Genomic DNA, 72,089 nt, shown 5'->3' with positions numbered 1-72,089 from the left:
TGATCTCATGTCTGATGACAGGCTGGTGACACCAGAAACTATCCTGCAGGAGCATGTAGACGTGTTGTACCGACTTCTCACATGTGATCTCATGTCTGATGATAGGCTGGTGACACCAGAAACTATCATGCAGGAGCATGTAGACTTGTTGTACCGACTTATCACATGTGATCTCATGTCTGATTATAGGCTGGTGACACCAAAAACTGTCCAGCAGGAGCATGTAGACGTGTTGTACCGACTTCTCACATGTGATCTCATGTCTGATTACAGGCTGGTGACACCATACACTATCCTGCAGGAGCATGTAGACGTGTTGTACCGTCTTCTCAAATGTGATCTCATGTCTGATGATAGTCTGGTGACACCAAAAACTATCCTGCAGGAGCATGTTGACGTGTTGTACCGACTTCTCACATGTGATCTCATGTCTAATTACAGGCTGGTGACACCAGAAACTATCCTGCAGGAGCATGTTGACGTGTTGTACCGACTTCTCACATGTGATCTCATGTCTGATTACAGGCTGGTGACACCATAAACTATCCTGCAGGAGCATGTAGACGTGTTGTACCGACTTCTCACATGTGATCTCATGTCTGATTATAGGCTGGTAACACCAAAAACTATCCTGCAGGAGCATGCAGACGTGTTGTACCGTCTTTTCATATGTGATCTCATGTCTGACGACAGGCTGGTGACACCAGAAACTATCCTGCAGGAGCATGTAGACGTGTTGTACCGACTTCTCACATGTGATCTCATGTCTTATTACAGGCTGGTGACACCAGAAACTATCCTGCAGGATCATGTAGACGTGTTGTACCGACTTCTCACATGTGATCTCATGTATAATGATAGGATGGTGACACCATAAACTATCCTGCAGGAGCATATAGACGTGTTGTACGGACTTATCACATGTGATCTCATGTCTGATTACAGGCTGGTGACACCAAAAACTATCCTGCAGGAGCATGTAGACGTGTTGTACCGACTTCTCACATGTGATCTCAAGTCTGATTACAGGCTAGTGACACCAGAAACTATCCTGCAGGAGCATGTAGACGTGTTGTACCGTCTTCTCACATGTGATCTCATGTCTAATTACAGGCTGGTGACGACAGAAACTATCCTGCAGGAGCATGTAGACGTGTTGAACCGTCTTCTCATATGTGATCTCATATCTAATTACAGGCTGGTGACACCATAAACTATCCTGCAGGAGCATGTAGACGTGTTGTACCGACTTCTCACATCTGATATCATGTCTGATTACAGGCTGGTGACCCAGAACCTATCCTGCAGGAGCATGTAGACGTGTTGTACCGAATTCTAACATGTAATCTCATGTATAATGATAGGCTGGTGACACCATAAACTATCCTGCAGGAACATATAGACGTGTTGTACCGACTTATCACATGTGATCTCATGTCTGATTATAGGCTGGTGACACCATAAACTATCCTGCAGGAGCATGTAAACGTGTTGTACCGTCTTCTCATATGTGATCTCATGTCTGATTACAGGCTGGTGACACCAGAAACTATCCTGCAGGAGCATGTAGACGTGTTGTACCGTCTTCTCATATGTGATCTCATGTCTAATTACAGGCTGGTGACACCAGAAACTATCCTGCAGGAGCATGTAGACGTGTTGTACCGCCTTCTCACATGTGATCTCATGTCTGATGATAGGCTGGTGACACCAGAAACTATCCTGCAGGAGCATGTAGACGTGTTGAACCGTCTTCTCATATGTGATCTCATATCTAATTACAGGCTGGTGACACCAGAAACTATCCTGCAGGAGCATGTAGACGTGTTGTACCGACTTCTCACATGTGATCACATGTCTAATGATAGGCTGGTGACACCAGAAACTATCCTGCAAGAGCATGTAGACGTGTTGTACCGACTTCTCGCATGTGATCTCATGTCTGATTACAGGCTGGTGACACCAGAAACTATCCTGCAGGAGCATGTAGACGTGTTGTACCGACTTCTCACATGTGATCTCATGCCTGATTACAGGCTGGTGACACCAGAAACTATCCTGCAGGAGCATGTAGACGTGTTGTACCGACTTCACACATGTGATCTCATGTCTGATTACAGGCTGGTGACACCAGAAACTATCCTGCAGGAGCATGTAGACGTGTTGTACCGTCTTCTCACATGTGATCTCATGTCTAATTACAGGCTGGTGACACCAGAAACTATCCTGCAGGAGCATGTAGACGTGTTGTACCGACTTCTCACATGTGATCTCATGTCTGATTACAGGCTGGTGACACCATAAACTATCCTGCAGGTGCATGTAGACGTGTTGTACCGACTTCTCACATGTGATCTCATGTCTGATTACAGGCTGGTGACACCAAAAACTATCCTGCAGGAGCATGTAGACGTGTTGTACCGTCTTTTCATAAGTGATCTCATGTCTGACGACAGGCTGGTGACACCAGAAACTATCCTGCAGGAGCATGTAGACGTGTTGTACCGACTTCTCACATGTGATCTCATGTCTGATAATAGGTTTGTGACACCATAAACTATCCTGCTGGAGCATGTAGACGTGTTGTACCGACTTCTCACATGTGATCTCATCTCTGATGACAGACTGGTGACACCAGAAACAATCCTGCAGGAGCATGTAGACGTGTTGTACCGACTTCTCACATGTGATCTCATGTTTGATTACATGCTGGTGACACCAGAAACCATCCTGCAGGAGCATGTAGACGTTTTGTACAGTCTTCTCATATGTGATCTAATACTAATTACAGGCTGGTGACACCAGAAACTATCCTGCAGGAGCATGTAGACGTGTTGTACCGACTTCTCACATGTGATCTCATGTCTAATTACAGGATGGTGACACCAGAAACTATCACAGGCTGAGAAGTCGGTACAACACGTCTACATGCTCCAGTAGGATAGTTTCTGGTGTCACCAGCCTATCATTAGACATGAGATCACATGTGAGAAGTCGGTACAACACATCTACATGCTCCTGCAGGATAGTTTTTGGTGTCACCAGCCTGTAATAAGACATGAGATCACATGTGAGAAGACGGTACAACACGTCTTCATGCTCCTGCAGGATAGTTTCTGGTGTCACCAGCCTGTAATTAGACATGAGACCACATGTGATAAGTCGGTACAACACGTTTACATGATCCTGCATGATAGTTTCTGGTGTCACCAGCCTGTAATCAGACATGAGATCACATGTGAGAAGTCGGTACAACACGTCTACACGCTCCTGCAGGATAGTTTCTGGTGTCACCAGCCCGTAATTAGATATGAGATCATATATGAGAAGACGGTACACACGTCTACATGCTCCTGCAGGATAGTTTATGGTGTCACCGGGCTGTAATTAGACATGAGATCACATGTGAGAAGTCGGTAAAACACGTCTACATGCTCTTGCAGGATAGTTTCTGGTGTCACCAGCCTGTAATCAGACATGAGATCACATATGAGAAGACGGTACAGCACGTCTACATGCTCCTGCAGGATAGTTTCTAGTGTCACCAGCCTATCATCAGACATGAGATCACATTTGAGAAAACGGTTCAACACGTCTACATGCTCCTGCAGGATAGTTTCTGGTGTCACCAGCCTTTAATTAGACATGAGATCACATGTGAGAAGTCGGTACAACACGTCTACATGCTCCTGTAGGATAGTTTTTGGTGTCACCAGCCTGTAATCAGACATGAGATCACATGTGAGAAGTCGGTACAACACGTCTACATGCTCTTGCAGGATAGTTTTTGGTGTCATCAGCCTGTAATTAGACATGAGATCACATGTGAGAAGTAGGTACAACACGTCTACATGCTCCTGCAGGATAGTTTCTGGTGTCACCAGCCTGTAATTAGATATGAGATCACATATGAGAAGACGGTACAACACGTCTACATGCTCCTGCAGGATAGTTTTTGGTGTCATCATCCTGTAATTAGACATGAGATCACATGTGAGAAGTCGGTACAACACGTCTACATGCTCCTGCAGGACAGTTTCTGGTGTCACCAGCCCGTAATTAGATATGAGATCACATATGAGAAGACGGTACAACACGTCTACATGCTCCTGCAGGATAGTTTTTGGTGTCATCAGCCTGTAATTAGACATGAGATCACATGTGAGAAGTCGGTACAACACGTCTACATGCTCCTGCAGGATAGTTTCTGGTGTCACCAGCCCGTAATTAGATATGAGATCACATATGAGAAGACGGTACAACACGTCTACATGCTCCTGCAGGATAGTTTCAGGTGTCACCTTCCTGTAATCAGACATGAGATCACATGTGAGAAGACGGTACAACACGTCTACATGCTCCTGCAGGATAGTTTCTGGTGTCACCAGCCTGTAATCAGACATGAGATCACATGTGAGAAGTAGGTAAAACACGTCTACATGCTCCTGCAGGATAGTTTTTGGTGTCACCAGCCTATCATCAGACATGAGGTCACATTTGATAAGACGGTACAACACGTCTACATGCTCCTGCAGGATAGTTTCTTGTGTCACCAGCCTGTAATCAGACATGAGATTACATATGAGAAGTCGGTACAACACGTCAACATGCTCCTGCAGGATAGTTTCTGGTGTCACCAGCCCATCATCAGACATGAGATCACAAGTGAGAAGTCGGTACAACACGTCTACATGCTCCTGCAGGATAGTTTCTGGTGTCACCAGCCTGTAATCAGACATGAGATCACATATGAGAAGACGGTACAACACGTCTACATGCTCCTGCAGGATAATTTTTGGTGTCACCAGCCTGTTATCAGACATGAGATCACATGTGAAATGTCGGTACAACACGTCTACATGCTCCTGCAGGATAGTTTCTGGTGTCACCAGCCTGTAATCAGACATGAGATCACATGTGAGAAGTCGGTACAACACGTCTACATGCTCCTGCAGGATAGTTTCTGGTGTCACCAGCCTGTAATCAGACATGAGATCACATGTGAGAAAACGGTACAACACGTCTACATGCTCCTGCAGGATGGTTTCTGGTGTCACCAGCCTATCATCAGACATGGGATCACATGTGAGAAGTCGGTACAACACGTCTACATGCTCCAGCAGGATTTTTTTCTGGTGTCACCAGCCTGTAATCAGACATGAGATCACATATGAGAAGACGGTACAACACGTCTACATGCTCCTGCAGGATAATTTTTGGTGTCACCAGCCTGTAATTAGACATGAGATCACATGTGAGAAGTCGGTACAACACGTCTACATGCTCCTGCAGGATAGTTTCTGGTGTCACCAGCCTCTAATCAGACATGAGATCACATGTGAGAAGACGGTACAACACGTCTACATGCTCCTGCAGGATAGTTTCTGGTGTCACCAGCCTATCATCAGACATGGGATCACATGTGAGAAGTCGGTACAACACGTCTACATGCTCCTGCAGGATAGTTTCTGGTGTCACCAGCCTGTAATCAGACATGAGATCACATATGAGAAGACGGTACAACACGTCTACATGCTCCTGCATGATAGTTTCTGGTGTCACCAGCCTATCATCAGACATGAGATCACATGTGAAAAGTCGGTACAACACGTCTACATACTCCTGCAGGATAGTTTATGGTGTCACCAGCCTGTAATCAGACATGAGATCACATGTGAGAAGTCAGAACAACACGTCTACATGCTCCTGCAGGATAGTTTCTGGTGTCACCAGCCTGTAATCAGACATGAGATCACATGTGAGAAGTCGGTACAACACGTCTACATGCTCCTGCAGGATAGTTTCTGGTGTCACCAGCCTATCATTAGACATGAGATCACATATGAGAAGACTGTACAACACGTCTACATGCTCCTGCAGGATAGTTTCTGGTGTCAACAGCCTATCATTAGACATGAGATCACATGTGAGAAGTCGGTACAACACATCTACATGCTCCTGCAGGATAGTTTCTTGTGTCACCAGCCTGTAATCAGACATGAGATCACATGTGAGAAGACGGTACAACACGTCTACATGCTCCTGCAGGATAGTTTCTGGTGTCACCAGCCTGTAATTAGACATGAGATCACATGTGATAAGTCGGTACAACAAGTCTACATGCTCCTGCATGATAGTTTCTGGTGTCACCAGCCTATCATCAGACATGAGATCACAAGTGAGAAGTCGGTACAACACGTCTACATGCTCCTGCAGGATAGTTTCTGGTGTCATAAGCCTGTAATTAGACATGAGATCACATGTGAGAAGTCGGTACAACACGTCTACATGCTCCTGCAGGATAGTTTCTGGTGTCACCAGCCCGTAATTAGATATGAGATCACATATGAGAAGACGGTACAACACGTCTACATGCTCCTGCAGGATAGTTTCTGGTGTCACCAGCCTGTAATCAGACATGAGATCACATGTGAGAAGTCGGTACAACACGTCTACATGCTCCTGTAGGATAGTTTCTAGTGTCACCAGCCTATCATCAGACATGAGATTACATTTGAGAAGACGGTACAACACGTCTACATGCTCCTGCAGGATAGTTTCTGGTGTCACCAGCCTGTAATCAGACATGAGATCACATGTGAGAAGTCGGTAGAACACGTCTACATGCTCCTGCAGGATAGTTTATGGTGTCACCAGCCTGTAATCAGACATGAGATCACATATGAAAAGTCGGTACAACACGTCTACATGCTCCTGCAGGATAGTTTCAGGTGTCACCTTCCTGTAATCAGACATGAGATCACATGTGAGAAGACGGTACAACACGTCTACATGCTCCTGCAGGATAGTTTCAGGTGTCACCTTCCTGTAATCAGACATGAGATCACATGTGAGAAGACGGTACAACACGTCTACATGCTCCTGTAGGATAGTTTCTGGTGTCACCAGCCTGTAATCAGACATGAGATCATATGTGAAAAGTAGGTACAACACGTCTACATGCTCCTGCAGGATAGTTTCTGGTGTCACCAGCCTATCATCAGACATGAGATCACATTTGATAAGACGGTACAACACGTCTACATGCTCCTGCAGGATAGTTTCTGGTGTCACCAGCCTTTAATCAGACATGAGATTACATATGAGAAGTCGGTACAACACCTCTACATGCTCCTGCATGATAGTTTCTGGTGTCACCAGCCTATCATCAGACATGAGATCACATGTGATAAGTCGGTACAACACGTCTACATGCTCCTGTAGGATAGTTTCTGGTGTCACCTTCCTGTAATTAGACATGAGATCACATGTGAGAAGACGGTACAACACGTCTACATGCTCCTGTAGGATAGTTTCTGGTGTCACCAGCCTGTAATCATCCATGAGATCACATGTGAGAAGTCGGTACAACACGTCTAAATGCTCCTGCAGGATAGTTTCAGGTGTCACCTTCCTGTAATCAGACATGAGATCACATGTGAGAAGACGGTACAACACGTCTACATGCTCCTGCAGGATAGTTTCTGGTGTCACCAGCCTGTAATCAGACATGAGATCACATGTGAGAAGTAGGTAAAACACGTCTACATGCTCCTGCAGGATAGTTTTTGGTGTCACCAGCCTATCATCAGACATGAGGTCACATTTGATAAGACGGTACAACACGTCTACATGCTCCTGCAGGATAGTTTCTTGTGTCACCAGCCTGTAATCAGACATGAGATTACATATGAGAAGTCGGTACAACACGTCTACATGCTCCTGCAGGATAGTTTCTGGTGTCACCAGCCCATCATCAGACATGAGATCACAAGTGAGAAGTCGGTACAACACGTCTACATGCTCCTGCAGGATAGTTTCTGGTGTCACCAGCCTGTAATCAGACATGAGATCACATATGAGAAGACGGTACAACACGTCTACATGCTCCTGCAGGATAATTTTTGGTGTCAGCAGCCTGTTATCAGACATGAGATCACATGTGAAATGTCGGTACAACACGTCTACATGCTCCTGCAGGATAGTTTCTGGTGTCACCAGCCTGTAATCAGACATGAGATCACATGTGAGAAGACGGTACAACACGTCTACATGCTCCTGCAGGATAGTTTCTGGTGTCACCAGCCTGTAATCAGACATGAGATCACATGTGAGAAAACGGTACAACACGTCTACATGCTCCTGCAGGATGGTTTCTGGTGTCACCAGCCTATCATCAGACATGGGATCACATGTGAGAAGTCGGTACAACACGTCTACATGCTCCAGCAGGATTTTTTTCTGGTGTCACCAGCCTGTAATCAGACATGAGATCACATATGAGAAGACGGTACAACACGTCTACATGCTCCTGCAGGATAATTTCTGGTGTCACCAGCCTGTAATTAGACATGAGATCACATGTGAGAAGTCGGTACAACACGTCTACATGCTCCTGCAGGATAGTTTCTGGTGTCACCAGCCTCTAATCAGACATGAGATCACATGTGAGAAGACGGTACAACACGTCTACATGCTCCTGCAGGATAGTTTCTGGTGTCACCAGCATATCATTAGACATGAGATCACATATGAGAAGACGGTACAACACGTCTACATGCTCCTGCAGGATAGTTTATGGTGTCACCAGCATGTAATCAGACATAAGATCACATGTGAGAAGTCGGTACAACACGTCTACATGCTCTTGCAGGACAGTTTCTGCTGTCACCAGCCTGTAATCAGACATGAGATCACATGTGAGAAGTCGGTACAACACGTCTATATGCTCCTGCAGGATAGTTTCTGGTGTCACCAGCCTGTAATCAGACATGAGATCACATGTGAGAAGTCGGTACAACACGTCTACATGCTCTTGCAGGATAGTTTCTGGTGTCACCAGCCTGTAATCAGACATGAGGTCACATATGAGAAGACGGTACAACACGTCTACATGCTCCTGCAGGATAGTTTCTGGTGTCACCAGCCTGTAATCAGACATGAGATCACATATGAGAAGACGGTACAACACGTCTACATGCTCCTGTAGGATAGTTTCTGGTGTCACCAGCCTGTAATCAGACATGAGATTACAAATGAGAAGACGGAACAACACGTCTACATGCTCCTTTCGGATAGTAACTGGTGTCACCAGCCTGTAATCAGACATGAGATCACATGTGAGAAGACGGTACAACACATCTACATGCTCCTGCAGGATAGTTTATGGTGTCACCAGCCTGTAATCAGACATGAGATCACATATGAGAAGACGGTACAACACGTCTACATGCTCCTGCAGGATAGTGTATGGTGTCACCAGCCTGTAATTAGACATGAGATCACATGTGAGAAGTCGGTACAACACGCCTACATGCTCCTGCAGGATAGTTTCTGGTGTCTCCAGCCAGTAATTAGACATGAGATCACATGTGAGAAGTCGGTACAACACGTCTACATGCTCCTGCAGGATAGTTTCTGGTGTCACCAGCCTGTAGTTAGACATGATATCATATGTGAGAAGTCGGTACAACACGTCTACATGCTCTTGCAGGATAGTTTCTGGTGTCACCATCATATCATTAGACATGAGATCACATATGAAAAGACGGTACAACACGTCTACATGCTCCTGCAGGATAATTTATGGTGTCACCAGCCTGTAATCAGACATGAGATCACATGTGAGAAGTCGGTACAACACGTCTACATGCTCTTGCAGGATAGTTTATGGTGTCACCAGCCTGTAATCAGACATGAGATCACATGTGAGAAGTCGGTACAACACGTCTACATGCTCCTGCAGGATAGTTTCTGGTGTCACCAGCCTGTAATCAGACACGCGATCACATGTGAAAAGTCGGTACAACACGTCTACATGCTCCTGCAGGATAGTTTCTGGTGTCAGCAACCTGTAATCAGACATGAGATCACATGTGAGAAGTCGGTACAACACGTCTACATGCTCCTGCAAGATAGTTTCTGGTGTCACCAGCCTATCATTAGACATGAGATCACATGTGAGAAGTCGGTACAACACGTCTACATGCTCCTGTAGGATAGTTTCTGGTGTCACCAGCCTGTAATCAGACATGAGATCACATGTGAGAAGACGGTACAACACGTCTACATGCTCCTGCAGGATAGTTTCTGGTGTCATCAGCCTGTAATCAGACATGAGATCACATGTGAAATGTCGGTACAACACGTCTACATGCTCCTGCAGGATAGTTTCTGGTGTCACCAGCCTATCATCAGACATGAGATCACATGTGAGAAGTCGGTACAACACGTCTACATGCTCCTGTAGGATAGTTTCTGGTGTCACCAGCCTATCATCAGACATGAGATCACATATGAGAAGACGGTACAACACGTCTACATGCTCCTGCAGGATAGTTTCTGGTGTCATCAGCCTGTAATCAGACATGAGATCACATGTGAAATGTCGGTACAACACGTCTACATGCTCCTGCAGGATAGTTTCTGGTGTCACCAGCCTATCATCAGACATGAGATCACATGTGAGAAGTCGGTACAACACGTCTACATGCTCCTGCAGGATAGTTTCTGGTGTCACCAGCCTGTAATCAGACATGAGATCACATATGAGAAGACGTTACAACACGTCTACATGCTCCTGTAGGATAGTTTCTGGTGTCACCAGCCTGTAATCAGACATTAGGTCACATATGAGAAGACGGTACAACACGTCTACATGCTCCTGCAGGATAGTTTTCTGGTGTCATCAGCCTGTAATCAGAATTGAGATCACATATGAGAATACGGTACAACACGTCTACATGCTCCTGTAGGATAGTTTCTGGTGTCACCAGCCTGTAATCAGACATGAGATCACATATGAGAAGACGGTACAACACGTTTACATGCTCCAGTAGGATAATTTTTGGTGTCACCAGCCTGTAATCAGACATGAGATCACATGTGAGAAGACGGTACAACACGTCTACATGCTCCTGCAGGATAGTTTCTGGTGTCACCAGCCTGTAATCAGACATGAGATCACATATGAGAAGACGGTACAACACGTCTACATGCTCCTGCAGGATAGTTTATGGTGTCACCAGCCTATAATTAGACATGAGATCACATGTGAGAAGTCGGTACAACACGTCTACGTGCTCCTGCAGGATAGTTTCTGGTGTCACCAGCCTGTAATCAGACATGAGATCATATGTGAGAAATCGGTACAACACGTCTACATGCTCTTGCAGGATAGTTTCTGGTGTCACAAGCATATCATTAGACATGAGATCACATATGAGAAGACGGTACAACACGTCTACATGCTCCTGCAGGATAGTTTATGGTGTCACCAGCCTGTAATCAGACATGAGATCACATGTGAGAAGTCGGTACAACACGTCTACATGCTCTTGCAGGATAGTTTCTGGTGTCACCAGCCTGTAATCAGACATGAGATCACATGTGAGAAGTCGGTACAACACGTCTACATGCTCCTGCAGGATAGTTTCTTGTGTCACCAGCCTGTAATCAGACATGAGATCACATGTGAGAAGTCGGTACAACACGTCTACATGCTCCTGTAGGATAGTTTCTGGTGTCACCAGCCTGTAATCAGACATGAGATCACATATGAGAAGACGGTACAACACGTTTACATGCTCCAGTAGGATAATTTCTGGTGTCACCAGCCTGTAATCAGACATGAGATCACATGTGAGAAGACGGTACAACACGTCTACATGCTCCTGCAGGATAGTTTCTGGTGTCACCAGCCTGTAATTAGACATGAGATCACATGTGAGAAGTCGGTACAACACGTCTACATGCTCCTGCAGGATAGTTTCTGGTGTCACCAGCCTGTAATCAGACATGAGATCATATGTGAGAAATCGGTACAACACGTCTACATGCTCTTGCAGGATAGTTTCTGGTGTCACAAGCATATCATTAGACATGAGATCACATATGAGAAGACGGTACAACACGTCTACATGCTCCTGCATGATAGTTTATGGTGTCACCAGCCTGTAATCAGACATGAGATCACATGTGAGAAGTCGGTACAACACGTCTACATGCTCTTGCAGGATAGTTTCTGGTGTCACCAGCCTGTAATCAGACATGAGATCACATGTGAGAAGTCGGTACAACACGTCTACATGCTCCTGCAGGATAGTTTCCTGTGTCACCAGCCTGTAATCAGACATGAGATCACATGTGAGAAGTCGGTACAAACACGTCTACATGCTCCTGCAGGATAGTTTCTGGTGTCACCAGCCTGTAATTAGACATGAGATCACATGTGAGAAGTCGGTACAACACGTCTACATGCTCCTGCAGGATAGTTTCTGGTGTCACCAGCCTATCATCAGACATGAGATCACATGTGAGAAGTCGGTACAACACGTCTACATGCTCCTGCAGGATAGTTTCTGGTGTCACCAGCCTGTAATCAGACATGAGATCACATGTGAGAAGTCGGTACAACACGTCTACATGCTCCTGCAGGATAGTTTCTGGTGTCACTAGCCTATCATCAGACATGAGATCACATTTGATAAGACGGTACAACACGTTTACATGCTCCTGCAGATTAGTTTATGGTGTCACCAGCCTTTAATCAGACATGAGATTACATATGAGAAGTCGGTACAACACGTCTACATGCTCCTGCAGGATAGTTTCTGGTGTCACCAGCCCATCATCAGACATGAGATCACATATGAGAAGTCGGTACAACACGTCTACATGCTCTTGCAGGACAGTTTCTGGTGTCACCAGCCTGTAATCAGACATGAGATCACATATGAGAAGACGGTACAACACGTCTACATGCTCCTGCAGGATAATTTTTGGTGTCACCAGCCTGTTATCAGACATGAGATCACATGTGAAAAGTCGGTACAACACGTCTACATGCTCCTGCAGGATAGTTTATGGTGTCACCAGCCTGTAATCAGACATGAGATCACATGTGAGAAGTCGGTACAACACGTCTACATGCTCCTGCAGGATAGTTTCTGGTGTCACCAGCCTGTAATCAGGCATGAGATCACATGTGAGAAGACGGTACAACACGTCTACATGCTCCTGCAGGATAGTTTCTGGTGTCACCAGCCTATCAACAGACATGAGATCACATGTGAGAAGTCGGTACAACACGTCTACATGCTCCTGCAGGATAGTTTCTGGTGTCACCAGCCTGTAATCAGACATGAGATCACATATAAGAAGACGGTACAACACGTCTACATGCTCCTGCAGGATAATTTTTGGTGTCACCAGCCTCTTATCAGACATGAGATCACATGTGAAAAGTCGGTACAAGACGTCTACATACTCCTGTAGGATAGTTTATGGTGTCACCAGCCTGTAATCAGACATGAGATCACATGTGAGAAGTCAGAACAACACGTCTACATGCTCCTGCAGGATAGTTTATGGTGTCACCAGCCTGTAATCAGACATGAGATCACATGTGAGAAGACGGTACAACACGTCTACATGCTCCTGCAGGATAGTTTCTGGTGTCACCAGCCTGTAATCAGACATGAGATCACATGTGAGAAGTCGGTACAACACGTCTACATGCTCATGCAGGATAGTTTCTGGTGTCACCAGCCTATCATTAGACATGAGATCACATGTGAGAAGTCGGTACAACACGTCTACATGCTCCTGTAGGATAGTTTCTGGTGTCACCAGCCTGTAATCAGACATGAGATCACATATGAGAAGACGGTACAACACGTCTACATGCTCCTGCAGGATAGTTTCTGGTGTCACCAGCCTGTAATCAGACATGAGGTCACATATGAGAAGACGGTACAACACGTCTACATGCTCCTGCAGGATAGTTTCTTGTGTCACCAGCCTGTAATTAGACATGAGATCACATATGAGAAGACGGTACAACACGTCTACATGCTCCTGTAGGATAGTTTCTGGTGTCACCAGCCTGTAATCAGACATGAGATCACATATGAGAAGACGGTACAACACGTTTACATGCTCCTGTAGGATAATTTCTGGTGTCACCAGCCTGTAATCAGACATGAGATCACATGTGAGAAGACGGTACAACACGTCTACGTGCTCCTGCAGGATAGTTTCTGGTGTCACCAGCCTGTAATCAGACATGAGATCACATATGAGAAGACGGTACAACACGTCTACATGCTCCTGCAGGATAGTTTATGGTGTCACCAGCCTGTAATTAGACATGAGATCACATGTGAGAAGTCGGTACAACACGTCTACATGCTCCTGCAGGATAGTTTCTGGTGTCACCAGCCTGTAATCAGACATGAGATCATATGTGAGAAGTCGGTACAACACGTCTACATGCTCTTGCAGGATAGTTTCTGGTGTCACCAGCATATCATTAGACATGAGATCACATATGAGAAGACGGTACAACACGTCTACATGCTCCTGCAGGATAGTTTATGGTGTCACCAGCCTGTAATCAGACATGAGATCACATGTGAGAAGTCGGTACAACACGTCTACATGCTCTTGCAGGATAGTTTCTGGTGTCACCAGCCTGTAATCAGACATGAGATCACATGTGAGAAGTCGGTACAACACGTCTACATGCTCCTGCAGGATAGTTTCTTGTGTCACCAGCCTGTAATCAGACATGAGATCACATGTGAGAAGTCGGTACAACACGTCTACATGCTCCTGCAGGATAGTTTCTGGTGTCACCAGCCTGTAATTAGACATGAGATCACATGTGAGAAGTCGGTACAACACGTCTACATGCTCCTGCAGGATAGTTTTTGGTGTCACCAGCCTGTAATTAGACATGAGATCACATGTGAGAAGTCGGTACAACACGTCTACATGCTCCTGCAGGATAGTTTCTGGTGTCACCAGCCTGTAATCAGACATGAGATCACATGTGAGAAGTAGGTACAACACGTCTACATGCTCCTGCAGGATAGTTTCTGGTGTCACTAGCCTATCATCAGACATGAGATCACATTTGATAAGACGGTACAACACGTTTACATGCTCCTGCAGATTAGTTTATGGTGTCACCAGCCTTTAATCAGACATGAGATTACATATGAGAAGTCGGTACAACACGTCTACATGCTCCTGCAGGATAGTTTCTGGTGTCACCAGCCCATCATCAGACATGAGATCACATATGAGAAGTCGGTACAACACGTCTACATGCTCCTGCAGGACAGTTTCTGGTGTCACCAGCCTGTAATCAGACATGAGATCACATATGAGAAGTCGGTACAACACGTCTACATGCTCCTGCAGGATAATTTTTGGTGTCACCAGCCTGTTATCAGACATGAGATCACATGTGAAAAGTCGGTACAACACGTCTACATGCTCCTGCAGGATAGTTTATGGTGTCACCAGCCTGTAATCAGACATGAGATCACATGTGAGAAGTCGGTACAACACGTCTACATGCTCCTGCAGGATAGTTTCTTGTGTCACCAGCCTGTAATCAGACATGAGATCACATGTGAGAAGACGGTACAACACGTCTACATGCTCCTGCAGGATAGTTTCTGGTGTCACCAGCCTATCATCAGACATGAGATCACATGTGAGAAGTCGGTACAACACGTCTACATGCTCCTGCAGGATAGTTTCTGGTGTCACCAGCCTGTAATCAGACATGAGATCACATATAAGAAGACGGTACAACACGTCTACATGCTCCTGCAGGATAATTTTTGGTGTCACCAGCCTCTTATCAGACATGAGATCACATGTGAAAAGTCGGTACAAGACGTCTACATACTCCTGTAGGATAGTTTATGGTGTCACCAGCCTGTAATCAGACATGAGATCACATGTGAGAAGTCAGAACAACACGTCTACATGCTCCTGCAGGATAGTTTATGGTGTCACCAGCCTGTAATCAGACATGAGATCACATGTGAGAAGACGGTACAACACGTCTACATGCTCCTGCAGGATAGTTTCTGGTGTCACCAGCCTGTAATCAGACATGAGATCACATGTGAGAAGTCGGTACAACACGTCTACATGCTCATGCAGGATAGTTTCTGGTGTCACCAGCCTATCATTAGACATGAGATCACATGTGAGAAGTCGGTACAACACGTCTACATGCTCCTGTAGGATAGTTTCTGGTGTCACCAGCCTGTAATCAGACATGAGATCACATATGAGAAGACGGTACAACACGTCTACATGCTCCTGCAGGATAGTTTCTGGTGTCACCAGCCTGTAATCAGACATGAGGTCACATATGAGAAGACGGTACAACACGTCTACATGCTCCTGCAGGATAGTTTCTTGTGTCACCAGCCTGTAATTAGACATGAGATCACATATGAGAAGACGGTACAACACGTCTACATGCTCCTGTAGGATAGTTTCTGGTGTCACCAGCCTGTAATCAGACATGAGATCACATATGAGAAGACGGTACAACACGTTTACATGCTCCTGTAGGATAATTTCTGGTGTCACCAGCCTGTAATCAGACATGAGATCACATGTGAGAAGACGGTACAACACGTCTACGTGCTCCTGCAGGATAGTTTCTGGTGTCACCAGCCTGTAATCAGACATGAGATCACATGTGAGAAGACGGTACAACACGTCTACATGCTCCTGCAGGATAGTTTATGGTGTCACCAGCCTGTAATTAGACATGAGATCACATGTGAGAAGTCGGTACAACACGTCTACATGCTCCTGCAGGATAGTTTCTGGTGTCACCAGCCTGTAATCAGACATGAGATCATATGTGAGAAGTCGGTACAACACGTCTACATGCTCTTGCAGGATAGTTTCTGGTGTCACCAGCATATCATTAGACATGAGATCACATATGAGAAGACGGTACAACACGTCTACATGCTCCTGCAGGATAGTTTATGGTGTCACCAGCCTGTAATCAGACATGAGATCACATGTGAGAAGTCGGTACAACACGTCTACATGCTCCTGCAGGATAGTTTCTGGTGTCACCAGCCTGTAATCAGACATGAGATCACATGTGAGAAGTCGGTACAACACGTCTACATGCTCCTGCAGGATAGTTTCTGGTGTCACCAGCCTGTAATCAGACATGAGATCACATGTGAGAAGTCGGTACAACACGTCTACATGCTCCTGCAGGATAGTTTCTGGTGTCACCAGCCTGTAATTAGACATGAGATCACATGTGAGAAGTCGGTACAACACGTCTACATGCTCCTGCAGGATAGTTTTTGGTGTCACCAGCCTGTAATTAGACATGAGATCACATGTGAGAAGTCGGTACAACACGTCTACATGCTCCTGCAGGATAGTTTCTGGTGTCACCAGCCTGTAATTAGACATGAGATCACATGTGAGAAGTCGGTACAACACGTCAACACGTCTACATGCTCCTGCAGGATAGTTTTTGCTGTCACCAGCCTGTAATTAGACATGAGATCACATGTGAGAAGTCGGTACAACACGTCTACATGCTCCTGCAGGATAGTTTCTGGTGTCACCAGCCTGTAATTAGACATGAGATCACATGTGAGAAGACGGTACAACACGTCTACATGCTCCTGCAGGATAGTTTTTGGTGTCACCAGCCTATCATCAGACATGAGATCACATGTGAGAAGTCGGTACAACACGTCTACATGCTCCTGCAGGATAGTTTTTGGTGTCACCAGCCTGTAATTAGACGTGCTTATTCAGATAAGAAGTCGTTACAATACTAGGGTGAAGAATTACGTGACTTTAAGGGGTTCTCACATAGGCCACCAAGGATCCCACCCGATATTGCAAACAAGTAAGTGGTAAACCTCCAAATAACTCTTTTGTAAGAAGATATGATCACTTTTTAACCTATAAAAGACTATGATATTTTCGGCTTTTCCAAGTGTGAAATATGTTAGATTTGCTTGTATTTCATGATGCAATCCTTTGCCAAAATCTCATCGTTCTACAAAATTGCATTGAAATATGCAAGAAGTCAAACATGAGATTACAGGTGAAAAGTTGATAGAGCACGTCCACCTTCTTCCACAGAATAAATTTTAGTATTCTCAGCTTATTTCAGTGTCCGTGTATAAGTAGGCCTGGCACGACACGCTCTTCAATTTGGTGCTCTTTGTGGTGAAATTGGTCCACTACTTTTAGAAACAACACACTAACCATGGAAACAGATTCGAATTGGATTTATATCAGGTAGTATCTGTATTAAAGATATATTTAAAATGTATTTCATAATTAATGAATGCCTGTTAATAAAACACAATATTCGTTCATTGTTTCCGCCCCGCACCCCATGTCATTCACAGAAACACGTTCTTGAAAAAAGGCCGCAAAAATAATTCTTTGTTAAGCCACATATTCGAAAAATATCAAACAAACATAGGGCCATAGAAAACAGTTTTCACCTACGAAAATCATTCAGAAAGCATCCCGAACATTGGCAGGTACTTGAACCTAGAGAACTGAACTTTTCCCTATAGGTTTTATACTAATGTACAATTAAAGTTAAAAAGAACTAATTATCGGTAAAAAATGAAAGTAATTGCAACCAAACCTAACTAAATTGTCAGTTGTGCTATTTTTTGCGGTCATTTTGTGCGCCTCGATGGCTGAAATATGATAAGTAATTCACTAAAATCACATTGAAATGCATTGGTTTATATTGAGAGTGACAAAAGTATAGTTTTACACACGAATCAAAGCATTAACACGCAATTTAAATTGAATTGACGATCTGGTAAAATTCTTCAAAAAGAGAATCTTCAATGGTGGCACGAGGCCAACAATCGGATTCTTGTATTAACGTCCTAGCCTTCCACAATTTCTATACACCCCCCATGCAATGTTTGGTTAAATACTATATTTGATACGATTGTAGTTTCAAATGTTTACTTTTTATTATTGAACTCTATAAAATGATATTTGCTTATTACGATAAAACAAATATTTCAAAAATAAATATTTCTAAAAGCCAATAGGTTCCTACCCACCCAATGACGCTAAACACATATTCATGGCCTAATATATTTTAAGGGGCACACTATGGATAGATGCAAACCTTTTTATTTATTTTTTAAATTTGAATGCGTTATTTTATATAACACATTTGAATTCAATAATCAAAACAAAAACATATATACAGATAAAACATATTAGCTTTTATAAATGTTTTTATTCTCAAATCCCCCAGTTGAATAGCGCCAAAATAACGCTAATATTTTTATCTGTTTAATGGCTTAATTTTTTTGGCGTAAACTTATAGTTTGCCCCTTCAAGGAAATACCGCACACGGTCGTAGAAAACTTCTTGCTGTGGTGCTTTTGTGACCGGTTCACCTTTTCTGTATTGTATCATTTATCTTACAATGTTTGTGTTTGAAAATCTATTTAACAGGCGAAGTTCATTTACTCCCGCGACGTACTTGAAAAGAGCATCAGGGTATCTCCAGGTCTCGGTCCTGCCATGCGACATGATGCTATGGAGTGGTTCGTACACATAGAACGCTCCCGGACTGAGCTGTAATATATCTCCCTTGAGACTCGAGCCCGACCGCATGTAGGTCAGGACAAGCACCTTTTATATTCCGTGCTGTTCGGGCGTGTACTTGGTTTGCACTGGAATGATTTGAGGATATACCGTGAGAAATTAATTGCGTAAAATTTAAGGATAATGTTTGTACATTCATGTCAGGACAAAGGCTTTTTATGCTCCTCGGTGTTTGGGCGTGGTTTTGGGTTTCACTGGAAGGATCGTGGAATATACTGTGAGAAATTTTCTGCGTGAGATATAAAATTAATGGCTTGACATGCATGTCAGAAAAAGCATCTTTGAAACTCCACCATGTTTGGACGTGGTGTTGGGTTTGGATTGTTGGTGTGAATATATTGTGAAAATGGATTGCATGATATTTAAAGCCAATAAAGGTTATGTTTGGACATGCAAGTCAAGATATGCACCTTTGATAAGCCACACTGTCTGAGTATCCCCATAGGTTCCATGAGGATGGTGGTGGGAAAATACTGTGACATATTGATCGGATGAGCTTTTAGGGTAATGGCTAGATATGTAGGTCAGGCAAAGTGAAACTCGGACGCTATTTTCCTTACGTTCAGGCAACGCAGGCGTTCGGAAAGGCAGGTCGACGAACACATCTATATACTTGCAGGTTTATAAATATGTAAAGCAAACTTTTTTATGGTTTGGAGTTCAATACATCTGAGATTGTTTCATGGTTGTAAAATTTCGAGTTTTGAAAGGCTACCGACGACGCTGCTTTCTTCATATAGATATGGAATGGTTTATTTAATGACAAACATATTTTCAAAAGTGTACTTTACAAAAACAAAATCTGCAATGATATGCTTTTTAACTTTAATATCCTTAACTGTAATTTCCAATCACGGTAATGTCGGGGGTGGCCGAGCGGGGGATCCGGGGGCCGTGCCTCTGTGCTTGGAGGTATGACTACATGTTGACGAAAGAAAAACACGAACAAGTGGAAATACGAACGCTGATTTGTATTTTATCCCTCCGCTTGTTACATGCATTTTCTATCTTTAAATTGTCTCCCCCCCCCCCGAGCTACCCGACAGATCGATGGTACAGTGTCATTTGGATAGGCCAATACTCTTACTCTGCTTAATATTTTGGCACGGACTCTATACTTGCTAAACGCCCCCTTCACCCCATTTTTACCTGGTTATCTAGTTTTGAACCGACATGACCGAATTTTGATATTTATAAAGAAACAATCCTTAGCAAATTTCACGAAGAACGAACAAAATATAACAAATGTTGCGGTTACAATTTATTTCCATGAATTGGCATTGTTACATAGTTTTTGACGAAGCAATCTTGACCTTTATTTTAGGAAGACCATCATTCTGAGCAAGTTCATAATGCATACCTTCTATCGTGTCACAAGATTTGCTATGATTCGACCAAGTGACCTAATTATTGATCCGACATGAGACATATTTGAACTATTAACCTAGACAACCATTTCTGCAAATTTTGTTTTGTTAGATGAAAGTTAAACATTCTATTGTGTACACAATATTGTTCTAGTATCTGACCTAATGACCTCGGTTTTGTTCCGACTTAACCCATACTTAAACTTGGCCTAAATAGTATAAAGACAATAATTTTTGGCAAGTTTAACTAGATATCAGATGGGAATTACACCTATTGTAGTCTAAAGATTTCTTTTTGACTTGAGCTAGTTTTTGACACAGCATTACCCTTATTTGAACTTGACCTTGATTTTATGAAGACAGTTATTCTAAGTAAGTTTCATGTTCAAGATGAAAAATATTCAAATAATTGTTCGAACAAGACGTTTCTATATTTTGAACCTATATGACCAATACTTGATATTGCTCTAGTTTTCATCAAGAAAATTAACTGAGCAAGATGCGTGATGAAAAAACAACAACTAAATCTTCAATTGTGTTCGAAGGAGTTTTCGTATTTTTTTTGTCGTAACAACCGTGTTTTCCCTAGATTCAAAGAGGTAAATCATTCTGAGCAAGTTTCATGTTGGTAAGATGAAATCATTTTAGACCAATATATTGTATGATTAGACCTAGTGACCCACATTGACATTATAAGACAATCTATTTCATCAAGTTTCGTGATGATTCGATGAAAATTACAATTTATATGGTGTTCAAAAGATTCTATAATTTGAACTAGTCAGCTATTTGTTGACAGGCATATTTCATATTTGAATTTGACCTTGGTTTCACGAAGACAAACAATCTGATCAGGTATTGTGTTGGTCCAATGGAAGTTATACGTTCTATGGTAGATCTATTCATAATATGTTTTATGCTCTAAAATTTGACACAATGGACCAAGTGTTTACCCGACATAACACATATTCAATACTGACCTAGGTTTTATAAGACCATCATTCTGACCAATATTAATGAAGATCGGATGAAAATTGAACCTCCTAGAGTGACACAAACAAGCGTGATTTACATGGTATTTAGGGATAAAGCAAGGGGCATAACTCTTGACCAAGTAGTTCAAATTGGACCATAATCAGTATTTTCTAAGATTATAAGTCATATACCTATTTTAATAAACCATTTATAAAATCATCTGGATGTAATGCAAATAAAACTTTTAATAATGATTTTATAAATGGTTTATTAAAATAAGTATATGGCATATGATCTTAGAAAATACTGATTATGGTCCAATTTGAACTACTGAAACAGGTATTTACATTGAAGCTCTATAGTAGAATTAATATAAAAATGTTATTAAATAAGTAATAATTACGTTATGAAAAAAAAAACTGTATTAAAATAGTTCAATAATGTATCAATGTGTGAATAGAATGCTTTAATCTGCTGTTATGTTCACCATCTAACTGCGACAGACAAACAGCGCCAACGGACATAACCCATTCCCAGAAGCTCACTATCACGTGGTTTGTGACGTCTCAATTGTTTTGTAAAAACTGATATGAAAATAACGAACTTACAGCGATAATCCTACCTGAATCGAGATGTATTTTGCCTCCTTTAATAACCAAATGTAAAGCCACAAAGGATGTGTTATGTCCACACTGTACACTGTATAATCAGGTACTCAAAAAGTAGAACAAACTGGATATCACGAACAATACTTACTTCAAGTTACAATAATAGCTCCAGTAATAATGATAATTCCAAAACATCTCAGCGTTCCAAATGTCTTACAATAACCATTTTGTAAGAACATTTGTAATCTGTTTTCTAATAAGATGTTTACAGTCGATGACCTTAAACATACATGTATATTTGTACAATTATTTGAATGCGGTAAATTTCCATCGCATTTCTCATCAAAGACATTGATTTGGCGGGGGGTAGCTAAACTTTGAATGTAAATGTTTGAACGATCAATATGACGAAACCCTTATGATTCTGGCGACAAAAATGATGTTAGAAATATAAAAAAGTTCTCTTTCTTAATAAGATAATCCTATCGAAACAGACCGCTATTTTTGTGAACAACTGTGTTGGACTTCTATGCAGCCCTGCAGACCATTTAAATCTATGTGAACACGTAATCGGAACATGTTCGGCTATTATCTAACCATCTAGAGATTACCGAAGTTGACCGAAGGGTTCCGATCAGATCAATCTCATTAAAATCATATCGTGACGTTCACTTCATTTCATTACGTTATGTACGATCTGAGAACATGACGTTAGAGGTCACCTCAAGTTAACCTTTATAACTTGCATATTCATAAGCAGGTGCACTAAATCATGTCAAATGATAACGTTCGTAACGTAGCAGGTTTGGTTGAAACTTTAAATGGCGTCGTTGGTGACGATGCTGCCCCGGGATCTCCCTGCCCGCTTTAACAATTTCTTTCCGAAAATCAGTGACTGTTAGCCTTTGATAAATTAAATAAATAGGTCAATAGTTCGTAATATTATGATCATATTGGAATTGTTTTACTAACAAACAAGTTCAATTTTCTAAGACGCCATTTTGTTTTTTGGTAGTGTTAATTACGGGAATACTTCAGTAATCAATGACACGTAAAAAAACAGTTAAAAGAAAATACAGGATGGAAAGGAATACTTATTATAAACTTAATCCAGTAGCAATCGGTTTACATCTACAAGTGACGGATGCCGGTGTTTACCTCGTAAATAAACGGCTATTGCAGCATCTTAAAATAGTGTCCTTTTAATGGCATTTGGTATACAGAGAAAAAAGTAGTTTCGGAAGAAACCCTGAAAGTGTCATCAAAACGACACCATTCTGAGCATACGAATTTGCTGTATTTTGTAAAATTGCCATATACTCACAGCTTAATTCGGCCATATCGTTTGGAGAAAACGTCAGCTTCGTGTCTGCCTTCGACGTAACGAGCAATTTCATTGGCTAGTGGAGAGGTCAATCTGAGGTGACCCCTTACGCGAAGTCCTCAGATCCACATAGCGTAACGTCGTGAAGCGTGTTTTGGGGATCTGATTTTAATGAGATTGCGATCAGATAAACGTTCATTTGTCAGATTGAGTGGACGTATTTACTTAAATGACTTTGTAAATCAGTGTTCTCGTTATTTTTCTTTCTTTCTTTTTTTTTTTTTTTTTTTTTTTTTGGGGGGGGGGTACGTTTTTGTTTTGTTTTTCGGGGATTCGGATGAAGCTCAGACCAGTGTGGTGATTTATAGTAAATGTGTAGTCATAAATCAAGAAGATCAAAACGTAGCTTTAGATTTCAATAACATTTGTAAGATGGCGGCGTCGCTCCAGATGGCGGGGACGACCTTTACCACCCAGGGCACACACGACGGACCGTACCGTACATCAATACCGAACAAATAGGATTTTTTTATACGATTCATTTATTTCCTATTCGTTGAAATACATTTTTATGGACATTTAAGATACCTTGAAATAAACGACCTTAAACTGCAGTAGATCTCTAAATGTACACAACCTAGATATGATTGTTTACTGCGCATAAGCTGCCAAGAACATCTTATAGTTTGGGTAAAATGTTCAAATTCAGTCACAGCTCATAGTGATTAAGGCGAAGATATTTTAATATTTTAATTAGTTTTTCAAGATATGTGAAAATGACGTTCATTTCCAAATAATCCCTTTTAACATAATTGAATGATTGTTCGCCAAATGATTTCTTGAAATTATGCCGGGTAAAAATAAAAATGAAAATTCAATTTGTTAAATAAAAAAAAGAAATGCGGCAAAGCGTTTGTTTCATTTTGGTATACCCTGTTTAAAATTCTCAAAGGACACTTACTTTACCCATGTCACAAAATGCATTTTGGTTTTATTTTGCATTGGCAATTGTACAAAATAATAATGCATTGTGAGCTTTGAAATGTATTTGGCGCGCTAAATGTAAACTAAAAAATTGTACAAGTTTTATGTCAATCTCGGGGGAAAGAAATACGCTCATAATACAGCATTTCGGACTTCAAATTGTTAAAATGCTATTGATGGAGTAACCCCAAATTCCCATGAAAACAGTTTATGCCATATACTTTCTGTTCTGGGGAGGGGCGGATGTTAAAATGTTGCGCCCCTAAGTTACGCCCCCTCTAACACCAATTCCTGGACCGTCCCTGTTCTGTTTTGCTTCAACAAATCACAAACGCCTAGTGGATTAATATACTTATTAATAAACATGTTTCTCATTCTTTATTTGCATTTCAGATGCATAAAGGTCATGGGTTTATGAGCCAACATTATTCGAGTGCAAAACGCAATGACAACCGAGAGATTATAAATCAAATCACTGATAGTGCTGAACGGCTTGCACGATGATTCCTTCATTTTGATACTCAAAAAAGATCATATGAATGATAGCATGACACTCGCTTGCTCGCTCTCACGCCTGCCCGTCCATACACCTAACCTCGGTGTATTCCATAGTAGCCGAATAAAACAGGCATCGTAGCAAAAAGTGGTATTCAGATTCAAATAAACTTTTATACTAGTGTGTTATTCTACAATGCCTATCAACTTCAATTTACAGAATATGTGAGCACAATGAAGTGTATACAATACTCTTTCAATTCAGATCATAGCTTAAACAAAGGCAGCTCATGTATAACAAATCATTTACAGATGTACATATTTAAACCAATTAGTACTATATGGAAATCTGAATTATAACGTTCATAAGCATATGACTAACATACCCAGGGATGGATATTTTTCATACTTGCACACAAATACATTGCAATACATAGGAAAATGACCCAGCTTACCAACAAGTTGGAGTATGAACGCCAATTAACGTTTGCAAAATATGTGATTAATATTAATGGATAATGATGATGATAAAAGTTCTTCCATCTTACAAACAATGCTTCTGGGTATATTTCGTTCATTTAGCAATTTCACTGCTAGAGCAGTGAATGTATAATGGAGATAACCGTAATAAATAAATAAGGTACTGAACACCTGAATTTCCTCCCCTTAAGTATCATATTTGCACAATTATTATGCTACATAGTCCCAATGAGGTCAAAACTGGAACTTCAATGTGTTGACCTAGTTAATAGGAGTTCTCCGTTTTATATTCGTACTTTATACGTGTGTTTAACTGTTAATATACGCAAAATATTACAAACTCTTACATGGACGTATTTTGTTAGTCAATTATTATTCCAGGTATGTTTCAGGAACTAATTTTCATTGATATATGGTACTTTTAAATGACATGTTCAACTCCACATGATCTCAATTGTTTTTTTTTGTTGTGGTCCATTACAAAAATGTCTTGAGCTAAAGCCTAAAAACGAAAACGCGATACAATTGTGTTTCTAGATTGTTATCATAAAAAATCTATTTTTAATTTGCAAATGTTTTTGGTAGCCTCTTCTGTAGCTTCTACTGTAATTTCACTCCCGCCGAATATCATGCTCACGGTTATCTCCCTTTGTCTACCGGAACCAGTAAGCGGTAACGTCAGTTTACCGACTTTCTTACAATCCTTGTCAGTCACAAACACCGGATTCTTCTCCGAGCTGCAGTACACCGTGATATCCATGTGAGAACTGTTCGACTCGTAGACGTTATACGTCTCCATGCTCTGCACGTCGTTCACACGTAACGTCTGTCCGAGTATGACGTATTTATCGAAAACGTCTTTACAACGTATTTCACCGTCTTCCCGTACCACGCGTTTAGACGCCGGATGACGTTTGTTATCAAAAGCGCTATGAACTGATATCCCATACGTTAGTTTACTTATTCGCTCCGCAATCCAGCCGTCATTATGACCAAACATAACTGCTCCGATGAGTACAGCCAGGTCGGGCTTATCAGGGATAATGATACGGTAGTCCGGAAATGTTGCGCTTATTGTTTCCTGTAGTAGCGCCGAGTTGGCGAATCCGCCCACGAGGACGATGGATTTCGCATGGCACACTTCCGGTCGCTGCGTGAGGTTGGAAAGATGTTTCACTATCTGGGTGATAGAAGGTTGGTAAAGGTGTTCCACTACGTCATGCGAGAGTCGTAGCCGGTCTTCTACCAGCTGTATCTATAGAAAGGAAAGAATATGGTTACGTTATTTGCATACAGGGGCTTAGTTTGGCTAATGATGGTGTGTAGGCCGATTTCTTTGTGGGTTAGGGGCCAGCTAGATAGTTGGAGGTACATTTTGGCGTAGTTTTGTTACTGGAAAATATATTGTCAATTGCACCGATTTTCTTTTTACTTAAGAACTTATATTTTTATGTCTGGCATTTGTTTTTCTTTTTCAAAAGAGGTGAAGGCCGCGGTCAACATGACTTACAGGAAGCTACGCCCTTGGTTTGTAAGACGGCAGCATCTATAGGGATACATGTTTACAATTTTCAATGGACAGTGGTTTTGGGGAAAATGTTGATAGTGTAAGAAAAGTGAACTTTTCAATAACACATTTCTTTTAACTTTCCTTAAATTGTAAAGGAACCGTTTGTTATTCGCTGCCTTATTACTTAGACTGGTCGCTGGTCAGATGCCGTGATTATTTCCCTTTGTCAAGGTAAAGCACTGCTCTTTGAAAATAGCTACAAATTCTAGCGCATATTTGTCTAAGAAACACAGGGTACAAGTCCCGGACTTACTGCAATGATCAGATAACTGAATTAGGCAGTCATTTATAATCTCGAAGAAGGCGATAACACACTTCCTTGTATGGAACACTTTTCACATATATCCTTTATTGACTAGCACAGATGCGAACGTATTGGTTGCCATTAGGTGGTGGAGGCTACATGTTTTTTTTAAATCTTTACCATGTTTCTGACAACATGACATTCTCTTGAATTAATACGTGCCAGCCCTGCTTGTATCCAACACTTATTAGAAAGTTTAAACTTATGTTTACCCTCATTCGAATCATAATAAAAATAGCTAATTCACACTTGGACCTATTCAGCAGCGTATGTAATGTCTTGCATCAAAATTCGTCTTGTACTGTTGCATACTTGCTTTTAAACATGTAATAATTGTTTATGCATGGTCGTACATTTTACTGAAATGCTGATTGTAATGAACGCTTGATTATTTATATACCGTCCGATAGCATGTTGACAGTGTCTGCCACTAACGTTAAGATGATACTTGCCCAAATGGCACTTGTACTTGTAAATTTGGGTACTTGAGGTATTCGTTATTTCTCGTGAATCGGTGTGTTGCACGATAGTAAAGAATCAACATGAATAGGTTTTTTTTAAAAAGAGCTACGATATCACAACCGGACATATTGTATTTCACACGGTCATTATTATGCTATCTTATATGCTATGTCTTAGACATACATTCTCACCTGATCGCTACACGGAGAGGACTGCAACACCTCCATCAGGGAGACGCCTTTCTCCCTGAGGACAAGTTTGCTGAGCGCCTGAGGGAGACGGATGGTGACGGAGGTATCCGACGTAGCCCGAGTCTCCCGCTTCCGGACCTCAAACTCCCGGTACAGCTCCAGGTAGTCCAACATGTAGGATTTGGACATGCTTTCTTTTACGGGGATTCCTACAATGTAGGTTAATGTTTATTGACCATGCTTTGAAAAATTGAAGGAGCTTTTGAAAGATTCTAAAATAGTTAGTACCTGCAGTCAGCCAGGGAAGTCTGTGTAATCCACATGTTAATTGACTCATTATAAAGACTTTGTGATAATTTATTCGGAGGCTGATCAGGTAAGTATTTTATTGTGGTACAGTGATACACACTTGGAATACCTAAACACGACTGTAGGACGGCAGAGCTCTCGAAAGCTCTCAACATAGTTTGTACCTACCAGTCATTTCTTCAAGTAGTTTGAAGAAGGTTTGGTTGACCCGCGCCCCTCCCCAGTCGCCCCCTGTTGGCCGATGGATCTCTCGTACGCTGCCGTCTGCTGCCGTCTCGTTGACTGTGATATCCACTGTGCCCCCTGAATGTCATACATGTACATTAATGCGTTTTACATAATTCAAACATGAATGCGTATACGAAAAGCGTTCCATTCATGAACTATTCATTCAAATGTTTCTGAAACTGAGCTACCTCCAGCGTCAACCACGATGTACTGTTTTCCGACGTCAAATGTACTTCTAGCATCTGCAGACGTCTCTCTGGTAACGTGACGCGCATACATGGACGCTGCTTCCGGTTCAAGTGCCAGAAGAAAGTTCTGGAGAGGCAGACCAGCCTGTAGTAAAAATTCAATTTTTAATCAAGGTAGTTATTTCGCATGATATAAATTGTAAGAAATCACTATTATTATAATTATTATAAGTGGTACCCTTTAATATACCATTTCTGCCGCCTCACGCATCATCTGCTTGGCGGCGTCGCTCCAGATGGCGGGGACAGTCACCACCCATCGCACATCAGATTGAACTGCCGTGCCGCCCCGAGATTTATGCGTCACTAGCGCGTCCTCCGCCAAATGCCTGTCAAAACAATTAGAACAGGTAGTGCACGTGAGTCGCGCAAGGAAAAATACATAACTTAACATGCGTACGGAGATGCCTTAAATTGTCCGTTTGTAGTTTGCCGACCGTTTCCCCGAAAACTGAAATATCATTATCATTATTCTCTTCAATTGTTCAGTAGTAGGTTCTAAACAAGAGCGCCGTGGAGCAAAGGTCAGCGCTCGTCTATTGTTCCGAATTAAACAAGGGGAGTTACAAATGATTATTAAAACTGAGTTATGGGACTCGCTACACCTGTGCATGTTGTATCTGGCAACATGTGAACTATGATTCGTTTGTAAAATTTGAATGGTTTTTGCACTACAATAAGGACGCTGGCAACGACACCAACATCACCAACGCTAACTGAATTTAAAGTATCCGCCCGTGCAACAGCAAAGTCAACTTTTTTCAATTTTTAAGGATGTCCTAAATGCATACACTGTTAGTAAATACTAATTTATTTTAGCTCGATTGTGAATGCAGCTAACAGCTGATATTAATCGCTCTCGAGTCCGCATCCTGAGTAGAAACTAGTACTTGTGTCCATTTCGGGGGCATTGAGAAAGTACCCTTGTTGGAAGTCGAACCCATGACATTCCGTGTGAGAGGCGGACACCTATACCATTGGATCACTCTCACTCTTAGTACACATGGTTTTAATTTGATATTTTAGTTACTTCTTATGTCCCAGATCGTTTCAGGACGAAAAGTATAGTCAGTAAGCGGTCGGGGTCATTTCAGTCACAGAATCTCAATTGATGTGGTGAATGTTTAAAATGCTTTAGCTCTTATATATAGTTCTTCCATATTTAAAAGCTGCAAGATATGATAGTTCATGTATATACAGACGATTTAATTAAAAATAGTATTGAAATGTACATACTAAACATATTGTAGGTGACAATTGATTAAGGTGAAATATTATGGAAAAATCTCGGACCTGATTGTAAGAGCAAACACGGTCAATGCCGGAACCTCCCGACCGTTCTCGGCAGCAATCGTCATCTCCCGAGTCACATTCTAAACGGAAACGACTCAATCATTACAATATAAAGTTATAAATGTGCTGGTTGTTGAGCACACAGTCATACTCATGCGTTGGTGGTATATGACCTGTAAAACATTTAGTGACATTTAACCTATTTCTTCAGATTTACCAAAGGTGTCACTCCTACCAACGATTTAGCACAAACTAACTTAAGCATTATTGCAATTTTAAAATGTCACAAAAGGGTTACTTAGGCCTTTCGAACTTCTCTGACATTTTCAAACTGATTCATGTTTAGATAAATATCTATGCTAATATTTGAGCTTCTGATTTATTGCGTTTACAAAAGCATAAATAAATAGTCATGTATAATGTCCCACTTTGAGTCGAATACTATGGCTAATATTAAAGTAAAAAATGCCGTGCTTATCGGTATAAACTGAGTATTCATATAACAACGAGTAATGTTAAAACATGCTCGTTTTCTTAAATGTGTTCAGCTACAGCAAAACGGTTTGTTCGAAAAAGGTATATACAGTCATTAACCTTTTACAGAAAGTGTTATCAAGCTGGAATTTAAGTGAGGCTGTATGAGGTTTATGTGAATAGTATCAGCAGAGTTATCGCCATTGACTTCGTAAACCCAAAGGTTCCAGCTTGTGGCATACTTTATACTGATAATGTCAAGTATAACCCACTGGCACCGGATTTTCAAACTCAATCATTTTTTTTTAAAAATCCAAAAAGTTCTCATAATTCCGAATTAAAAATTATAATAAGCACTTTGTACTGTATATTATACTAAATTCCGATGGCTGTTAATCTACAGAAGTTCTTTTGAACTGAGTAATTAGATGATTACGTGCCCGGGTAGCGAAACGTTCAATACCATGTAAGTATAATATACAGTACAAAGTGCTTATTTATGAAAACAATTTTTTTCAATATTTTTTCACATTTTCGGTATTATAAATTTTATAAATTTGAAAATCCGGTGCCAGTGGTATAAACATAGACTAAACATAAGATGATATTGAATTTTAATATTGATCAGTTTTCAACGAGAGACAAATTTTCGCGCGAGGTAGGCTCATAAATCATTGGGCGATGTCATTTTTTAACATTAAACATTGGTATTAATGCGGCGTTCACACAGTGCCGATTATGGCTCCCGTTTGAGATCAGACAGCGCTACGACACGAAAAGCGAAAAAGTCGGATTACTATCCTCAATGATCTGGAATGTCCTATCATTGTCTGCACGCAGTCGTATATGTTCGTAACAGAGTCCTACGGATCGGGAATGATCCGGAGAGGTCGGCCAAGCACTCCCGACAGTTAGGTGCGTCCCGTAACATTCGGGAAACTCAGCCGATTTTGTCTAGTCGGATTACAATCGTGACTATGTCGTGACAGATTCTGCTGTATCGGATCAAAATCGTAACAATGTTCTGTGTTGTCTGGTCAGTGTCCTGTGGAACGGGCATGATCTGGAGAAATTTTGCATTGCCGTTTATTGCCGATTGAGTCCAGATTGAGTCCAGATCTTGCCGTCAGCGTCGGTTCATTGTCTGGTCACTGTCTGATCTCTGTCGGATCGCATTCGGGAGAATCGGGACGCTGTCGGGACAGATTCGGTCGTTTTTTACCATGACAAAGATACAAATCGGATCAGAATCGGATTGAAAACGGGATAATCGGGACGAATTCTGCTGGAAACGGCTGGATCGGGACGCCTCCTGAACAGTATCTGATTGTTGTCGTGATTAAATAAATATTTTTACAAATTTTAATAAAAAAGTTTGAGTTTCCAGCCACGAATCACAGGATCTTGATCAGACTTTTGACACATTTTAATCGGGAATGGTCCTATCAAGGACGGCAGTAAAAATCCTGAATGTGTGACTTAGGCTTAAAGATGCACCCTACTCCCAAATAAGATTCACCACAATTAATACAATGATTCAAATATACCAAACAGGCCATGATGAATAAATGTAAATAACAATGGTTCTTATGAATGATACTTATGAGTTAAATTTGAAAGAAAGGTGCAAAAAACACGGTATTTCTACATTATGAGACGATAATAAATCACAGTAAATCTTTTAGCACTCACCAATCATTCAATAGTTTTGCTTTTTCAGCTATTAAGTACACGATTACAATTTTGTTATCAGTAATTAATATAATTTCCATAAATGCATTATTTAGTAAGTAGTTAAACACTCAAAATCTATGTTTGTAATGCAAGTGTTTGTATCGATTTTGAATAAGGGTGTAAAAAAGAACCATGGGGTAAATATATAATGGGGTCTTGGAACGAGCCAATTTTTGCGAAAATGGATGAAAACTAGTTATATAAGACTGCTGGCAAAAAAGGTAGCCATAAAACATTCATTTTCGAACGGAAATATGAAAATCCCCAGAATGCATTTTATATATAATAATTTTCCAAAATGCTCTTGGGGAGGTCCCCGACGGTTATGTAACCCCTACACCAAGTTTGGAGTACCGAAGCGTGCCCCAATCGAGTCAAATCCCGAACCCGCCCCGGAAACTCATACTGTGGAACAACGTACTTATTTCACATATGCAATATAATTATATTTTAACCTAGCCCTGGTTGGCATAAATATTTTCTATTTGTATCAGTTTTCAGTTGATACCTTTTTAGTGGACTCGGAATTTCCAATTAACGAATTCCTATTTGATTTAACTAGTACATTGACCGGCCTACTTTTATATTTAGCTTTCAAGCTTTACCATTTATCAGTCCCAAATGGTAAAGCATTTGATCTATTCAATGACGAGAAAACACATTATTTTGAAAGTGAGATTGGTAAGTGGTCAACAACCTATCGCGCAATATCGTGCCGACTAGAGTGACTAAGCATAATTATGTTGACATACCTTTATTCACAATTGTGAAAATAAAACTGACGAGTTTTAACTAATTATTTTTATCTTGCACTGATATGTAAACTGATAAACAAAGATAAACGTTAAAAAGATAAGAAACGCCTCCAACACAATTATTGTGAAGTCTAGTAAAAAACCTATTGTAGAATACAATGCTTTGGGATAAATCTTGACGTAAGATTCGATTGCATCGCAATGGCGAACAAGTCACATGACCTCTGAATAGCTTTTTATCGCGACAATCACAGTTTTAAAATATGCTTTACAGTCAAAACCCGTTGGCTCGAACTCCTAGGGACCGGCGAAAATACATCGAGCCTCGGAAAAATCGAGCCTAGCGGGAATGCTTGTATTCAGTTATAAAGAAATCGTTCCTTTACATCCAGTTCGAGCCAACGAGAAATTCGAGCCAATCGAGTTCGAGTCAACGGGATTTGACTGCATACCATTCTCGGGTGTTTATCAGGACAAATCTGCGGGCAGGAACTCTATTGTCAAGGGTATGATAGTCTTACCGCTGCTTATAATTGATACCATGACCATTATCCAATCATGTGTTTGCCATTTAAATGAACTGCTATCGTAATACCTGATTCCAGAGAGCCATTTTGAAGTGGCGGAAGTAGAGCCACTTCTCGTGTTCGTTCTTCTCGAGCAGCTCCGCGTACGCCGTCTCCGCCTCGTACCCAAACTTCTCCAGCGTCCGTCCGTCCTCCGACAGCAGAACACACGTTGGTGCTACAGAGTTACACTTTGTTAATCAAAACGTACAACTTTTAAAAACCACCTACACCTTGTGTACCTCGTGCTCGTTTTAAGGAACCCGAACCACAAACAGCGAATTGTTTAAAGCTGCACTCTCACAGATTGACATTGTTTACATTTATTTTAGTTTTTGACTCAGAATCAGTTGATTTTGGTAGCAATGCCGTCATTTCAGTCATATAAAATAACTCACATCAAAACATAAATTCATGAACGTAAATATGTAAAACTGCAATCTGCTATTTTGTAAGCAGTCTTGTATCTTTGGTCTCCAGACATTTTCGCAAAAATGGCTCATTCCAAGACAAAACAGTTGTCAAAACGGCCTATCTGTGAGAGTGCACCTTTAACGATTTCATGTGATGTTGTTTCTTCAAAGGGATATCGCTTGCTGTGAACCATTATGTTATCAGAAATGACAAAAATGCATCATACATAAATCATCGCTGTTTATTATATTTGCTCTTTACCGCATCTAAACTCGGACAAGTAATTATCGATTATGCAATATGTTCAAATAAAAAATAAAAGCATGTTTTTAAAATAATTTTCGGCCTAATTATAACATTTTCGATAAATACAATCATTGATGCCAAATTGATGTAGGGTCGCAAGTCAATCAAAATCTTTCTATTTGTTAATGCGATACCGTTATTGGGTGATTTGCTCTATAATTTTGCATGTACAAGTACGAAAAGTGAAAACCTGGGTTCATTGATTGTGAAAACATGCAGAGTGTATATGCAGGATATGATTATATATTATGTGCATTTAAATATAAAGCGTCCCCACAGAGAATGAAGCGGAGTCAGACTGACACCATTCGAGGATGATCCAAGATTTAGATAAATATAGAAGTCTGTGTTTGTGTATGTGTCTGAACACCGCAAAAATAGCATCAACGACACAGAGTCTGAGGGCTAGGTCATTTGAGTTATTGACTTTAAATGTACAAATGATCCTTACCTTTAAGGCTGATTATGGCTCCTCCTTGCCATGTCCTCGTGCAGACCTTGGCGGGGTCGCACCGGAAGTCTTCCCGCGAGGAATACGCCCAGCCCGAGTATTCTGTACCCACGTCCAACGCTACAACAAGCGCACAGGGCTCCTCGAAGTAAATATAAACATCATCAACACCACCACCATAACCATCATTATTATCATCACCACCATAACCATCAACATCAACATCATCATCATCAGCAGCATCATCATCATCATCATCAGCAGCAGCAGCAGCAGCAGCAGCAGCAGCAGCAGCAGCAGCAGCAGCAGCAGCAGCAGCAGCATATCATTAGCAGAAGCAGCAGCAGTCAACTTCATCATTATCATCATCATCGTCCTCGTCATCATCATTATCATCATCATCATCATCATCATCATCATCATCATCATCATCATCATCATCATCATCATTAGCAGCAGCAGTAACAGTCATCATCATAACCACCAACATCACAATCACAGTAAACTTTCTTCTCTACATATTTAGTTCCAGCAGGACAGGTACAAGTGTTATAGGGAGGTCTTATTTCCACGTCCTCTTCGAAGAGAAGCAGCAATAGGGTTTCATTTTGCGTATACATGATAATTGCAGTGCACAATTTAAATAAAAATATTAAAATACGTGGTACCTTGGTCCGGCTTGTGGTCTCTTTTCCTTTTCTTTGTACTACCATATTTTAGGAGATGACTGAAACATCGATGGTGGTTAATGATTTTATATTGAATCTTTCGCGAAAGAAATTGTTTGGTTTTCTTTATATCAAAGTGAGACTTGTCACAAGATCCGCTAAATTACACGTAGATCAAGTCACTATGCATTCCGGAGGCAATAATAATTGCGCACTTATCTATAAAAATCTGGTTTCGTCCAAATGCTTGCTATTGTCTTGAGTCTGAAAGCTTCCGTTTTTATATCAATTTCTTTCTAACCATTTACAAAGATATATTTCTTCTTGATGGAATGATATTATATCTGGCAATTAATAACTTTTCATCCGTTACTTTTCACCGAATTCCTATTAACGTCTGCATTGTCGGATAATTGGAAACTTAGTCGGCACAGGTCACGACATAAAACATTTATACTTGCAGACTATATATTATTATTTATTCATTTTCCGGATTGTGCTCGTTTACGCTGGTTTGGAGAGGGGCTTATAGAATTAAGCCGACAGTGCACTGGCCTTAACGTGAACTACTTGTAGCCACTATATGCACTGTGTGGCTTAAATACTGGTTACAATATTATTAAACAGTGTTATGTACAGAAACTAGAACACAACTACAATAATAATTGCTTGAACACTACACATCAGCAGACTACTGACTCTTATTTCAACGGAATGATACAACCACCACAACCACCACCACCACAATAACAACAACAACAATATGATAGACAACAACAACAACAACATAGACAACCACAACAACATAGACAGCAACAACGTAGAGAACATAGACAACAACATAGACAACAACAACAACAACAACAACAACAACAATAACGTTTAAACAATAGTTTGCCTTTTGAATTATATTTTGTCGGATGGGATGGTAGAAGATTTAAATGTGGCGCACATTAAGCATCAAACTTGGACAATTGTTGTTGTTTTATCAACTTTTAATACTATTATACTTGATTTATACTTTTAACGCTTCAAATAATTATTTGCGATGAATATCGCCAGTAAAAGGTTGTTGTTGTTGTCGTTTTCTTGTTGTTGTAGTTAATTCAATATATGGCGACAGGCGAAATTTTGTCATATTTATTCAGGACGTCATGTTCAATTTATTTTCTTTGGTAAATTTACTTTTATTATTAAAAACATAAATGCATTAGATAAAAGTTAAACAATTAAGTGTTTGAACAGAAACACGAGTAAACAATAAAATTTAAAAAATAAATAATAAGATCGTATTTTATGTCAAGAGTGTGAAGGATTTTTCCATGATTGGCGAGACTGAATTCTCAAATCGAGGCCAAAATAAAACTAATTCGGTTAGGGTAACATCCTTTCAAAAACAGTTAGGGTAGGTATGATATTTTAATTAGTATTAGTATAAGGCGTTATGTAAGAACAATATTGTCATCACTGGGGAAAGGCAATACTTTTTCTGTATAAAGCTTTAAAGCTTTAAAGGTTTATAAACAACATATGAACAACACTAAAAAATATTTTAAAATATATTACGTTCGTACTGATATCAACAAGAATATTTTTTTATCATATTTAGTATACTTACTACTTGCTGAATAGTATCATACTGCCAAGAAAAATGCTTATCGTAAAGCTGCACTCTCACAGATTGAACGTATTGACAACTTTTGTTTATTTTTTGTCTTGTAATGGGCTTGTGTAAATGTCAGGAAAACAGTGATACAAGACTACTGACAAATTATCTAATCGCAGTCTTTCATATTAAAGTTCGAAAATTAATGTTTTATGGCTAAACACGTCAGCAGTCTTACATCACTGGTTTTCGTGCATTTTCGCAAAATTTAGTGTTTCCTCGATAAAAAATAAAAACAAGTTGTCAAAACGTTCAATCTATGATAGTGCAGCTTTAAATAAAGGATAATATTTGCATCTCTGACTTTATTAAAGGGGCTGTACTCCGTATGATAAAATAGCGAACAAAAGAGAAAATTAGCGATAACTGACATACACTTGGCATCGATGTGTACAATGCATTGAAACTTACTAACTGAAGTACCACATAGTTTACAATTTATTTCAGTTTAGCAGTTATTTCGTATTTTTCCATTAAAAAAGATTACTGGGTATGTCTACCAGGTAGAATTCACTCCTTATGCGTGATTGGCTTGACGGTGTTATCACGTGATATTACTTTTTTACAATTATGATATCAAAGCGTAACACATTCTATTAAATAATTGTCCTGAGATTCGTTACAGAAAAAAAAACTTTTTTGGTGCCATTCTCATGTACATGCAAGTTTAATCGTATACTATATATATGTATATTATATACATAAAACTCATATATTCTATATATCTTGATAGCACCGGAGAGGTTCATGAGGCAGAGGCAGACGGCAGCGCCCAAGAGCTCCACCGTTTCCTTGGGTTGTCCGGCTAGCCCAGTGGTAAGCGCACTCACTTCTCAACTAGGCGACCCGGGTTCGACTTCCGGCCTGGGCGCTGTGAGTTTGGTTTGTAGTCACCAGGCCGAACAAGTGAGTTTCCTCCGGGGACTCCGGTTTTCCCCACAACATAAGACCACATCCTCGTGTTACACCGTGCCAACGAGAGTGATTAATATAATGTTGTAAATAACTTGTTTCATTGTATAGCTTTAAAACTAGCTCCACCGGCGACAGGCGGTGCTCTGGCAAATCACTTGGCCAATTCTACATTCTTTAGCCTACAATGACACAATGTATGTTATCAAATATTTGAAAAGAAAACGTAGTATTTGACAAGCATTTAAAGGAAATTACAACTTAATTATTTAATTGTCGAATTTCCATTCATTAGATCGTCTGGTTGATAAAAATGATCAACTCGGTTTATTGAATGAAACATATAAACATTCTTATAGCAAATACAACAAACATGAATGAACAGTTTTACAGCGGAGCGAAATCACTAGCGGATCGAGGGAGGGGAGGCACCTGGCGCCCCACCCCTCCCCTAAAAATGTTCAAGTTTACATTTAAGGCATTTAAAGAGAAAAGGAATAACATACGCACAAATTGCCTTATTTTGGAAAATCAATTGTTTAAAAAATGCGGATTACTCCCCACCCCCGCCAACGCTTAAAACCAAGTAAATATCGGTTCTGAAGGACGGGTGCAAGTAAAAAGGTTAAGCCCCCCTCTAACATCGAACCCTGTGTCTGCCCATGGAAATCGTATACTTACGGATAAAAGCAAAATAAACAACCAGTTTCTTAAGATGTTTGCATAGTAAATAAACTGTTCACATGTTATTCAAATACTTTTGAGATTTCAGATTATAAAATGATCATTGTTAAATAGAGCAATATGGAGGTTGGAGTCTCCTATAATTTTTCCATGCTCAAGTTGTATATATATATATTACCACGTGATTTGGCAATATACAATATGTGAACAACAAATATCTTAAAATTATTAAATATGAAAACGCATGATAATTATGCAAAACAGTTTTAAAATATGACCAAATTCCGTATATTAGATTTCTATTTTATCGGCATTGGGACCACTCAAATCATTCATCGCAGGTTTTGCGGCATTTGGGGTACTCCTTTAGCAAATATCCCATCAACTAGCGGGTTAAAACTCAATTTAATTAAGTCACACTTTGGGATGTGGCGGAGTCAAACCGTAATAGCAGACCTTTATAAACTCAACAACATCAACAACAACATGCGCAAACTTTCCTCGGTATGCATACTGGAAGACCCTCCCTAAGGTAGCATACCAGATGTTCTTCCTGTAGGCCAACAACTGTTTGGTTGTTTGTTCAAAATAAGTATTTCACATAAATCCAGTTGCAGGGAGCGTGATTTTTGTTTTTGAAACAAATGCATTATTTATGTGTATACACTTGTTATATGGAAAACCCCACATCGGATCTGAGTTAGTAGAACGATGCAACTACGGAAAATGCACATTTATTATGATGATTATAAATCTCTTTAAATGTTCCAACCATTAATCTTATCCTTTGACACATGTTGTTCATAACAAAACTGGTACAGGCCGAAAAATACACATGGCCAAGAAATTGACCAATCAGAATTTTCCATACTTAAGTTTTGCAATATTTAGATACAGCGCTCCAGTAAATCTAAACATATAAAATATCTGGCTTAGTGAAATTTGACATGAGAGTGTATAATACGCAATATAATATATCACATAGGAATGATCAAGCAATTGACGTTCGGGGTGCAACCTTTGACATACGCCGTTACCTCTGATCCGAAAGTATCATTCGGAACTCCTCGGCCATTTTTATCGAAAACTACCTCGGATGTATGCCGGTTCATCAGTTGAAGTAGTTCGTATTTTTTTAATTATATCATTAAATGAATGAAGTGTTTTAGAGTTGTATTTATTGATCTAAGTTAAAATTGATTGCAAGTGAAGTGTAGTATTGCAAACATCATTAAGATTCCCAAGAGTTGAGTCATAAAGTTTAAAAGCTCAATACCAGTTTCTGAGAATGTAAACCGTCCAAATACATCATAGGTTGTTTTCGAAAAGAAAATGGTCGAGGAGTTCCGAATGCCGGTTTGAGGTTACCCCCTCAAAAAAATTGTAACAATTTGTAGTCGGAAATGGTGCAGTTTTAGCGCATAATATTACTTTTTTTCTCCCATATTAAAATGAAAAAAAAAAACTTGGACGATCCTAACTGCATGCGCCCAGTCTAAAGTTGATTACAGAGATTCTTACTTTATTTATCTGTGACGAAACAAATCTGTACCATAAATAAACCCAGTTTTGTTTGAACATTTTTTAAAAAAGCTAACTCAAACACTGTACGAACACTTGGACGAGCCATTGACCACCAAGTATAAACGTTTAAACTGCTTTACGAGGTTCGTAAATTTGAGAAAGCAAATACGCAATAATCATAAATGGTCGTATAAATGATCGTGACTGTAGTCTAAAAATTTGAGATCACATGGTGAAATATTATACGAACATTTTGAAATGTTTAGAAGATTATTGCGTGATTTTAATGTAAGATATGTGATTCGTACTAACGTTAAGATATTCTGAATTGGAAGATGATTTGTGTTTAAAGATTTGAAGAGGAAATCTTGAGTGCAAAAGGTAAAAAAGTGATTATTTAAATAAAGATTTTTGAAAAAAATATTAATTAATTAGAATCGTTTGATTTGAGATTAAAGTAGGAGTTTGGGTATGTTTAAGTCATCAAGTTGGACTGATAGGCTGTGAGCGGTGCGGAGGCTTTCCCCAATTTTATGGTATATTATGAAATTTTGGTTTTCTAATTGGTTAAGTTTATTATGTATTGATAATTTCTGTTTAGTGCCATATAAGTTTAGATAAGATATACTAAAATAAACTTTATTCTAAGTAGTTGGGCTATAAAAATGACACCCGCTTTTGAACCGACATTTTATTTTGCCTAGATTGACTAATTCCCAAGAAGACTTGGCGGATGGTACTTCCAGAATGATAATGGGAAGAAAGGGAATCCGGCTGTGCTTCACAAGTATTATAATAATTGGAGCTATGGTTATCTTTGGTAAGTACTGTTGTGAATGGGTTGATACCAACAGTAAGTGAGAAAATGTTCGGTTGCAAACAAAATGATGGATTTATTAAAAATGGTACCGAATCTGGTAAACCTTTGTCTGGTGAATGGACTTTGTTCTGTATATTTTGAAAAAAAAACAATGTATTAATAATTAAATATTTATTAAATATATACATCCAGTATGTGGCAAAAATCATATTCGTTGATCAGCAACTAAGTTTGATAGCATAACTTCGAAGATAAATTAATGATTGAACATTGTATTTAAAATGCAATTATCTTAAAGGGACTGTACACCAGATTGGCACCAAAAAAGTTTTTTTCTGTAACGAATCTCAGGACAATTATCTAAAAGAATGTGTTACGCTTTGATATATCATAATTGTAAAACAAAAGTACCAAAATGTAAAAATCGACTAGCTAATCACGCATAAGGAATGAATTATACCTGGTAGACATACCACGTAATCTTTTTTAATGGAAAAATACGAAATAACTGCTAAACTTAAATAAATTGTAAACTATGTGGTACTTCAGTTAGTAAGTTTCAATGCATTGTACACATCGATGCATAGTTTATGTCAGTTTTCGACAAAAAAAAAATCAATATTTTATCAGACGGCCCCTTTAACATGTTGATTGTATCCGCAATTTTTTTCGTATTTTCTTGGCAAAAATGGCATATCTGTTGATGTTGACACTATGATTGCAGGTATTTATTTTTATTTTCCAAACGTGGTGGCTATCAATCAACCGTACACGTTTTCTGGCCTATTTTTGTTTGTGCCTACACCCCTACCCCTCCACTGTTGTGAGCCAAGCCTTTTTCTGAATATCCATGACCCATTACCAATGCCAAGTATTCAAGAAAAGAAATCCCAAATGAGATGAAATCTCTGTCACAAAAAGCCTGGCTTCACGACTTCCATCTTGTCCGCTAACCTGGGTTTTAGCGCGGAACAACTGTTCATTTTCAAATATAAATGCATTTATCAGTATATTTGGATGACATCCATGGTTATATATACTCATTTCACGGTGAAATATTGCACAAAATGATGCTTTTGTTGATTATTTTTATTCCCAATATTGCCAATTATTACAGAACTTGATCCCAAATTGACAAAAACGGCTGCAAAATTCCCTATTTGTCCAAGGTCTTTTTCCAAAAATGGACAGAAAAAAACCCAGTAAGCATATCAGGGACATTTTTTTAAGACTGCAACAAACCTCTGCCTTCTTGAAATAGTACATGCTTGTCCATCCGTCTTTTTTGTGCAGTTTAATTTCACTGCAAACGACTGACTAATGGGGATTTTGTGCGTTGATATACCGTAGTTTAAAGATAATAAAACTGAAATTATTCTAAAATGCTGTACCTCGCTTGCATTGTTTGTGCAAATACATCGTAGTAATATTATCCATAACAATTTGTGCATACGTAATGCAAAGTAATACCTACAATTTGCATTTAAACTTTGTATTATTTGTTGTCTGATTTGGTGGAAACCAATTCTCTTTTTTCCTAAAGTAAATAACATTTTCTCATTTTCCTAGTTACGTTTAAAATCATAGTTTAAACGACATTGACGCTATATTGACGACTGGGAAGAGCTGAAACTAATCTGTAATAACTTGTATCCCAACCCATTTGTTTTTTATTTGATTTGACTGTAAGTGTAGGTGTAAATTGTATGTAATTTATACTGTTTACAAAACAGCAATAAAATATGATTAAACTATAAAGAAGTGCCTACATCTTTACTCAGCGACAAGGAAAATGTAATATTTCAGAAACGAGTGTTGAAATATATTTAACGTATTACAACACGCCGGTATAAGTGTTCAACTAAATACAGGTATCATTTGCTTTGGCGGCCAATTACCATAACATAATCATGTTATTAAAATTTGGCAATTACGGCTTTTGAAACTCGAGAAGGTCTGTTGAAGTTTATTTTTGTAGCAATTGAGCATACTTATGGGTTTCCCAATTCTCTGGTACGGTTGAACGATATTGATTAAATGCAATGGCTTTAACATATACAGTTGTTACTAGTAATTGTTAGATAAAATGGTCTGTTTTTCTTAATTTGAGTAGCAAAAACATACCGCATACTATTAGACAAAAGTATCCGCGTAAATTTTAAAGAAAAGGTAGAGGGTTTGGAGGGTCAAGCAGTAAATTGTATAAAACTGTTTACCATTTAGAGTCAAAGTTATCCGAAACTGAATTGATTAGATAATAGTAACTTATGGATAAGTATTGAGCAATCAATTAATTAATCAATCAATGTTCTTTTATTATATCATAGTTTACATTTAAGTAAAAGCATGTGAAAACTATATGTTAACACAGGTATAAAGAGGTGGGTTAATGGCGGCTTCACAACAGGTTTGGAGTTCATCATTATACAAAACAAATATAATTAGTAAGGGGAATGTGGTTAGTTCAAATAGTATTAGTTTTTATAACACAACAAATTAACTTATTTGAATTGAGATACAATATAATCGATGCAGTAATGATATAAATAATTGAAAACTATTGTACACAGGACCAGATTCGTTTTAAGTGATAAACTCAGATTTTAACAAAAAATACTGTTTTCCTTGAGGTATCCGGGTTCTTACAATTTAAAACTTAACTAAAGTTCAAGATATTAGGTCTTGATTAAAAACGACAAGGTATGTATTTTTCTAAAATGATTAAATAATGGACATGTTAGTAAATAGTGCAGTTCGTCTCCGATGTCGTTTATATTACAAAACGTACACTTTCTATTGACATGTGGTATAGCATTCTGTCTCCATCTACCGACTTCGAAAGGAAATTTATGGTTGCTAGTGCGAAAGTCCAAAAATGTAAAACGAAGAGATTTGGGTAAGATATTAAGGTGCTCTTCAAATTTTATATCGGACTTAAACAGAAAATACATTTTACCCTTAGACGAAATATTAAATTGTTCAAAACAAGTTTGTGGAAATTTGTCTACAATATTAGATTTCACAAGTTAACTGACATGTTTTGCAGATACACTTGTTTGATTAAGCCAAACGTATGAATAACCCGTTGAATCAAGTATTGACTTGATATGATTGGCCCAAACTGAATTATTACTATGTAAAATGTCTTTATATACCAAACTTATTTTCAAATCGTGGGATGAAACGAGTTTACTCAAGTAACTTATCATTCTGGTTTAACCTATGATCTTAAGAGGGTATCTACCAAGTTCCGAATAGAGCATGTAACGTGGAGTACTTTTTCTAGTATATGTAATCTGCCGCGAAAATTGCAATGAAGTTGTTCCAACAGATCGAGGATTTCAAAACCCCAAACCTCACATCCGTACGTTAAAATGGGGACAATGGTAGAATCAAAAAGCTTCAGTTGTATGTCCAAAGGCAAGCCTAGGTTATTAATTCTAAGAAATAGAGCATACATTGCTTTGTTAGCCTGGCTTATTAAATATTTATGGCAGTATAAAAAGCGAGGAATATACACCTAGGTATTTGTATTCCTTAAATGTTTGGCATGACAATCCCCTGCTGTTCATCTCCTGCTAATCCCACTGCTGTCACAGTAGGGGCGTATTTCCTGTGTATTTGTTTATTGGCTCAGGGCAATTTAAGGACCATTTATATAAAAAAAACCTACAAAACTGCACAGCAGGATACTAAAATCAGAGATCTGATAAGACAATTAGGCAATTAGATAAAGATCAATACACAAAGGTTGTGTACTACACACGATCTTTTTTTTTCGGGGGGAGGGTCACTTATAGAAGATTAAACTAGGCCTTTTACTATCTGTAGTACTTGGTTAGCAATGCTGAAGTTAAATTTCTTCAGATTTTTGGCACCAAAGACAATTATTTTAGTCTTCGAGAGGTTGGTATTTAATTTCCATTGCAAACAGTAGTCTTAAAAACAATTAAGACTTTTTGGAAAATCACGTTCATTGTCTGCAAAGAGTACAGTGTCATCAGCATACAAGAGAATAGGTAATTGAAGGTGCTTAATGGTTGCCCATTGATAGAAACGCATGATTTTTTTATCATTGTACATGTGTTAATGACTGTGAGAATTTTACCCCGTAAACCAGTCTGTATTAGCTTATGCCACAAACCAGCGATACAGCCAGTTGTATAAACTGATACAATCTTTGTTTTGGTAAAAAAATATCCGAAATGTTTCATGATTGGTCAATATTTTTCTAAAAAATACTCATGACCAATTAAATCACATAAATCACAGCCAATTGTATGAAACTCGGATAAGTTATCCACAGGCTAGCTATTGGCCACATTATTTTTTATATGATTTCGGATAATTTGTATGTATGTTATTTTGGATAAATTTGACCAAACCAAAAATATAAACCGGTTTTATATAAATTGCTGCTGGCTGCTTTACTTAAGGTACACATGTTTTTGACATGCGCCCTTCCTATTAAAGCGAGGTTGGTTTTTGATTGCATGTACGAACTGACCAAAAGAAAAGCTGCGAATAAGTTATCCAATTTTATACAATTGGACGCAGGTACCAAAATAAAAGACCAAGGGTTATTAGTGATCTCAGAAATATAAAAAGGATAATAAAAGCTTAACCAGTTTGCAGAAATTTGTTTGCAGTCTAACCAAAATGTGCGTAGCATACTTGCAACAAACAAAACGGGAGTTAATTCAAAATACATCGGCCAGAAAACGTGTACAGTCGATTGGTAAGCATAAAGGCTGGACAATGCAAGCACAGTTACAACAAGCACAGAAATGCCATATTTGCCGAGAAAATACGTAAAGTAGTGGATGAAATCAACACATCTATCTGTTTAATAACTGTTTTAATCATAATATCAAGTCATGGTACCACACCAATATGTTGTTCGTAGAATATGCTTTTCGCCACAAACTGGACGTATACAATTTTCAACAAATAAAGAAAATCTACACTTACCAGATGAAACTCTGTAGTTTCTTATTAATAAGCCATATTGTTTCTAATCGAACATTTGACTTAACGTTTGTATCAGACCAAATTAAATACCCTCCCCCCCCCCCCCCCCCCGTCCCGATTTAAGATCCATACAATATATATGTTTTGGCTCTAGATAAATTTTAAAGTTCTGCAAACCATTTTTGTATATACACATCTTTCAGTCTATGTTTCAGTTCAGATATAAATATATTAAATCACCAACACTTTGAAATAACCATACATCATAAATTTCTAGTGATTGTTATACATCTCTAATATTTTTTGCCCATGACTTACAATTTGGCAGTCTTTCTAAATATGTATATATCAATTTATAAACAGCTTTAACACATCAATATCATCACATCGTTAAATCTTCAACCAATATTTAATCACATTTGCAACTCTTCTAGTAAGTAATGGTGCTTTACCAGTTCTCCATAAACATACTTGAGTTTTGGTTCTCAACCCATTATTCTTTACAAAATTTCAAAAGAACTCTTTCTTACTTACTGCTATCTTGTAGACCCCATACTTCACAAACGTAGTTTAAAACGGAATGTGTTAGTTAATCAAACCAAGACGAATAATGGCTGGTTGATATACCAGAAAAGTCTGAGTTTTGCTTGTACAAAGCCGCCATAGCTTTTCATTGATACTTTTTTTCATATATCGCCTAATGTTTCCACCATTTATAAAATCATAACCTTTGTTTTATTTACATTAACACTAAGTTTACATCTATTACAGTAATCTATTACTGACCCTTTTGTAACTCACTTTCAGATTTTGATAAGATAATATTATCATCAGCATACAATAAGAGGAACATTTTAACATATCTAATTCGACACCTTGAACATAAAATGTTCTTTTATAGAATTAAAATACATACAAAATATGAACGAAGACAACGATTATCCTGTCTAACGCCAAGAATACATGAGAAATTACAACTTAACTGGGTTTTTTTTTATATCTAACCCTAGACCTTACATGTTCATACATTACTTCACTATGTCTCATATCTTTCCTCTAACGCCAAGCTTGATTATTGTAAACCATATGTTTTTCTAACAAAATGATCAAATGCTTTGGTGAAGTCGATAAAAGCAGCCAATAACTTCTTCTCATTGTCTAACAAATGTTTTATTATGTCATGTAATACAAATACATTATCTACAGTTCTCATCTGCTTTCTAAACCCAGACTGAGCCTCAGCATATACATTATATCTCTGCCTAAGAGCTATGTCTATCATTTATAACATTTGTAAATAATTTCCCAAGTGTATTTAACAATGTAATCCCTCTATAATTATAAACATTTTCACGGTCACCCTTTTTATGTAACGGAACTATAAAACCTTCAGACCATTTTTTCTGGAAAGTATTTCATATCAAAAAGAATATAAAAAAGAGTTGATAAGCATGACAAAATAGATAACTTCTTACAAGCCTTAATAATCTTGCCACATGAAAATAGTATATTAATCTCATCAAACATTATCTGCATTTCACCATCTTAATACAATGATGGCATACTTCTGCCACCAGATAACCATATATCTAACTAGTTAATTAAGAGGTTAACTAGTTACGTAACTAGCTAACCTTTTAATTGACTAGTTAGTTATATGGTTATCATAACGGGAAATAAATGCATGTTAGTGCCTACAACTGCCATCCTTTTATTATTTTACCAGCTTAATGTTAAGTGATTACGTGACTAGTTAATCACTTAAATGACTAGTAAGTTACGTAGTTATCTAGTTACGAAACTAGTTAATCACTTACCACTTATCCAAAATATCGCTAACTGGTAACTGGTTAACTGCTTAACTTACTAGCTAATTATGTGGTTAACTTAATATTGAAGAAGGAAGATATAGAAATATAAACCGAGAAGATAGAAAATGTAATAAATGTAATATGAATGTTGTAGAAAATGAATATCACTTTTTTGTTAGTGTGTCCTCATTATTTGGATTTACGTACAAAATATATACCCAGGTATTATATTCACTGGCCTAATATGACCAAATTTAATAACTTGATGTCCTGTAATAATGATAAAATATTGAATAATATTGCTACTTATTTATCATTCGCTACGGATAGAAGAAATGCTGCTTAGCATAATTAACATGTCTAAATACATTGCATGTATAGTTATAGTTCATACTTTTCTCCTTAAGATTAAATGTTGTAAAAATGATCTCATATTTATTTCACATCTACATTTCACTCTATTTTGTTGTCATTAATGCCATCTCGTATGTTCTCTATATATATTACCATGTCAATTGGTTCCAACTCCATGGTCAAGGTCATTGGACATAATAACATGTCAATTCAACAAGTTCAAGTAGCAATCAGACAAGTCAACGTGGTAATCAGACATAATAAGTATCGATAAGACATAGCATAACGTATCTTTGACCTGATAAGACGGATAGGGATAATGCGTCGGTTGGACACAATTGACCGTCAGTTTGACATTATAACATGTCAGTTAGACCTAATACCATGTCGGTCTGACATTAAAGCATGACAGTTGTAAGAAGCCCCAACGATTTTTAAATGGTGATCGTGATATTTGATAATTGCTTCATCAACAGATATGTAATAATGCATGTTGAAATAAATCATGCTGCTTTCTCATACAGCTTCTATAAGAGGGGTCACTGTGGATCCAATGTGACCTTTACAGCGACATTGTGATATTTGTCCGGTTTGTTTATTTTCATTGTCATAGATTTCTATTTCAACTATACAGCCTGTTGGTAATGAATGTTCTGTTGATATATTTGCAGTCAAATTGGTTTCCATGATAACTTCATAGCGATCAGGTAATAGATGTCCTGTTGAATTTATATGAACCGTATGGCTAACTTTTAAACAGTTAAAGGGGGTACACGCCGTATGATGAAGTCGCGAAAAAAAAGAAAAAGAAAATTGTCGAAAACTGACCTAAACTAGGTATCGATGTGTACAATGCATTGAAACTAACTATTAAATAAGTACCACATAGTTTACAATAATTTATTTTTCGTATTTTTCCATTAAAAAGATTACTAGGTATGTCTACCTAGTAGAATTCATTCTTATGCGTGATTGGCTAGTCGATGTTATCATGTGATATTACCAAGTTTAATATAGGTATAAATTTTGAATATTCCTGCGGTTCAGGGTAAGCCTTCGTAGCACGGTGGATATAACAACACTGGACTGCAATTCTGGCGACACCGGTTCGAAACCGGTCTCCGACTCGATTTTTTTTAAATTTTGGTATATTTTTTTTTACAATTGTGATATCAAAGAGTAAAACATGTCATTAAACAATTGTCCTGAGATTCGTAACAGAACAAAACTGATTTTGGTGCCAATCTGGTGTATAGTCCCTTTAAAGGGAGCGTAACTAGAGTTAAATGACCTTCAAATGCAACTTCATTCGTCTTTGAAACGAGTTGTGTTATGCTGGTCACGTATTATGTTAATAACGAAAATACCGCAGCGTGGTTTTGTATATTTCTAGATTTGAGAGCGCTGCCACAGTGCACTTAAGCGACTTATTATAGTTTAATTCAACCATGTGATGTCTACCTTATCGAAGTTAACACAAAGGTCCATAAAACAAATCTTTATCTCAGTAATACCACTGTGCACTTTTGCTCATTTCTTAAATTTGACAGTGATACCATAGCACACTCTTGATACAAGAGCATAACATAAGCTTGCTGTTTCATTAAAGCATGTATACTAAAGCCAGAGCCGAATAAAGTTAAATGACGACTTTTAAAGACATACCGTTGCTTAGTGTTGCATGGTTATTATGTTGGAAAGAAATACCGTAGTGTAGTAACTGTTTCTTAGACAAAGTACCATAGTGTACTAATGCTGTTTTAAAATTCACAATCCTTCTTATTTTAATTACAAACACACCACAAATTTGTGAAAAATGTGAACTTTGCGGCTGCGGAACTGGATGTACCCATTATTTCGGTACGTTACAGTCGTCTACAGTATTCCTACAGTAAAACAGTAGCGGTAACCAGCACCCTTGAAAAATTGGTCTGCATTAGGCGGTTACGGTAGCCCGCCGATGTATGGTAGCGGTATTTGAAAGGATATAAAACAATCTCTGGCCTAGGTGAATTTGACATGATAGTATATAATACACAATGTAATATATCACGTAGGAATGATCCAGCAGTTAACGTTCGGGTGCAACCTTTTACATACGCCGTTAACTCTGATCCGAAAGTATCATTCGGAATTCCTCTGCCATTTTTATCGAAAATAACCTCGGATGTATGTCGGTACATCAGTTGAAGGAGTTCGTATTATTTTTAATTATATCATTAAATGAAAGTAGTGTTTTAGAGTTGCATTTATTGATCTAAGTTTAAATTGATTGCCAGTGAAGTGAACTATTGCAAACATCTTTAAGATTCCTAGGAGTTAAGTCATAAAGTATAAAAGCTAAATACCAGTTTTTGAGAATGTAAACCGTCCAAATACTTCAGAGGTTGTTTTCGAAAAAAATGGCCGAGGAGTTCCGAATGCCGAAAGTATAAGGCATACTCTATTTGCTTGGAGTTTTATGTTACTCCCTCAAGAAAATTGTAACAATTTGGAGTCGGAAAATTGTGCAGTTTAAGCGTATTATATTACTTTTTTTCCCATATTGAAATAAAAAAATAAAATTGGACGATCCTATTTGGGTGCGCCCTGTCTAAATCTACTATTGAATGTTGATTACAGAGTTTCATACTTTATTTGTCTTAATCAAATAAAAAGGTCTTTACTCTGAGTTATAATTGTAATGAAATACGAGAAAACAAACAGGGAACAAAACAGGACTAGTTTAAGGTTTTAAGCGTGCATATAATTTTCCCTAAGATTTGCCGGTTGATAAACATCTGTGACGAAACAAATCTGTACTATAAATAAACCAACCCAGTTTTGTTTGAACGGTTTTCTAAAAGGCTAACTCAAATACTGTACGAACACTTGGACGAGCCATTGACCACGAAGTATAAACGTTTACTGCTTTACGAGGTTCGTAAATTTGAGAAAGCAAATACGCAATAATCATAAATGGCCATATAAATGATCGTGACTGTGGTTTAAAAAATTGAGATCACATGGTGAAATATTAAGCGAACATTTTGAAATATTAAGAATATAAACAAAACTGAATACGGCGTAATGCAGAATCATTTAGTGGGATTATATGATGGAATACAATACGAACTTATATATACATGTTTGTAATTTAATTATGATTTCTGCTTTAAGTAATGATTAATCGATTTGCTAAACAATGACCTTAAATTTGCGAAATCAAAGGACTGCAACGTGTCGTGAAGTTTAATCAATGTGCAATGTTTCAATTAAGCGTGATTTTAATGTAAGATATGTGATTAATACTAACGTTAAGATATTCAGAATTGGAAGATGATTTGTGTTTAAAGATTTGAAGAGGAAATTTTGAGTGCAAAAGGTAAAAAAGTGATAATTTAAATAAAGATTTTTCTCAAAAATTATTAATTAATTAGAATCGTTTAATTGAGATTAAACTAGGAGTTTGGGTATGTTTTAGTCATTAAGTTGGACTGAAAGGCTGTGACCTGTACGGAGGCTTTCCCCAATTTTATGGTATATACTTTGAAATGCAAACTTGGAAATTTTGGTTTTCTAATTGGTTAAGTTTATTATGTATTGATAACTTCTGTTTAGTGCCATATGAGTTTAGATAAGATATACAAAAATAAACTTTGTTCTAAGTAGTTGGGCTATAAAAATGACACCCGTTTTTGAACCGACATTTTATTTTGCCTAGATTGACTAGTTCCCAAGTAGACTTGGCGGATGGAACTTCCAGAATGATAATGGGAAGAAAGGGAATCCGGCTGTGCTTCACAAGTATCATAATAATTGGAGCTATGGTTATCTTTGGTGAGTACTGTTGTGAATGGGTTGATACCAACAGTAAGTGAGAAAATATTTGGTTGCAAACAAAATGATAGATTTATAAATCAAAGTGCTGAAAGCACTGATGGACTAGGGCTTCATTCAGGGGAATGTTGACAACCATGTTCTAAGCATTGAAAAAATCGGCTCACATCACATGGGGTCACTGTTTAATGGGCTAGCTTAAACTTTAGACTAAAAGCTGCAAAGGAAATTTGAAAAATCTAGTTAAGTGTGTGTAGAGTGAGGGGGGTGGGGGATGGGCTAAAGCGTTAAATCAGATAAAGTCATAGTTCTTTTGAATTTCTCAAAGTCGTTAAATCAGACTTGTACAAATTAATTTACGTGGTTGGCACACACACTTCTTTAATTTGATCAATTCCTTTTATATCAAAGGACTGTTATTTGCAGTTTCAGAGAAGATTTTCAATGATGTAATTATATACTATAGAGAAAACCTGTCGCCTCTTTTTCAGGGGAACTTTAAACCACAGGGCCATACTTTAAACAATCTTTGTAAAAGACATCTACATTGTACACCTATGTCATACTGCATACACAATGCTATTAGGAAGTAGTTTTTATTTAAAAAGTGAAGAATTATTTTCTCCCTCTTAATTTGTGCTTGGTATTCAATTCATGTAACATGTTACCATGATAACTTAGTGCTGTTGATAAATATTAGGCACTGCCTTCTGTCTCATTCTATTCATATAACTGCTGCAGACTTTTGTACATAGCAAAGCAAGTTGAGTAGACTAAGATGAGATGAATATCGTTTTTGAAGTATGAAATATTGAAATGTCTTTTAAATACTTTGACCATCAAATTTCATAATATGGTATCAGCAGTTCATCACACTGCTAGTGTGAATGAAATACCAAACATAATTTTATTCTTTATTTTAAACCCATCAGTTATCCACATGCAATACATAATTATCACAAAATACTTTAACCCATATTCCGCTCCAGTGCAATACGGCCATATACCACTCTTGTGACGTCGGTACACCGCTCTTCTATCTGCTGTTGTAGAACCGAGCGTTCACGACGTAAAGCATCCAGAGAGTCGTAAGAGGTCTCCTTCTTCTGAGTCAAATTCACAAGCTCCTCTTCTATTTCCTTGTTCTCCTCCACTAGGGACTCAATGGCCTCTTGAACTTTTCGCGAAGCCTTTGTTTTCGGTCGAGCGCCATTTTCTGATGCCGCCATTTTTTTTAAGTCAAATACTGGACGTCTGGACGGGACGAAATTAAACTGAACAATGACCAGATCGGATTAATACCTAAGCGACCATGGGTGACTGCGCATAAAAGTAGTTCCCATAATTATAACATTTTAGGCTAAAATGTGGTAACTGCGTTTTGATCCGGATATGGCGGATTGTCATATTTGATTCTGGTAGTTTTTTGTAGATTTTGATTTTACTCTGCTTGTGCCTTGTGGTGTCCGAATCTGCAAAAATCTACTTGAGTCGAATACAACTTCCTGGATCAAAACGCAGTACTTATAACCTGTTAACCCGAGGACAGAGCATCTTTAACGCACAGGGCCATTGAAACTTTGAACAATCATTGTAAAAGACAACTAAATACATGTACAAGATGCTTAAGGAAGTAGTTTGGAAAAATTTAGAATTATTTTCTCCGTCTTAATTTATATGCATAAGATAACTCAATAAATGCAGCAGTTGGCCATTCTTATATTGTCCTCTGTCACTGTCCTGATAGCTCCCTATCTCAATAGATGCAAAAGGTTGTAGGTTCATGATTCTCCTGGTCCAATATGTCATACAGAAAGAAGATGGTGAATGTAGAATCAAGAAGCTTTCTTTTCAGGCACTCCAAATTGAATAGTACTGTAACATTTGGAGTGCCAAGAATTTGTTGGATTCCTAGGCAACAGGTATCAGGTGTTGCAGTACATTTGGCAAATACTTTTCACCCGTCCTTGTCAATCTAAAAAAGCTTTCATTTCGCAAAAGAAGTTCATATTACTAAATTAAGGTTGCTAAATCAGAGTTTGAATAATTCTGAAAACTAGATGTGCCTTTAATTGCAGCAATTTGAACTCCAACTCATAATGTCAATTAAGCTGGTTATGCAATACTGCAGTTCCGTGTGGTGTTGGGATTGCTTTATTTACTTGAATAAACAAACAGTTCCTGTGTTGGAAAGTACAATGTATTAACATGCATTTTTCTTGCCCTGACTCCATCCAAGCCTTAAATCTTAGATCAACATGTACTTGGGGCTATGCGTAATATCAATGAGAACTATTAATTATGTTCAATTTAGTGCCACTTATGATATTTCATTCCACATACAAAAACACTAACATGTTCAAACAAATATCCTATGTTATGATAAAACCATTGCCAAGTTGGTAATTTGAAAAGACAAGAAATTATATCTGGTCAGGGTTTGACATAGTCTTTCTAGACAGCTGGACTTGTTTTGCAGTTACTTTGAAAATCTTCAAAAGCTAAACTGAACAAGACTTGAGCAATAAACTCACAATACCAAAAAGGGTTTTAAAGACTTATGAGATCATTCTCACATCACCTATACCATTAGTTCTTATCTACAAACTTAAGTCAACATAATAATTAATGTTTTACATAAATATTGCAATGAATAAAACATATTGCAATAAGTGCCAATAACATAGCAATCAAGTATGATCACTAAAGGCCTAAACATGAGATTTCAACATTTTCCTGATAATCAATAAATAATTATACTTAACAATTTTCTCATTTTTTACACAAGCTGAAAAAATGGTCTGTTTTTGAATAGTTCACATATTTCATGGCTTTCATCATTCAAACTAACATTTCACTTGTTATTTCAATATTCAATGATTGTGTAAACATTCATAAATGATGGTTAAAATTAACATTCATGCTAATCATTCCTACCAAAAGCACCTGACTGACCAATCAGTATCCAATTTTGGCAGGGATTATTGGTGGTTCATTGAAATCAACCATGACCTCCCACAATCTGCACTGATCAACAGTAGTTAATGAATTGTTTCAATTGTTCTTATTTTCATAAACTTGGAACACAACTGCAGTGAATAAAATTCATTCCTCATCACTGAGAGAAAGTTTAGAAAAATGAACGAAGCCGAGTTACATTCAGTGGGATATCAAATCCTACAAATGTATTCATCATTTTTTATAACCGTATTTAGTAAATGTTAAATTTTTGTATGTCTAAAATGTTTCATTTTTTGGTATATCAAAGAACACTTGTGTGTATAAATTTGATGATATTTTGTGATTCATTTAATTTCGTTCCTGTTTCATTTAGTGTTCAATCCCAAGCTTTCTTGTTCACATTTAAGTGCAAGAAAAGTCACTGATCTGAATAAATTCATTATAATGTAAGGTCACATAAAAGATATATTACTAATGGTCTACAACCAAGATTTGTTTTAATTATTCAGGTTTCAAACTGCATTGTGTATGCGATTGGAAAGGTAATCTTGAAAGCTCACTTAGTATAAATTTTACAAATAACATTCACCCTGCAAGGTACTCATATTTGGATGATACAAAAAGATTTGCACTGTCATTTATGGATGTTTGCATTTATTGATAAAGGATACCTTTTTCAAATCTTTGAATTAGATTACAAAGTATAAGTTATATAAATAAATATTTATTCTTAACTTTATCTGCATACACAAGGTAATGCATCAGTCAATTGTAACCATACCCCCCGGTCCCGGAATAGCGGGGACTTTTACTTTCGGTCCAGCTAACCCCAGCTAAAATCCCTGACCTGCGGAGATAATCTGATGGTAAAGTCCCCACCAAATGCCCCGCACCCAAGGAACATTAGGTTAAGCCCCATCCACACCGTATTTTCCGGGAAGACATGGCACTGCGGGGCCACCTTAAAGGTAAAAACATGGCCCATTTCGCCGGCTATCCCCGGTATACCCCCGAATGTGAGAGCCGTGGTTACAATTGACTGGTGGATAATGATACATAGTGATCCAACCTCATGCCAAGATGATTTCTGGTCTGACATCGCGAGGTTAGATATTCCTAAGCATAAAAAAGCATTGACAGCATTTGAGAAAGACTGTTGTGAGATTAAATCTTCATTACTTTACTATTCCACAACATAAGGGATCTTTATTGAATATTTTGATTTTGTTCCCTAAACGCCACAAGTCGACTGATTAATTAATACAAATTCAATTATATCTCCACAATTTTCAGCACTGCATTGTTAAATTAAACTCAAAAGTTACACTTGTAAATTATTTAACCAAATACCTTTCCCTCAAATATTTCACAAATTTATATTGATCTATCACCAACAATGCATCACCATACTGTATCTCTGACTGATTTTTGATTTTCATTCTTGGCAAAAACAAAAAGTGAGCACAAAGCATCTTAAGAAAAAGAACTTGTAAAGTATGCACCAGACAATTGTAACCACGCCCCTCCCCCTCGGATTTCCATCCAGCCAATCCCCGGTAAAATCCCTGCCCTGCGAGAACGAACTGGTGGTAAAATCCCGTGAATAACCCCACACCCCGGGGATCTAAGGTAAGAGCAATTTCCTGATATATTTTGAGGGAAGACAAAACCACCGCAATCACCCAGCATTGCGAGGACACTAGTTCTGGCTTCCATAACTGTAATGTCGATATTTATTTTTTTGATGTTTACAACACGTCCAAAAAGGTAATATATAATGTGTTCGCTGAAGTTCTTTAGCTACGAGGGCACCTGAAAGGTAAAAACACAGCCCTTTTCCCTGGTATATCCCATAGGGGGCCGTGGTAACAATTGACTGGTGCATTATATAAGAGAGGAAATCAAAATTGAGCATGCAAGATTCCTTTATCAATGGCGATGGTCTATCATAATGTCATGTACTTACACTGAGAGTGGCTCCAAGAGTTTTCTATGCACATAGGTAAACAATCATCTTATTCACAGATGCTGTGCACATATCCATACATTTGGCTTCATTTAGAATGAAACTTCATAAATAAGTGTGCGCATATTTGATATTTTTTATCTCCATTTTGCAAAATTGAAATCACATGATTTTTTCAAACGAACTTGTATTGCTTGAAAATTAACGTGTAAAATTAAAAATGCTACCCACAGTAAGATGAAAATAAATCCGTTTGATGGTGGTAATCATTCAATGGGGGCTTTATTAATAAATTTCCTCAATAAAACACTATGAAGTTCACATCATCAGCATCCGGAAGTAGTGATAACATGTCTAAATCATTCGGCCGCTCTGATCAGAGTAAAGTTTGAGGTCAATAAGTAGACTGGTACCCTGATTTACTTTTCCTCCAAAATATAAAGTTATACAGGTACGCGGCATATGGTTTTTAGTTAACATTAATAGTATTTGAACAATAAATATCAAAAATCATGTTGTATTTAAAAAATTGCTAAGTGCCATGCGATGATTAGTTAAAAAAAACTTTGTATCGAAAAGAAAATATCACGGAAACATGCAAATTATGTCGAAAAAAAGATCAGGGACCGACTTTGGAATACCAACATTGTATACAAAGGATAACACTACTTTTTTAACCCAACTTTCCTGGTTGTTTTCTACTTAGACCGCACACTTTATTCGCTTTTAATACGTATGATTTCACAAGACATTTCGAATGCGCGACGGGCACCACGGTTAGCTGATACTAATTTCTTTTCGGATAAAAGAGAAAGAGGGTACCAGTATATCAATACAGAGCATTGAACGGAAAAACTTCGATGCGTACTTTTCCAATATGTTCATATTCTTATTGCATATAATCTGACCGTATGCAAGAACTTTCATGTGGTTAACCCGATTAACTCACTCGCTACGTATGCATTTATTGTGCTTCATTAAAAGAACATACAGTTAGCATGAATTGTTAGGAGAACTATTTTTATTGGATGTTGTGATTGTAATCAGTTCTGGTACTACTTTGATTATTCAAATTCGCTAACGGCAATCCAATCAAAATACAGTGTATGAATACATTACGTCAGTGAACCCTCAGATGCGGTTTGAAAATGCAGACATCGCGGTTATGGCTATGAACTAGGCCACAAGTGCCCTATTCCAAAAATGGTACCGAATCTGGTAAACCTTCGTCTGGTGAATGGACTTTGTTCTGTATATTTTGAAAAAACAATGTATAAATATATACATCCAGTATGTGGCGAAGATCATATTCGTTGATCAGCCACTAAGTTTGATAACATAACTTCGAAGATAAATTAATGATTGAACATTGTATTTAAAATGCAATTATCTACACATTAAAGGGACTGTACATCAGATTGGCACCAAAAAAGTTTTTTTCTGTAACGAATCTCAGGACAATTATCTTAAAGAATGTGTAACGCTTTGATATATATTTGCCGAGAAAATACGTGAAATAGTGGATGAAATCAACACGTCTATCTGTTTAATAACTGTTTTAATCATGATATCAAGTCATGATACCACACTAATATGTCGGTCGTAGAATATGCTTTTCGCCACAAACTGGACGTATACAATTTTCAACAAATAAAGAAAAACTACGCTTACCTGACGAAAATCTGTAGTTTCTTATTAATAAGCCATATTGTTTGCAATTGAACATTTGACTTAACGTTTGTATCAGACAAAATTAAATACCCCCACCCTCCGTCCCGATTTAAGATCCATACAATACATATGTTTTGGCTCTAGATGAATTATAAAGTTCTGCAAACCATTTTTTGTATATACACATTTTTCAGTGTATGTTTCAATTCAGATATAAATATATTAACATCACCAACACTTTGAAATAACCATACATCATAAATTTCTAGTGATTGTTATACATCTCTAATAATTTTTGCCCATGACTTACAATTTGGCAGTCTTTCTAAATATGTATATATCATTTTATAAACAGCTTTAACATATTCAATATCATCACATTGTAAAATATTCAACCAATATTTAATCACAGTTGCAACTCTTCTAGTTAGTAATGGTGCTTTACCAGTTCTCCATAACATGATTGTTCTGAGTTTTGGTTCTCAACCCATTATTCTTTACAAAATTTCAAAAGAACTCTTTCTAACATACTGCTATCTTGTAGACCCCTTACTTCACAATCGTAGTTTAAAACGGGATGTATTAGTTATTAAAACCAAGATGAATAATGGCTGGTTGATATACCAGAAAAGTCTGAGTTTAGCTTGTACAAAGCCGCCATAACTTGTCATTGATACTTTTTATCCTATATCGCCTAATGTTTCCTCCATTTATAAAATCATAAGCTTTGTTTTATTTACATTAACACTAAGTTTACATCTATTACAGTAATCTATTACTGACCCTTTTGTAACTCACTTTCAGAGTTTGATAAGATAACAATATCATCAGCATATAATAAGAGGAACATTTTAACATATCTAATTCGACACCTTGAACATAAAATGTTCTTTTATAGAATTAAAATACATACAAAATATGAACGAAGACAACGATTATCCTGTCTAACGCCAAGAATACATGAGAAATTAGCACTTAACTGTTTTTTTTATCTAACCCTAGACCTAACATGTTCATACATTACTTCACTATGTCTTTTATCTTTCCTTTAACGCCAAGCTTGATTATTTTAAACCATATGTTTTTCTAACAAAATGATCAAATGCTTTGGTGAAGTCGACAAAAGCAGCCAATAACTTCTTCTCATTGTCTAACAAATGTTTTATTATGTCATGTAATACAAATACATTATCTACAGTTCTCATCTGCTTTCTAAACCCAGACTGAGCCTCAGCATATACATTATATCTCTGCCTAAGAGCTATGTCTATCATTTATAACATTTGTAAATAATTTCCCAAGTGTATTTAACAATGTAATCCCTCTATAATTATAAACATTTTCACGGTCACCCTTTTTACGTAACGGAACTATAAAACCTTCAGACCATTTTTCTGGAAAGTAGTTCATATCAAAAAGAATGTAAAAAGAGTTGATAAGCATGACAAAATAGATAACTTCTTACAAGCCTTAATAATCTCACCACATGAAAATAGTATATTATTCTCATCAAACATTATCTGCATTTCACCATCTTAATACCTTTCATTGACATACAAGATATTTTCATCAGGTTGAAAAACCACAGAGGTTGGATATTTATAGCTTGAAAATATAACAAAAATGTCAGTTAACTTGTTCACTTTGATGAGGAGAATTGTTTAACTATATTTCGTTTTAACATTTTCGAATATGTACCTTAGAATTTGACCGTTTAGTTATTTCTTATATTTTTGTCTGATTACTATCATAACTAAATTTCTTCATTCGAACGGTGCTTTTATACTCACTTCTACTAGCTTGAATCACTGCCTTTCTATAATTACTTAATTAGTATCCGGAACATTTCTGTAACTATTTAAATGTCTGTAAAAATCAGACTTCTTATCTTTACACTCATTATCAAAAACATATTTATATACAAACTGACTGACTGTTATTTTGCACATCTTTCTTAAATACTGGCATACAAATTTTATCAATGATATCACAGAGATCAGAGAGACAATTGTCAAAATTATTACTATTTTCTGCCAAATTTACATTACCACTTGCAGTTAACAGCTTCTGTGTAGCATTGACATTAGATGAAGTACAAACAAACACATTTTTCTTTTCAGAATTCCACACATATTGAAAATGACATGTTGTTAATTGTCATCATACATAGTACAAACATATGATAATTACATGACTGTCCTTGTTTGCATTAATTGCGTATTATCTCGTACGAATACCAATGCTTTAAAAGAATAACAATTGATCTTTAAACGAAATAACTACAAAAGAAATACTTTAAATTTAACTGCGACATAAGAGACAACTCGCTGACATATAATTACTGCATCTAGTTTCAAAAATGTTCAGTCAAGGAGGTTGAAACGAGTAGTCAGCACAATGTACGATACCTTAAAAATAATTACATAAATGCTGAAAAGTATATTAGAGACTAAAATGTTCGATACACAAAAAGCGTGTGCTATTTAAAGGCTATTTCCCTAAAAAGCAAACCTTTTGTGATGTCAAAAATATTACTTTATCTATAAAAAGGCACGTGCCTATGATGCGAATCAGATATCCCACTACAGTCATGTTTCGAAACCGGCAAACTGCGTCGCATTTATTAATTGCGAGTATAAATTTTGATTTCATTTCATAACACGAACCAAATACATAATGGGTGTCTTAATCATTCAAGTTTGAAACGTAAACATTATTAACTAAAGGTTGACTTTAATGTGATGAAATATTAATATTTGTTCTCTTGTTCTCATATTTATGAACTTATTCATTGCTTAATAGATGCCATACGTAGCAACTCATACTCATGTATTGCTTATTGTTTAACAATTGTATTTATCTATTTTGTATATATTTATACAATAAACCATAATGGTTTAAGTCGAATAAGCTCTGTTCTGTTTTGTTCTGTTTTATTAACAGTTTTCAGTTTCAGTTTATTGGGATATCAGCAAACAGGTGCCTTTGGCCAAACACAAACATTATAATACATACACAGATGGCCACACAAAAGAACAATTAAACATTTAATTAACTTGAATGTTCACTATCATTGGTATCGAACATTCCATATACATAATATTCATAAGATGAAGAAAACTAAGTGTTTTAAAGTCTTCTAGACAGATATCTGATTATTGCAATTGAAAAATACATAATTTGCATTAATAGCAATAAGTTAAGGATACTTCTTACTAGATTTAGATGTTCGGCACACAACCTTAATATTGAAGAAGGAAGATATAGAAATATAAACCGAGAAGATAGAAAATGTAATATGAATGTTGTAAAAAATGAATATCACTTTTTGTTAGTGTGTCCTCATTATTTGGATTTACGTACAAAATATATACCCAGGTATTATATTCACTGGCCTAATATGACCAAATTTAATAACTTGATGTCCTGTAATAATGATAAAATATTGAATAATATTGCTACTTATTTATCATTCGCTACGGATAGAAGAAATGCTGCTTAGCATAATTAACATGTCTAAATACATTGCATGTATAGTTATAGTTCATACTTTTCTCCTTAAGATTAAATGTTGTAAAAATGATCTCATATTTATTTCATATCTACAGTTCACTCTATTTTGTTGTCATTAATACCATCTCGTATGTTCTTTGTGTACTGGCAATGTTCTAATTGAATTTGCTAATAAAACTTTGACTTGACTTGATCACGAATTTATATTGCAGAAACTGTTGTGATATTATCAGAACTTTATTTAAAAGACGTGTATGTTAATAGCAAATATGTTGCAACATGTATTCATTTGAACTTTTTATATTATTATAATTTATTATCATAGCAAAACCAGAAAAAAAACAGCAAAAACAATAAAGTTTCGTCATAGCCTTGGTGTCGTATGCAGTGTTGTACTTGGAGTGGTTCAAGTTATTTGCATGTATGAAAGATCATGTACCAGACATGAAACTTAGAGAGGTGAAATATATATTATAGGACGTTATCTTATAAAGACAAATTTTAGGAAGTAATTGCAGTAGCGAATACTTCATTCAGTAGTTACTGTAATTTAATATAGGAAAGGAAGTTTAAAGTCTGAATTTGGTTACAAAAAACATGATTTTGATTGATATTAACTCGTTACATTGTTAAATCTTATATAAGTTGCGCGTGCAGACATACACGTTTCTCAACTGATATTAGAAAAACAACTTGATAATAAAAACAGCTTTCTTGCACACAGTGGTATCATCGTCAAATGATTTAACTTCTTACAAAAGTAAACCTGCACATGATTGCCTATGTACATTAACCATATACTACAATTATTAAATGTTCGGGACAGTATATTAATAAAAAAAATACCTTTTGAAATACTTACGCATTTCAAAGTTATTTTAACATACGATAAAATAAAACGCTAATAATACCCTCTCAATATTCGATTACTGTACAGAACCATGTCTCCACGAATTGGATCGCCGGACATATTCACATGTAAGCACACCGAAAGCTCTAACAACCATAATCCATTTAGCAGATAATACATTCACCATTCAAAGAAGTCATTAACCTTTTTTATTTAGTGGATTAATAGGAAGGTCACGCATGGGCGCTGGCTAGTATAGAGACATTTCGCGCTAAACACTAAGAGAGTTAGTATGTAATTTTGATATAAGATATACATATATATATATTATCATGTCAATTGGTTCCAACTCCATGGTCAAGGCCATTGGACTTATAACATGTCAATTCGACAAGTTCAAGAAGCAATCAGACAAGTCAACGTGGTAATCAGACATAATAAGTACCGATAAGACATAACATAACGTATCTTTGACCTGATAGGACGGAAATAGATAATGCGTTGGTTGGACACAATTGAACATCAGTTTGACATTATGACATGTCAGTTAGGCCTAATACCATGTCGGTCTGACATTAAAGCATGACAGTTAGACACAATCACATGTCGGTTAGCCATAAAACATGCTTGTTATACATAATAACATGTCAGCTTGACATATTTATATGTCATACTGACAAACTCACATGTCGATTAGACATGATAACATTTCGTGATGACATAATAACATGTATGTTAGACATAAAAGTATGCCAGTTAGACATCATAGCATAACAGGCCACAATATAAGACAGTTATGGCGTTCCATAGACTTTTTTCAACGTATTTACTTGTGTAAGACATTTTAAAAGGCAAATGATTTTCGATTTGTCTAATTTTGACATCATTTGTTTAGAAACTCCTTATTACATCAATCGTAAGATTCAAGTTTAAAGAGAAAAGACAAAGCCTATTAATTTTATATTATTCAACAACGAAATAAATATAAAAAGGTTTCGCACATTTAAGTGGCTATCATTTACCATTCGAAACTGCTCGGCATTTTTTTATCAAAAACAACATGGGATGTATACGGACGGTTTACAATGTCAAAAATCTGTACACTATAATTACGCTGCATGTAGATCGCGTAGTAATTTCAATTTAGCAGTTAAACTTAATGACTTTACTCTTATGAATCTTAATTATGTTTGCAATGATACACTTCGCTGCCAATCAATTTAAACTAAGTTCTACAAATACAAGCTAAAACACTACATTCTATTAATAATATTATTCAAATTTTTACGAACTACTTCTACTGATTTACCGGCAAACATCCGAGGTTGTTTTCGATAGGAATGTCCGAGGAATTCCGAATGATCATCCGAGTCATCCTTGATAAAGCAATATATAACACCGTACTTATTCAATAATTTCAGTTTTATTATGTTTAAGTTGTAAATAGTTTGCAAATGAGCAGAGCATATAACAATAATAATTGAATAAAGTGGATACAACATATAACATAACAAGTGAAAATAATGATCTCGTAAATAATAAACGTTTTTCATACATTGCTTCTTTTGCAGGTCAGCTGAATGGTATGCCTAGAATGACATTGGTGAATAATTTGCAACTGTCGCTGTTGGAGTACAAAGCCCGAGTAAATGGTAATTTATACAAAGGCGTAAACTAGTAATATGTATATAGCAACACAATATGTCTGTTCTTGTACATCAGATCTATTAGGTAAACATTTTAAGTAATCGAATATAACCTCGGACGACAACACAGAGAAGAATTGCACTCAGATAAAACTCTTTTTTATTTTCTTTCAAAACTATATTAATTAAAAGGAAGGAGTTTTTTCTTTCTTTTTTATTTGTTTTTGTAAAAGATATAAATGATATACATGTATTTTCATTTCAGTGAAAGATCGTATTCAATTTCGCAAGTGTCATATTAAAAATATAACTCTAACCCTAACCCACGTATGACAATGCAGTTTTATTATGATCGCAAGTGAAATTAAAAACGATCTTACACCGCAATCAACAAACTTTCTGTTTTGTTAATGCTTAATCTCGGAGCTTTAATGGTATTCCAATATACGTTACAATATACCCCTTTTTGAAAAGAGTATTTTCAACGCCACTTCTCGTGGGACGGCCCTCACGCAAAGTTTTGACAGCTGGTGACGTAACTGCCAATTCTATTTCAGGCCTGTTGAGAAATAGTGCTCAGAGACTTGATTTTATAGTTGAATTTTACTCGTGTAGTGCAAACATTTTAAGAACTTTTATTTATGCATTTATCTTCCAAATAATAACATTTAATCCACGAAAGTAATTTGTAGTTGAACAGGGCATGAAAACATGACCAAAATAATACTTATCACCATTTATTGAATGAAAATTTGGAAGGGTCGTTCATGTTGATAAAATAAAGGTGAATACACATTTTAAAGTTTTAGAGTTTGATTTTGATACTGGACAACAACAATGCTTTCAACGGCAGTGTCGTTGTTTACTCACTATCCTTGCCCATGGTCAGTTGTTGTATCACTAACTAGGCAAACAATCCAGTATAGCCCCGACCACGCCAACAAGGCGCGATGCTCCGGAGGCAACATTTCTTGTCCTGTCCTACAGGACCAGCCAGAATCTGAGTCTTTCTTGACATAAAATCATTAATGTTCAGGTATTCCTACCACCTTTCCAAATTTTTCCTGGTTCTGACATACATGTCCAGCCATAACCTTTACATCTCACACAATCAATCTATCACGATATGAATCCCATCATCATTCCAGTGGAACCCACGACCACGCCCAGAAAGCGCGGACCATCCAAAGTACTAATCCTGACCTACATGCGGTCCGGCTCGAGTCTCACAGGAGACATACTCCAGCAAAGCCCCGGGGCGTTCTATGTGTACGAACCTATCCATAACATCCGGTGGCATGACAAAACAGAGAATTGGACATATCCTGATGCCCCTACTAAGTACGTTAAAGATAAGAAGCCGAAAAATAATCATGCTCGAGTATTAAGAAGTAAGGAGCACGTTTTATTAGAGTTTTTATCATGAGTCTGTTGGAGCATCACTGTTGGCAACAAATGTATTCCTTTCCTTTCTGCACCTGTTTTCAACTTAAATACTTGCTTAAGTTTAGTGGGGTTTTTTTCAAATGAATGATTCTATCTAAGTAATGACACTATGATTTTTTCGCTTTACCACTAAAATCTTTATTAAAACAGGAACAGAACTGGTGTCGAAATTGAGAGGTCATGAAGTGGAACCCCGTTGGTTCGAACTCACAGGAACCAGCAAAAATTCGAGCCAAGCGGTCATTTTTACTTTCAGTAAAAATAAAATCTGCCATTTACATCTAGTTCGAGCCAGCGAGTAATTCGTGCCAAGCGATTTCGAGCTAACGGGTTTCAACTATATAATTAAAGGCGAGACCACGAGGTTTTTTGTGAAACAAACATATCATCTCATTGACAACTTTAAGTGTCGCAATCTCGTGTGCAACATTTTTCCCACCGTGTGTCATTTTATATATGAGGCCATAGGAATTATGACATATACAAATGCATTTCGTTCTGGTATAGTGTTAACAGCGTACTGCAGAAAATGGGATTATTTTGTTTGTTTCATTTTAGGCTCGTAACACCAGAAACTATTCACAAGGAGCGAGTGGACGTGCTATACCGGCTGCTTACTTGTGATCTCATGAACGTTCCAGACAGGGTCCTAGAGGACGGTTTCCTAGGTAACGAATGAGCTTGTCCCTATAGTGTTCATTTTATTATTAAAAAGTATGCATTATAATGAACATAAAGAGAAATCAATGCTTATTTACTATAGGTATTCATTGGAGATCGATATTTAGTATTCAGTCATTACTTAAGCATGCATGCCAAACCGGAGACTAATCAGAACTACTGAGATGTTTTAAAATAGATCAAATTTACTTCGAAGTGGAAATATTATTTATGTACATATAATTCGCGTTTTATGCACGACTTTGTTGTTTCTCATATAAATTGCTCGACTTTTAATACGAGTACAGTATCAATAAAGGGCATTACACAGTGCAAAAGTCGTTCGGAGGACCAAAACATAATAATTTTAAGTTTTGAAGGTCTATATTTCACAAGCATATTACATATAACCGTTGGGACATGTGTAATTAAGAGTTAATAAAATTTTACGAATGAAGGTTTAACCCGATTTATAATAAAAAAATATCATTTGCATTTTTTCCGGAAGTGCCTTTATTCAAAATGAACATGTGTCTGTGTCAAAATAGTCAGTACTACCCAATCATTCAAGAATTGTGTGAGGCTTTGAGGTGATTGCAGCTATTTCACAATAGATATTTATTTGCATTTTCATTATTTTGTTGAATATCTTTCTCATTTGAAAATAAATCATCAAGAAGACTCGAGCCATTGTTAAAAGGTAGACTGTGACATTTTGATACAAAATACATAGTCATATTGTTGACAGAATTTTCCGAAAAAAATGCAAATGCTTTTTAGTCCAAAATATGATAAAATCTTCTTTCGTAAAATTTGGTCATCTCCTTAGTACACCAAACCATGTCTTAAAGGATGTTTGTTTTACTTCTTGAAATATTGTTCCTCAAAACTAAATAAAACATGAACTTTTGAAACGTTTCAAATTTTTGGCCTTCCCCACCCAATTTTGCACTGTGAAAGATCCTTAATTGTCATGTATATTCTTTAAAATGTTTAGGTAGAGGTTTCTTAACAAAGGAACTACAACCTTGTGTGAAGGCTGCCAAACAAAACCACAACAAGACGGAAGGTACAAGGGCTTGCATACAGGACCTTCAGAACGCATGTCAAGCGTCGCCTCTACGTGTGCTGAAGACGATTAGGTTTAGCATGGAACAGGCGAGAAACCTTTCCGTGTTGATACCGGATCTGAAAATCATACACCTTGTACGTGACCCCAGGGCAACACTTAAATCACAAAATTATCTAGGGGAGTGTAACGGGGTTGCAAGACAGCAGTGTGTGGAGAGATTCTGTGCCCTGGTTGAAGACGATATTGTTAAAGCAGATTTGATCTCGAAGTCCGACCGGAATAGAATTTTTACTCTGAAATATGAAAGATTAGCTAAGAGCCCTATACAGGTATCTAAAGAACTGTATGAATTTGTCGATGGATCATTTACCAAGCAGGTAGAGGAGTATATTTTTAATATCACGTCAGCAGGTCGCAAAGATGACTGCATTATATGCACCACAAGGGGAAATTCTACAAAACTTGTTAACGAGTGGAAGAAGACAATGAATAAAGACTTCGTTAAAGAAATTCAAAACAGATGTAACTACCTCTTAAAAAGATTCCGTTATGAAATCATTTCATTGTAGGTTTATATAGTTTAACAGTTTAATAATTTTAATACATGCATGTGTATGTACATTACAGAATGATGAAACCACATTAATCCGATTATGCCCAGAACTATTAATAACCAGATCTTATTTTTCTTTAGTTTTACAATCTCCCTAGAGCATGGTATTGCCTACGATGTTGTATCAAATCAGAATAAAGCAAAGCACAGTGTGTAAGTTGAACTATCCATGTATACAGATACAGTACCAGAAACATTGCTTAAATATACTTGTTTTATAATTTACTTGTTCGCCAGGCCCCAATTTCTCGAAACATCTGAAGCTCAAGCTGCACTCTCACAACTTTACCGTTCTGACAACTTTTTATCGTTTGTCCTTACAAGTGTATCACTGCTGAAAAATCGATCGCAGTTGTCAAAACGGTTAATCTGTGAGAGTGCAGCTTTAACAGGCTTACGAAGCTTATTTCACTTAGCCAAAACATACACTTCAAAATGAAAAAGTGTTGATTGCAATTATTTCCATTTAAGTCTTATATCTTTAAGAAAAAGAAAATATCACCAAAATTATAGGGAAACAATAATAATGAGATTAGCTTAATCCTGTTATAAGAGAAGTTTCGAGAAATTGGGGCCAGTGGCACAAATGAATAAGCCATAACACATTTTCATGGACTATATCATTTTCTAAGTTTGAATGTATATGAATTAGTAGAACATTAATTTCCGCTTGAATGTAGCGTAATATCCGCTAGGTGGCGGACAATAGAAGGTTTCGTGCACGAGGAATTAAGTGTAACTGTCATTCAGCTTTGGGCAGTCGACGTGTTAACTTCAATAACTTTTCTTTTTATCAAAGTTTGAATTTTTTGTGTTGAAAGTTACTAATGGATTGGTAAAAATACGTGTTTAATATGAACATAAGTTATCAAATATATTATATTATATTATGTTAATATGATTAAGAAAAGCAAAATAATCATGTTTAATTCAGTTTGAATATATCATTGTGTATGATTTTATGTGTACATGTACAGTTGGTTGCCCAAGTGCTTAATCCAGTATTAAATCTGAAATGCTTGAAATGATATTGGCGTTCTGAGTTGTTTTTGAAGTTAGATATGAAGTGTGTTCATGGAATGAATGTAATCAAGGTTCATTTCAGCCTATTTGTATTACAAAATACTATCCAAATGCAGCATGCTTCACCGTTATTAACATAAGCTGGACCTTTATGTTTGCAATTATGTTTGTACAAATAATTAAGATCATAAGTATATGCGCTTACTAATCATTAATTTGTTACAGTACTTTTCCATCATGACAACAAACGTTCGTGTAAGGACATTGGTCCAAAAACAACAAGTATATTTGATTTTAATGAGATTTACATACCAGAAAGAACACTTGCTATTTTGTCATACAATTGAATGCGAAAGTCGTCTGCCTTTTTAATAAAAAAACATTCCTGACAACAACAGAAGCTTGGTAATGGTTTACTAATCATTGCTTTATGCAGTTTTTACACGGTTTTAGACAATAATATGCATGCATGTTTTAATTTGGTTCATTGATATATGTTTAGCATAGCTTATAAAGGTTCTCTCCTTTGGAATTAAATTACACGTTTTGCAGACCAAAGAGAATGTTAAACAATGTCAATTACATGTACATTCATATATAAGTTTTTTTATGAAAACTTCTTTAAACATGCAGAATATAATCTTAAGAGCACTAAAGAATGCATGTGTATTTACACGTAAGTATAAACATCATGATTTGGGCAACAAAAAAAGAGAAACAATGGACAAAGAGAGCATTGATGAAAACAGAGATAGAGAGAGTGAGAATACATGAGAGTACGTGAGTTAAGGGTGTTGTAAAACGTAAAAAGGCCAAGTCAGGGAATATAGCATGATCAGAAGCATTTCAAGTCTTGTAAAAAGTGAACACTACCGAAAAATATTAGTTGCTCTCGTTATTAAGGGGGGAACGAAATCAATGTTAATTTCTGTGATTCTAGACCGGTGAAAGTGAAGGGCACTACAACCCTTACGCAGTCGTCAGTGTAATATCTGCAAACGGCGGCTATCGTTGTAATTGTATAAAGGACAGACTGGATATTAACTAGAAAGAGGTCGCTTGAAAGAAGCAATACAAGGGATATCCCGCATATTCTGAGGAAGCTCATTCCGTCCACGTATAGAAGAAGGGGGAAAGGAAGAAAAGTAAGAGCTGGTACATGACATAACACGTCATGTTTAAGATGTATGGCGTAGTGGATAATTCGGGAAACTAACAGTTGGAGGTGTAGGGGATTATAGATATTCAGATTTAAGGCAGTTTTTCATAATTTGAGATTGAGTCCTTCAGAAAGAGTAACTCAGAACAGCACCTCATAAAGAACAGAAATTGATATTAGCTTTGTAGCTCCAACAATTATACCGGCGCCATTTTGCAGATCATTTTTACGTATTCCGTACAATTATCCAAGACAGTATCAGCATATTCAGAAGTTGGGTGAATGTTTGAAAAGTAGAGTATTTCTGGACATCGTCTGTCCAGACGGAATTTAAGCTTTCGCATGATGTAAATGAGTTTGAGTTTATAGTGCTTGTGTCATGTACAGTAACTAGAAATAAACAAACCAGGATTTTTGTATGAGTCCGTTTCTGAAATGTGTTGAACATACGTAGACTACACAGGATAGAAGCGAGGTTGCCTGTTTGGGGGGAAATAAAATTGACATAGTTTTTGCAGGGTTAAAGCTAAGCATTTATAAGCCTTTATTAATTTGTATATAGTATAAATTATACAATGTCGTCCGGTTAGCACACTCTTTCCCACAAAGGGGTCCGGCTAGCACATGTACGTGAGTTAGGTGTGTGGCCATGTCGTCCGGTTAGCACACTATTTCTCACAAAGGCGTTTGGCTAGCACATGTACGTGAGTTAGGTGTGTGGCCATGTCGTCCGGTTAGCACACTATTTCTCACAAAGGCGTTTGGCTAGCACATGTACGTGAGTTAGGTGTGTGGCCATGTCGTCCGGTTAGCACACTATTTCTCACAAAGGCGTTTGGCTAGCACATGTACGTGAGTTAGGTGTGTGGCCATGTCGTCCGGTTAGCACACTATTTCTCACAAAGGCGTTTGGCTAGCACATGTACGTGAGTTAGGTGTGTGGCCATGTCGTCCGGTTAGCACACTATTTCTCACAAAGGCGTTTGGCTAGCACATGTACGTGAGTTAGGTGTGTGGCCATGTCGTCCGGTTAGCACACTCTTTCTCACAAAGGCGTCCGGCTAGCACATTTACGTAAGTTAGGTGTATGACACCCAGTCGGATTTCTCCGAGAGTTTTAAGACCGAGTTGATATTTGCCTTAAAAAGGCTTTTGATGTTCATCAACAATGCTAAAAGATGCATCCCAACCTATTTTGCAACTTAGATAGCCTTGGTACAAATCAGAAATTAGACATCCAACAAACAAGCGTACTAAGCGAAAGAAAAGCCACTTCATCGAAGC

The 72,089-nt window shown here is 37.5% G+C and overlaps 2 protein-coding genes across 8 annotated transcripts; one reads left to right on the top strand and one right to left on the bottom strand.

Moving 5' to 3' along the window:
* Positions 1–26,235: 26,235 nt before the first annotated feature.
* LOC128235464 (heat shock 70 kDa protein 12A-like) lies at positions 26,236–35,709 on the bottom strand. The gene is made up of 9 exons (XM_052950284.1): positions 35,665–35,709; positions 34,997–35,138; positions 33,855–34,003; positions 30,297–30,376; positions 29,194–29,332; positions 28,944–29,088; positions 28,696–28,830; positions 28,219–28,427; positions 26,236–26,946 (listed from the first exon to the last, which is right to left on the bottom strand). The coding sequence occupies exons 1-9, from the start codon at positions 35,707–35,709 to the stop codon at positions 26,236–26,238; spliced, it is 1,755 nt and encodes a 584-aa protein (XP_052806244.1).
* A 5,017-nt stretch (positions 35,710–40,726) lies between these two features.
* On the top strand, positions 40,727–69,651 carry LOC128233671 (carbohydrate sulfotransferase 3-like). Of its 7 annotated transcripts, none has more exons than XM_052947461.1 (7): positions 40,727–40,831; positions 41,155–41,270; positions 52,110–52,225; positions 64,758–64,838; positions 65,981–66,173; positions 66,837–66,946; positions 67,936–69,651. In XM_052947461.1, the coding sequence occupies exons 3-7, from the start codon at positions 52,153–52,155 to the stop codon at positions 68,577–68,579; spliced, it is 1,101 nt and encodes a 366-aa protein (XP_052803421.1). In that variant the 5' UTR covers positions 40,727–40,831; positions 41,155–41,270; positions 52,110–52,152; the 3' UTR covers positions 68,580–69,651. The 7 variants fall into 7 exon arrangements, with proteins under 7 accessions (XP_052803421.1, XP_052803426.1, XP_052803422.1 ...); XM_052947462.1 differs by lacking the exon at positions 40,727–40,831 and adding an exon at positions 40,924–40,986; XM_052947466.1 differs by lacking the exon at positions 52,110–52,225.
* The last annotated feature ends 2,438 nt before the right edge of the window (positions 69,652–72,089 follow it).

Source organism: Mya arenaria, chromosome 5 (genome assembly GCF_026914265.1).
Source record: "Mya arenaria isolate MELC-2E11 chromosome 5, ASM2691426v1".
Lineage (NCBI taxonomy): Eukaryota > Metazoa > Mollusca > Bivalvia > Myida > Myidae > Mya > Mya arenaria.
The sequence above is the reverse complement of the archived record's forward strand: the minus strand, read 5'-3'. Positions and strand labels throughout refer to the sequence as shown.

Excerpts from the sequence above, each read along its gene's own strand:
- LOC128235464 (XM_052950284.1), bottom strand. The coding sequence starts at position 35,709 with ATGGTAGTACAAAGAAAAGGAAAAGAGACCACAAGCCGGACCAAG. Across the intron at positions 34,004-34,996 it reads AGCCATAATCAGCCTTAAAG|CACCAACGTGTGTTCTGCTG; the intron begins GTAAGGATCATT and ends GTAACTCTGTAG. Across the intron at positions 26,947-28,218 it reads CCTCTCCGTGTAGCGATCAG|ATACAGCTGGTAGAAGACCG; the intron begins GTGAGAATGTAT and ends TCCTTTCTATAG.
- LOC128233671 (XM_052947466.1), top strand. The coding sequence starts at position 41,198 with ATGATAATGGGAAGAAAGGGAATCCGGCTGTGCTTCACAAGTATTATA. Across the intron at positions 41,271-64,757 it reads TGGAGCTATGGTTATCTTTG|GTCAGCTGAATGGTATGCCT; the intron begins GTAAGTACTGTT and ends CTTCTTTTGCAG. Across the intron at positions 64,839-65,980 it reads GTACAAAGCCCGAGTAAATG|TGGAACCCACGACCACGCCC; the intron begins GTAATTTATACA and ends TCATCATTCCAG.